Below are 70,879 nucleotides of genomic sequence, written 5' to 3'. Positions count from 1 at the left end.
TCTGAAAGAAACGGGCTGTGGATTCTAGAAATGCCCAAACTGTCCAGCTGGCAAAATGTTTTCTTCGTTTAAAAGTGACGGTAGAAAAATACCAGCACAGCCGGCCTCGTCTGACACTGCCTCCGAAGAGACAGCGCGTGTTTTTTTGAGCGCCATAAAACCAAAAAACACTTAATCCAGAGCAAAAGAGATGCAGGGTCGACAAGAGGAGTCTCGTGTCCCATTTCACCACAACATCAACACCATACAGTGCGGTGTGTACAGACCGTGGGGCCTTTTTCCACGCTCTGTTTCTTGAGATTTAATGAAGTGTCAAGAGAATGGTTATCACTTTGTCCCCTCAGCTGTAACTCATCAGCTTTAATTGCCTGGTTTTGTCTTGAAGGGAACCTTTACTCGTTGGTGTTTTGTCTCCCCGTTGGCGGAACAAATTGTTCTGTTCTTAACAAGATCTTCCAGTTTATTAGACTCTCTCTGGTCAAGGGCCTCTCAGAGCTTAGGGCAACAAAGAATTAGAGAGACAGGTGCAGCCTGAAGTTCATCCTGTTTACCACTCTTTCAGGGAACAATGCAAAAAACACTGACAGGTTTAACCCGGCATGAAACATTTTCTGAATATGCAAATACTTTGGGCGGATATTTGGCATTTATAAGCTTCCAGATACAGTGAGAGTCAAAAAGAGATGCTGCCTTTATCGACTGTGCGCAGGAGAGTGAGACAGGATGTCTTTCTCAGCCCTAAACCGTCACTTAACCCTGTTTCACGAGGCAGCTGAGGGAAAGAAAAGGGACAAATATGGAGTTTTCTTGGAAAAGATCCCTGACTGTGACCGCCCGGGGTGACAGACAGATAGATCTTCAGGAACAGCTTGTTTTGTTGACACTGGCAATGAAAGAAACAAATTGCTGGTGTAACCCTAATGAGATAATTACTCAATCATAAACGCAAACAATGACTGAAGTTAAAGCTTTATGAGAACGGGATAATCTGTCCCCCCCTGACCTCCCTCATCTGCTTCCATCAGCCTGACAGATCTTTCACAACAACCGAGAACTCCCAAGGTTCTGCTGAATGATGGTTCCTAAAGCCAGATTTAACCCGAACCTTATATGGCAGTCAGAGATCTGATCGTGCATAATATTATCTAGTTGATTGCCTCACGCCCACTGATCGCTCCCTTTTGTGGGCAGTGAGATAGAAAATGCAATGTTGCAGATTAAGTGTAAAAATATTTTAGTCATTTAGTCATTTTTTTCCCAAAGTTTCCACATTTTTTCCCCATCACATTGAATATTCATGACTAAATAGCAACAATATAAGGTCATTTGTCTTCATGTACGTCCCCTTTGCTGATAACCGTGGGCCTATTAATAAAAAAGGATGTTTAAAGGATAAATCCACTGCTCTTCTAGCAATTCTGCATTATTTATTATAACAACTCCCATAAAAAGGTTGAACAAATACTGTCTGTAGTCAAAGCCTGATGTCTTATACCTCTGTGTAGGAGGAGCGGGTGACTACTCACACATCAGGTTGTGCATAGTCAGGATAAAACGCGTGACTAAAAACAAGGTAACGCCAGCACACTTACGCCCACTTGATCTTCATCAGGTCAAGCTGTCTTATTTCTCTGTGTCATAGAAATTCATTGTTGTCCAAAAACTATTAAAACATGTTAGTAAGACAAACCTTTGCCCTGTGTGACATGTTCTTCAGTACCATGAACATGGGCACTGTAGTTTAGTTGATCTTGTCTTGAGTCAGTCGCACATACCTGCCAGAAATACTCACTACAGCACTGAATATGTATTAGTCCGCTGCTTAAAATAGTCCCGACGTTAGCTAATAACTTAACTGTTACTTACTCTTCTTCAATACATAAAAATATATTCGCATGACCGGTTTTTAACAATTTTGTGTTCAGTCGAGACCAGTGGGCTCGGGCCCGGGAGCAACGCACAGCTGAGGAAGTCAAACGGAGAGACAGACTAGCACAGTTGTTGTTTCTCATGAGACATATTGGCGAACAGAATATAACTCAGTTGGAGACGTTATTAGTCACAAGTGAAAGCAACTGATGAGAGAGTCAGCCGGCAAACCAGCCGGTCGGTCACCTTGACAATCGGTCGGCAAAAAGAGCCAACTAACTGTACGGTTAGTCAATCATTCATTCAGTCAGCGACACCGTTCACAGTTTGATTGCAAAGCAGCCAGCCAGCCAATTAATCAGCTCGGCAGCCAGTCACCCACAAGACTGATGACATAGTGGGAACATAAGGGAAATGGGAAAAAGCTGACGAAAGCTTTTTCCTTCAACGAGGACAAATATTGTCATAGACGTGAAGCACTTTACACAGTTCAGCAGGATCGCAGAGAGGGGGAAACAGGCCTGCGGTAAATGACAGAGTGACTGACTGAATGACTGAGTGAAATAATAAATATTAACTACGTTTTTGCTGCACAACCTGAAGTCGTAGCCTGTTGGTACACGTCTTAAACAACTCCCCCTCTTATGCCCACTAATGAGAGTGATCATATACAGTTTATCTAATACAGTTTATCTTCCAGCCGATTGGAAATGCGCCATTAAAAACCTCATTGTCCCCCCTCTGTGCGATTGGCTGTATATAATCTGTCAGAGTCATGTGTAAATGTCAGCTCGGCCACACTGGGCCCAGTTAAATGTTAAGAGCATTAAACTCCCAGGAACCAGGAGGACCTGTCAGCCAGTGGCAGACGTCCTTTCACAGCACCGCAGGGGATGTTGATTGTCTTTTTGTAACTAATGTGACGTCAAGGGGAGCCCGAGGCGTCCGCCCCCGATGAGTCTCAATGGCGTTTTTGTGTCGAGGGCCAGTCCGGGACTGAATACACTTACATATACTGCCTCTGTCCCACTGAACAGGAGGCACACACACCAACAAGGAGGGGAGAGGAAACTCTTTGAGATGTGACAGGGGGATTATTAGCGCTGTGGATAGGTTCCCCATGATGTCAGCCATCTGACGATTCTCATGTTGATGAGGTCAACTTCCTGCTGGCTAAATGGGAACAGATTCTGGCCGCTCTTGGCTGCATGTGCCTTTTCAAACGATCTTTTGACTTTATACCGAGGGTGGAGATTGTTTTTACTCTGATATTGTGAGCTCAGGTTTGTGGCAGCTGCACTGAAATGTTGATATTTAGTGGAATATCTTTCATTTTCTAAGCAAAAAAACTAAACCATTTCCAACCAATCCGCTAATATTACCAGCCATTGCTTTATTTCTGTTAACACATAGGTTATATAAAGTGTGGCTAAACGTGTATTGCAGTACATATTCCAGTTTGTCGATGCTGACTTTCTCAATTATGGTTTCAAATACCAACAATAAATTAACAGTGAGAGCTCAGGATTAATGCGCTACTGAAATCACACATACTTACACAGTAACACAGCTCTGTAATGCACCATGGGTGATTGTCTGTGCTTGTGTTTTCTGAGCTAAAAAAATTCCAACAGAGCCGCGGTTTGATGCAGTAAATCAAAACCTCTGTCAACATCGATCATGGAAATTTATTTTGGTTTGGCTCGTTTCCCCTTCAACTGTCAGAACATGTGTGTGCATGACTACAGCAGGCCTAGTTAAAGTGTATTAAGCAGAAGAGATCGGATGCTTTAACAAGTAAAGATACTCTTTTAATCTTAGAATTAAAAGAATTAAGTCATATCTGAATCTTCTACCACTAAAATGTTGATTAATTAGAAAACATGCCTCAGTTGGACCACAAGGTGAGTTAAGCGAGACGGCTGCTAAGCCAGTGACCACAGTTCAAGCCTGCGTTTCAACATTTGTATTTTAAGGAGACCTCAGGACTATTTCCAGCCAAATAGTCCAAAGCAGTTATTTTAAACCAAAACATCATCTAACCAAATGGTATTTGTGCCTAAACCTAACGAGACCATAAGCACAGCGGTGTCACAATATAAAGCTGAAATCTGAGCCTGGTGATTGGCTTGTCCTGATGCTCCATCTGTAGTGGAAACATCAGTAATTTGTGAAGGATTACTTTTTTATAGTCTTCCATTATTAACCACTGCCAAGCAGGGAAAGAGGTTAATTAAAGAGAAACCTCCCGCTGACGTCCCTCGTCCATTTCCAGCAGATAAAGAATAAATGCAGCAGACCATGGGGACAGGATGAAGGACAAACACGAATTTGTACAAACAGTAAAATGACAAAATGTGTTGTTAGGAATGTGAAGCAATGTTTTATCTTTTTTTTATTATGGCTCCAGGACAGCAGTCAGAGCACATTTTCTTCCCAGCTGGACCGGAGGATTGTGTCAGTTTTCTCAGCAGTTGATTCGGGACCAACCATGCAGAACACTTATTCAATTCTCATGTATTGTTGATGTTTGTTTGCCGAGATCCAGCGAAGCCGTTCAGATCTGATTGTTGGTCTTGTGTTACTGTCAAGGAAACTGGATTTTGCCACGACTGTCTTGACTTTCCAGTCTTTGATGCTCGAAGTTTTCCAAACAGAGAGGGAAGGCCGATGTTGAAAAAGTTGGATAAACAACCAGGATATTGGTGTCTTGTTTCATATCAACTGTTGTGAGGACATGAGTCATTGCTATTGTGCGTATCCATTATGCAACAGCCGGGCATGTGTTGTGATTTTGGAACATTGCTGTTTGGTTGGAGCAGCAAGATAAATCTTTTAGTTCAGCTCTCTGTTTTTTAACAAGTTGGAGCTGTCACAGTACACCGGCATGTTTTATTGTACTTTTATGAGCTCACTCTTCTTTGTAGCAGTTTAGTATTTGTTAGTAGAAGGCTATGGTATTCGTAAATATGAACACTGCTGTTGAGATGCTGTCAAAAGGTATCACGTCTCAAATAAGTGTTGTAAAATAAAGTGAATCATGAAATTTCCCGCCACAATCATGGATCATGGAGCTTTGTTTCAAGATTACTTTACCAGTTTGGTTTTGCACTCCAATAACATTCTTAATTGATGCAGCATCTTTTTTTTATTGCACAGATTCTTCTCCTTGTCGAAATCTGGTGCATACATTACCCACAATACAACCCGGTCAACAAGTGTCATGCCTGCCTGATGTTGTTGACTTGTTCAGCTTTGTGTTTATTTCATAATTTTTCCTTGATTTTTGTGCTTCTTCCATCGGTGAGTAGGGTTAGGTACTTTGTTAGGTGCTTTGTTGTGCTATAGATCTCGAGTCTGCACAGCTTTATTTTGAAAATTGACCAGCTGCTCCTCTGTTTGACTTCCACCCTGGTTCGATTTGCCCTGTGCAGCTGAACACAGCTTCTGTCCGCTTCTGTCAAAAATAGACTGGGAATTCAGGGATGCGTCCGCCGTGGCACGCCTCGTGGAACCACCTCGTGGCCGCAATCAGCTCCGGCAGCTGTGTCACAGCACGAACGTGCCGCAAATGTGGCCCGTTGAATCAAAGGGTAATATGGCCTCAGTCATCCAGCCTCAAGCAGAGACGTGGGCTACGGAGGTGTCGTAGTCTCTCTTCTTTCCTCCGCAACCCCAAGATTTTTATCAGAAAGGGACCCAAACGCAACACAAAGAGAGACAGGAAGGTTTATGAACAAAAAGTGAGCACGGACAAACCAACGAAGAGCAAACGAAAAACACAGACTTAAACACACATGGGCTAACCATGAAACACAGGTGTACAGGGGAAAACAGACAAAGGCAGGAAGTGGAAAGTAAAACATGACACGTGAGGATAAACCTTCAACATAAAAGAGGAAGTCAACTAAGCTCCAGACCAAGAACCATGACACTAGTAGTCCTCAAATCCAATCTGTATTGACTCAAGTAACATCACTTGAGGCAGTTTATCAGTCAGTGTGGATCTCTCTCTGGACCCACACAAGGCTTCATACATATACAGTAGTGCTGCCCAGAACCAGGCAAACAGAATTTGATGTGTCAAGTCTGTGGGCTTCAATGCGACAACAATCAAACGTGTGACAAGAGGCTGCTTTGTGAAACAATCGTTGAGCTCTGCGCATTGTATTAGGAAGAAATACAAAATACTCGCTGTCAATAGCGCTCACATCTTTGAAAGACTTTGAAGATGCCTTTCCAAACGCAGGCCGGTCCGTCTGTTTAAAGCAAAAGGATTTTGGTTTGAAACTTTTCTGCAAGCATAATCTCTGCCCTAAACCAAAATCCAAGGCCAAACAAACAGAAAGGATACTGTGGCTGAGCCAGTGCTGAGAGTGTGTGACCTGCTCATCATACTTGCATGAATATGTAACTGTAGGCGCTGTGGAGCTGAGCGTTCGCATGAAACTTTGAGGTCCGTAGCCGAGGAGGATAAACATATTTATTCAGCCTCTCCTCACCTTTGGCATCAAGAAAAACGCTGATCCATGTGTAGGGAAATGCAGTTTCGCTGGTTTGTGAAGAGGCATAATTGTGCCCGTCGAGGCGCCTGCCGCTCCCACACCATCAATAGACAATACAAGAGAAGAACAGATGCAGCTTCTGCAGCACAATGGGCTCTGACAACGTGGAATTACAGCCTCTGCAGCTGAAAAGTGGTTTTTCATTCTCGTGCTCCTGGGAATGGCAATAAAGGGTGGGACACGTATTGAATAATAGCATTGATTCTAATACAAAGATGCACGTGGTGTAAAGGAGGCACAGCTAGCATCTGGACCGATCTGTCACTCCCGCTTCTATGAAGAAGAAACAAACAAGCAGAGGAAGAAGCTCAGTGGGGAGAGGAATACTGGATGTGAGATGATTCATGTAGAGGCCGAGGCATGTGATACATCAGCCTTTGGACTCTCCAAAAAACCACAGAGCCTCCGAGGAGCTTATATTATGTAGTGTGGAGCTGTGTGTTCATGCATGTGGGCCTGTGCCGAGCTCGCTGAGCAGCTGTGAGGCAGGCTGCAGGTGAAAGATGAGTCAAGTCCTTGGGGGAGACATCAATCATTGATGGACTGACACATCTGAGAAGAAAGACAGAGGGAGACAGAAGGAGAGCCAGGAGAGAGCACAGACAACAAACACACTCACACTGTTGGGTTCTGACCTTGTTGAGGAGAAGGAGAGTCATCGGCGTCCAGCCCAGCCAAGCCCGTCCCAGCGCACATGATTCTGGTCAGCCCGGAGGGGGAAAGAAGGATATGATGCAACGTATGAGATCCATGGGCTCTGACAATAAATGCACTCATTTTCCAGAAACAAGCGTCATATCCTGTACTTAAAAGCATCATTCTGGCAATCAGTTCTCTACTTCATGCCAAAACTTTGATTTTTGAAGATCCCATGGCGCCTTATGGTGTTTCAGGATAAAGACACACTGATTTATACTCATGTCATATACACCAAGGAGTCATGTTTGCAGCTTGGTTAGTCAGATGACCGTGCAGAAGGACACAAAAGAGAACGAAAAAAAGATTTAATGTTGGTGAGTGCCTTATCAAAAGTTTGAGTTTGAACTTCGTTCTCAGGGTGATTATTTGACAAACTGATCGCCAGAATAAATGTTGGCAGTGTACGTTCCTGCAAACATTTTAGTTTTGGTTAAATTAACTATTATGTGGCTTCAATTACGAATGTATCCGCGTTACGTGACTTCCTTTACCTGACTTCTTCCTTTGCTTCCGTAATAATTTCCACTAGAGGTGGCCGTCGAAGAAGAAACGTACTTATGGGTCGTTATATGCTGCTTTCAAAGTCCACCTAGGTAGTCGTTTTCTGATAAGGAGAGGCTGTGCAGGCTATAAATGCAAAACAAGGAGCTTAAAGAGTTGAATATAAACTCTGTGTTGGTGTGAAATCTCTTTGTTGATTTGGCAGTATGAAACTCTCTTCTCATATTACAAATCGGCATTTGGTCCATTGCAAATGAAAAATGAAAAATTGTAATGTTTCAGCTTAAAAACTCAACAAGGTGCCTTTATATTATGGATGTACTACAACATCAGCATGAGGTAATGTCATATATATATAATATGTATTCTAGTCTGACTTTACGGTTTAAAACAAACAAAACACTTGCAAGTGCAGCTTTAAAAATAATTTGTTTTTTTACATCCACAGTTCAAATCTCCTTTATGTAGCACTGTGGAAGAAAATGAAACATAGCTACATATCTGGATTGCATTTATGGTGAAAACATAAGTGGTATGATGTATAGCAGAGTACACCGTTTTACAGAAATGAACCACCTAATGCGTTTCGGCTGTGTGACCAGGTGAGCAGTGTCAGTACAGTCTGTTTGTAGGTGTTGTTCCTCCTGTAGGCCTGTTGGCAAGAAAGACTGAATGAATGATTCAGTTCTGGGTCCACCTGTTGCATCTTGTATACGATTGACTCAGTAGTTTTCTTGGGAAATCCTGTTGTTACCAAAAGTCCCATCCAGCTTGCCCGGACAAAGCATTCATAATTTTTACTGAAATACACTGAATAACAATCACAGTGAATTGTAGTTTCACAGTTTTCTTGTAGCACCACTGAAATCTAAACTTAAAGCATGTTTGACCTCACAAATTTTGACATCAAAACTGAACACTAGTGTGAAGTGAGAGACTTCAAATGCTTACTGCACCTTTGAGAGAGGAGAAGAATATTACCCGTTACCGCCCACAGTAAAGTCAGGGAGATGTGACCAACAGGGCCACAGAGACGTTCAGCTTCTCTTTAATGAACACAATCGGTCTTTAAGAGTTGAAGTGAGTCACTGCTGACAGGACGTGCTGAGGCATCGTCCCAGGCTCATCTTTTGACCTGCAGGATACCGGATAACCTTTGACTGGTGGGAATTAATTGACACATAAAGGCACGAGTGAAACTATCACACAGGAATGCGTCTCTGTGACATATGAGTCAGTGACCAGAGTCAGGCTTTAACGACTTATAATGGATGTGCCTTTTGCTGATGTGAACCCTTTCCTTTTCCGTGCAGTTTGAAGTGCTGGCTCTATGAAACCTTTATGTCAGGTCGACTGAAAAGCTGGAAAAAAATAAGAGAGCGAAAAACAACAGAAATCAAAGGACAGAAAAATAAAAACTCGAGGGAGGCAATTGAAATAATCATTAAAAAGCAGTTTTCAAAACATCCATGTTTTAATGATAGCATCAACTGTTTGTGCGTTGTACACAATTCCTTCAGAAACTCGAGATCTCCTGAGTATGAAGTCCAGCTGCACTCAGTCAGTCCAGAGCCCCATCTCATATTTTTAGCCGTGCGGTAAATGTAGCCTCTGTGACACTTCACTCGCCTGCTGCAACGTCTTACCAGCTTCTCCCTTCCCACTACTTATGAAACAATACGAATTAGAAACAGACCAGCAGCTCTTGTAAGAACAGACCAACAAATATTATTTTTTTTATTTTAACCTAACGAGAAAGCTTGATTTTGTGGATTGTTCATCTATTTCTTGCAGATCCTTTGCAGAGACGTGCTGTACTGCATCCCCTGCAAACCACCGACCTCGCTGTTCAAACTGTTTTCTTACCAAGGTGGAGACAAAAAGCAGGTCCCCTCATGCTGTGAAGCAGTGGCGGACTCAGGAAACTTGAGGGGCAGGGGCTGCAAAATAAAAAAGGGCACCGGCTGTATCAGTGGGGCACTTATGGTGAACTGGAAGGGCACCCCAGAGGGCATCTTATCATGTTTTAATCACATCGCTCCCCGCCTGCAAGTAGAGGATTTTCATTTGAAGGACCGCTAGCCTGAGAGCCATCCTGCCATCCTGTCTATTACATTTTGAATAATCAACTGGCACCTGCATTTTGTGTTTTTATGTTTTACTTCAAGACATTTCAGCTATAAATTGATGCAGAAAAGACACAAATTGGTCTTGAAATAAAATCAGAAATGCAGAAAATGAAGCGTTTGCTGCTCAAAATCTCCTGGTGGAGAACCCCCTGCAAAAAATATGTCCCCTTCAATGTTGAAATGAATCCTACGCTCTTAAATTGGTCTTCTATCTTTATCAAACCAAGCAGAACACTCCCTCCCATGAAAGGTACATGTGCAGGATGATGGTTTAGAGGAATCGTAGCTCCAGATCCATGTCCCATCTTGTTTTGTGGCATCTTTCCATTAAACAAATAGTCCTGGAGTCACCTCTAGAGGTATTTCCCATAGCACCATATATTTGATACATACTGCCAGATACTGTCTTTTTATGATTAAGTTAACCTGTTTTTACAAATCACCTGTCAGCGGGGGGCCATGTGTGTCCATCGGTTTGGTATCAGGTTATTTACTCAGAAGAGAAAGATCTTCATCGACTGATTTTTTTTTTTTTATGCCTAAGCAAACTAAATAAAAAACTCTCTTTGTTTTCATGACTGAATAAACTGAATAATCAAACTGACCTTAAAGGACAACACAATTTCACACTGGTTTACTTTGTTTATATGTGGCGGACCCTGCCACCTTTCTAGCTTCAAACCTTATTTTCCTCATTAATATTGTGAATATTGTAATTCGTAAAAAAAAAAAAAAAAAAAAAAAGAGTTGTCAGTATTTCATTGATTGATGAATTGAAAAAAGTCCCCTTGTGATATAAAAACGTCCATGAACCTTCGCTAACGCTCAGTTCAAGCCACCTGCATCGAAGAGAGCCTCGGGTTAACATCTCATCTCACTTTCAAATCGCAACAATCTCCATCTCCTCTGTTAGCTGCCAAATACTCATTCTCGATGTCAAAAGGTACTGTAAAACCCAGGTGATTTCATAAGAAAGTTTTCAGTAAGCCAGGTGGATACAGGTGGGTGGATTTCCCCCAGTCAGTGTCGACATCAAACGGAGGCAGCACCTGTGCTAGCCGCTCACCTCGGGCTACAAAACACTTTTCTTTTCCAAGGAAGGAGGGAGAGACCCTTCGCAGGTGCACAGCTTACATCCTACCATCCACCAAATCACAAGGTCTGTATCAAAGCTTTGCACTAGAGCCGGATAGACAGCAACAACCTCACTGAGACGTCTTTTCTCCCGGCAGAATGAGATTGCTTGCTCACATATAAGCTGCTCTCTGCTTTCAGGGAGGTGGAAGCATCACCCAAGTGCTCAACTGGACAAGGATCAATAAATACGTGAGGTCTTGTTTGGTTTTTGGCTGCATTCAGAAAAATATAACACTTCACATAAAGCAACATATTGCCACTTTGACTGTTGTTTTCTCACTGGAGTCCTTGAAGGGAAAGTCGACCAACTCTTAGTCTGTTTTCAGGTCTTTGGGAGTGCTACTGCTCAAGTGATGTTACTCAATTCAGCGTCAGGAGGGATTAAAGACTACAAACTTGAAAATAAAAATAAAATTTCAGGGTGTGGAGATGGAAAGAAGTGATGTATAAGCCTCCGTGGCCTGCTGCTCGTGTCTGCCAGAAGCTAGTAGCGGCTTTAGGCTACATCAGCGGCTACTAGCAGAGCACACCCGAATCACGAGTTGTATTATGGGTAACGTAGGTGGCAGATGAAATGTGGGATGAAAAAAGACAGTTCTCTGAATCTTCTGCATTGATTTTGATACTTTTGAATTGTCCATCATGAGTCCGTCAACGTTTAATGAGTAAAATGCTAAATCGGTGAAGCGCTTCTTAAGAAACCTGCGATGCCTGGCTGTAAATATGTGCCATCAAGATATGCTATTATATACAAACACATCATCAGCTCACACACAAACACACGCATACACACACACACACAGGATAACACTCTCCTCTGCTCTCTATTGTCTCTGTTGCTGCAGCTGGCAGCCTCACTGTACTGAAGCAGGGGACGTTTCTTTGTTTCTACACTGTTTTTTCTCCAATGCCAGTGTTTTCATTTGGGCTGGCTACGATTGTCCACATTTACTTTGTTCTGCTGCTTGTGTCTTCATTCACACATCGACAATATGTGATACAACAATAGGATCCACAATATATTTGGAGTAATAACGAGGGCATGTATTGACCCATGAGTTCAGTACAAACACGCACACACTGCATCCTTTTATTCGACTGATAGAAATCTAAGTGTTCCTCTGCAGGCCTGATATTGTGGGGGGGCAGCATATCACCAGAGAAACCACTAACTGCTGCAGACTGTAGCTGCTATTAGCTAGTTAGCAGTGCAGCTAGCGGATCGGACTGGGAGCTTGGGGGACTGGTGCAGCGTTAGTGTTTGCACCAATAGCACAGAAGCCTTGGACCTCGGCCGACCAGAGCTAGCTGGTTAGCATGCTAACTTTGCTAGATATCTCTGTAATGCAATACAATACAATCACATCATAATGTCAAAACTGCTATTTCTTCACATTCTGTTGACAGTTTTTGTACATTTTTTCGAAGGTTTCTGACTTAAATTCTTACATATTGCCCCTTTAAAACTTTATTGTAAATCCTTGTTCCATGAAAATAATGTTTCTCCTGTCCTGATGCCATCTAGTAGAGCAGCCTTGTATTTTGGTGCCACCATCTGGAATCACACAAACTCTGAACAAAATCGTCTACAGGCCTTCAAAAGTAAACTGAAATCTTACCGGTTGGTCCAAATGATTGTTCTGATTAGAAAAACAAATCAGAGATATGTGAGAGGATGTGTACAGATATATAACATCAGATTAAATACATAAAAAAAATATCTAGATCGTTATCTGTTTGTTTTTTTCAACGCGATGACAGATTACAGGAAAAAAGCGTCACAAGAACAATGAGGTCCGGTTTCCAGGCTGATAAAAAAGTCCAGTTTTAAAGGAAACTTGGTGGGTGAGTGCCTTTTCAAACACCGTGTAATTAGGATATCCTTCACAGACATGAACACATTTCCAACATGGAAAAAGGAAAAAGCTACATTAGCCGCAATGCAGCACACTGTTGGTCTGTCAAGAAGCAGAGTACAACAACACACTTAGTGGGAAATAACACATATTGCTTAAAGGCATAATCTGAAAGATTGTCACGAATCAGACTGCATTTTTATATGTTTTATGGCATCTTTTCTGCCACAGTCTTTCCACGTGTTTACATTCAATAATTACTGTCCCCGCCATGCCCATGTTATATTTAAATGGCCATCAAATGATAGAGGATAATAGCCATGTCACTGTGTACTGTTTCCTCCCTTTGCAATGTGTCAGAGCTGTATTACACATTAATTGTTCAACGGCTGAAACCAGGGGGTGGCTTTTATTGTGAAAAAGCAGGAAAAACAAGAAACACAATGTATTTGTCACTGAGGTTAATGATATCCCTAGTCACTCACCATAGTATTAAACTGTCACCATCTGAGGATTATCACTTTGATTTACCTTTAAGTACGTTAATCATTACATTTATCAAGGAATCGCTGCTTGTTAGGGGCGTCTGAACTGAGAGAAGCTGTCGGAAATGGCAACTTTTCACATTAGAGGCAGAACAGAAACAGTCTTGTGGGACCAAACAGTGGCTGGATTGTTCCTTGTTCAGTCTGTGTCACTGAACAAATTACTTCAGCAGTTAAAAGATAGCTGGAGTTAAATCAGCGGCGCTACACTGAACCCATCAAAGAATGATGCATTGTGGGAGACTCGTGTTTTGGTGCAAACACACCTGTACGACATGTGTCATCAATGCGTGTGTGCAAACGTTCATGCATGGACATGTTTGGGAAAATCAGCTTCTCTGTGTTTGTCAGAGTGTGTGTGGTAAAGCGGAGGTCCAGTTGTCCAGGAACACAACAGTCGCACCGTCTTGTCTGTCACGCATGTGTCGTCTGACACTGTGCTGCTTCTGTACGTCTCCCGCTGACAGTTTCTAGCCCACGTTTGTGTTGTTTCAAAACTTCAAACAGGTAAATGATTTGTCTGGATCAGGGAACGTTATAATGAGGCAGAACGTTCATACCTCGTAGATCACTGTTTGTCGAAAGACAGCAATGTAAAGAGACAGTATTTAAATCCTTTAAGCGTCCCCCTTTTTCAGTGGACTCAAAAGCTCAGACGTGCTGTATTTTGCAATACATGAGGATCATTTGATGTATCTCACCTGGTGAGTGATGTAACCACATTTTAAGGTTGGCTGAAAAATTACAAATCAAGTACTTCAAGCACTCAAGTAATCAAATCAAGAGAATGTTCAAACACATTTTTCTTCAAGTGTTATTCATCTTGTGGTGGAGTGTACTGCGGTCTGCGGCCATCATCACTTCATGTAACTAAATTGATGGTTGCATTTTCGCCGATGTCTTTGTCTGCAAGTGTTTCTTTTAAAAGGTAACGACCATGGATCACCTCCATGACAGCACCCAATCTGCATGTGTTGGGTTATTACTCAGTTGTCGACGAAGACGTCTCTACCTTTTTCTTGTCTGCCTGTGGACAGTCTGTCTGCATGCTCTCATATATATATAACACAGTACACTCCTGAACAAACCACACTGGAGTAGTATTCCCTGAAATAGGCACAAGAACCTGGTCCAGTGGGCTGCGGGGCAGCATGTCATGTAGGAGGAGGATGCCACTGTGTTAATTACTTGTCTCTCATCAGGGGGTGAGGACGACCTCGGCTATATTAAACCCCTCACTGGAGTGGGATTCTTGAGCCCCTCTGACCCCACAGTGGCATTCGCACTGCTGTCATAGTTCACATACTTTCCCTACAGTCCTGTGCAATGTGTGCGCAACAACCTTCTCGTCAATATTTTTTGGAAACACGCGCTGACTGATTTGTTTTCTGCCATTTCCAGCTGCGTCTGCGCCTGCAGTACATGCACAGCGGTCCAGAAAACAGAAAGAATGCTCTCTGTTTTAAATGCTTCATGACAAAACAGGATATTTTCTTTGAAAGATGGTCTTATGCAACGGCTCGTGCATTCTCCGGGGATTTGGTTTGAATTTGAACATGTGAACTTCAGCTGCCCCAGCACGCCCTGCTTGTACATCTCTGCAAAGCACTCAAGGCTCAGGGTGAGCTGTCAGAGGACGTATGAGGTAATACTGTTACACCCCTATAAAAACACGCTGTCAAGTAAATGGGAAAACAGAGTACTACACTGCCTTGAATGAATAGCAAACATATGGCAGTCCAGAGTTAAAATCCACTTGCGTGACCAGCTGAACACGCCGGGCTCTTTCATTTTAATACCCTCTCAAATTTGTGTAATTAAATATGACATGACATTCAGTGTTTGATAAGTAGGCCCTACTGTCTTCGAGGTGAGCTGGGTCAAATTGATTACACTTGATACATATTCATTTTAAAGCCTGAGTATGGGACGCGAATGACTGGATTTCTATTTTAATTATGAGAGTAGTTTCTTCATAAATCATCATAGAACAAGGCTAAATGACAAAATGAGCCATGCTAGCTGCTCTTTGAGACTTAGTCACAGTGGTGCTTTGAGCTAAATGCTAACATCAACATGCTAACATACTCCAAATGACAATGCTTACATGCTGATGTTAAGCAAGTATAATTTTGCCCAAAGACACGTTACCATGGTAACATTTGCTTCTTAGCACAAAACACAAAGTACAGCTGATGAGGCCGATGGGAATGACGTAAACAATTAACCAAAGCATCGGACAAACTGACCTAATGATGGCATTGAGGAATCACCAAGATCGTTACAAGTCATCCTGAGGGGGACATGAATGTCTGTACCAAATTTTATAACAATCCATCCAAGAGTCTGCAAGATCTTTCATTAAAAGCCAAACATATCAACCTCCTGGCACTAGATAAGAAGTGAGGGGATCACAAAAGTCAGTAGGATTAATCCTCTGGGGACCATGAATTTACAAAATGTCAGCTCAGTCCCTCCAGTAGATGTTTAGATATGCCCATCTGGAGCAAAGTGGAGACTCAAATGACGTACAGATAGACACTTTCATCCAAGGGCATAATCTGCCGGACGGGCCATTGGAGAGCTTCTTGTCCTGGGCACGAGACTACATGCTGCTAGCATGGCCACATGGTCTGTTTAATAAGTAGAGGACAGAGCCAGTGTGACATCACCCATTAGTTTGTGGACTACCATTTTGTAGCCTTGTGTTCGGCATTACGGCTGTTGCCATTTTGGTTTTCGGAGCCAGAAGTGACCATATTTGGACGAGGGGGTCGAGCTGGGGAGGATACTGATTGGTTGTGTGAGAGCCGGAGGACGCCGCGGTAGCATCCCTTGCTTTATTGTGTATTTTACTCTTAATGGGGCTATAATTTATTAAATGAACATCATGTTGTATAGCAGAAGACTTGAAACTAGTACTTTTGACCATAAACTCATCAGGAAACTGAGCTAATAAATCAAATTAAAAGTAGGGTAACTTCTCAAAAGCTTATATAAAGTCGGGCATCTTTTTGAAACCAGTGGAGTCACCGCCCCCCCTACTGGCTATAAGAAAGAGTGCAGGTTTAAGGCACTTCCACATACGCTTCACTTTTCAGACTCACAAACTCTGCTCGCTTATCACACTGTCTATGATGGCTAATAACAAAAACAGGAAGTCTGATGTCAACGTCAGTGCACCTGGTCCCACGGATGTGAATCAAGGCTCTAATCGACTACGTACGTAAGAGAAAATGGTGGACGCTCTTAGTTTGAACGCAGTACAACATCTTCTGTTATTATATTTCAGGTATGCTGCACAAACATGCTCACATTCCTGTTATTATCCGTAACAAAACCCATCTTGTGTTCACTGTCAGTAACTTCTTACACAATCAGACTTGCAGATGACATCATCGTTGGCTCTATTATGTGCCGTTTTAGGAGAAAATTATACTTGATCCCAAGACAGGTCTCAGCTAGCCGAGGCCATAACAAGTAGCACATGGCAAATTCTCTCTCTGTATTTTTCCCTTTTAAAGAAATATCTGTTTCAGATTAATCATTGTGCAATGTGTTTCTCATCCCGAAGAAACAGTCCTGCTCTCTTGCATTAGTCTGGAAGATACTGTACTTACAAGATGGACACCAGCTTCTAATGCTACGATTTACCGACAGATGCACTTTGAATAAAAACATGGATTTATTGGCAAATAAGTCTGACGAGCATCTGCTTTATTATCTTATTGTGTTTGTGGCTATTTGTGTGTGAGAGAGAGAGAGAGAGGGAGAGAGGGAGAGGGAGCACAACAAACAGTGAACCGTCCAAAGTGATGAAGCAGATGGTAATCACAGTCTAGACAGGCAGGGCAGAGAGGAGGTAGGCGAGGAGGAGATGGGCCTTGCTGTTAAATCACCCACCCACAGGAACAACATTTTTAAGCCGTTTTCCAAAGACGCCACTGCACAGATTTCTGCAATGCGAAAAGCAGGCACTCAAATTATCATGGTAGCGCATCATGATGAACCAACAGTACCAGACTGGAATATTAATAAGTTGGCATGGGGGGGAGAGGAAAAAAAAGAAAAAAGAAAAAGGAGTGCGCGTTAATGTAAGTCAAAGCGTTTGCTGCATATTACCTCACACATTATGTGAGCAGCACTTTTTTCTGCTGACAGACGAGAGAAAGACAGAGGCATATGACTCTGACAAAAGATGTGAGCAAGCCTCGAATGGCTGGAAGTGTGACTTATAACCCAGTGAGCCTCCCTAACACCCCCACATTGTCTGCTGCCTGTCTCAGCGCTGTTCTCTCTCCACCTGTGGGAAAAACACAAGTGCGTTCTTACACGTAACAATCAATAAAAAACTCATCCCACTTTGCTGACACAGTTTTAACCTAAGTGTGAGAGACCGCCAAACCCCGCACACATTTGAATTCACGGTGCATTCGTATCGACGTGGCCTCTGAATACTGAAGGGCACAGCAGCATCTTTATGTAAAGGAGCATATTCTGTCAATAACAGCGGATAATCACAGGCTGCAGGGGGCTGCTGCACACTGTGCAGGCTGATAGCACAGGACAACAGGACTGGGAGGCACAGGCATGATGACACACAAATACCAACAACACATCTTTAATCTTCAGCAACACAAACAGCCATTTTCTGATTACAAGCGTCAAATTAATCGAGCGTCGTTTCCTCGTTTGTCTTGGTTTCACCAGAGGTCTAACCCTGTTACAGCAGACCTGCCCTGATCTGCTCTGACGTAGCTACTGGTTGATTTAATCTCACATTAAAATCAATTAATTGATTGAGCAATCTTAATCACATGACACATGAATCATTTGGACACTGAAAGAGACGCTGAACGCTCAGACACACAAGTTCAGTGGAGTGCTTGTGCCCTCTAGTGTCCGAACTGTACATTTCTCTGAGGATATGAATCATTGCAGCACAGTTTCAAAACCTTTACTCACAATTCATAGTATCTGGGTCTGTTTAATCAAGGTTGAGGCCTAGAGGATCGTTTCTTGATGTTGTTTCTTATTTTTTTTTCAAATTATTCCTTAAATGATTCAAGTGCAAACAAAAAAACAAACAAAATAATGTATAATAATTATTAAATAATGCAAATTACTTCCTATCATAACTTTTTTTGTCTGTGTGTGCTTATTAATCACATTGCAGGGATAAAACTGTGTTCCTGCAGACACGTTACAGAGACTCACATCACATTTTGGGGACAAGCAGCTGGTCTCCATAAGTAAACCTCCATATTTGTTTCTCTGCATTCAACATATTTTGCCTGTTGTTCCTTCACTTAGGTGTTTGACCCAAGAAATGCCACGTGTAACCTTGAACTTGAATGCTGTACTTTATAGCAGTTAACATGTATGAATCACTTTTTTATTGTCCATATGTGAGCAGACTGTAACGTAACGGGAAAAGTTAGAAGGACCCTTGAAGGACCCGGGTCAGATTTTCCACGACAGTCCAAATGATGTGACTTTATGCCTCGTCTCAGCGCCACTCTCTGCTCTGCTAACCGAGGCTAACGTTCAATTAGAAACAGTCTGCTCACGTGAACTAACGACTGACTTCAAGCACAACACAGAAGTTCCACTTTAAAGAGGAACTAGGTCTCTGAATTTTAACATTTACAATATTAATGTGGTAATAATACATTTTCTTTTTACATAACTGAATACACAAGCTGTTCTCAGAGGAAAATAAGGTCCCCAGAATGCTGTTTGAAGCTAGAAAGGCGGCAGGGTCCGCCACATATAAACAAAGTATGAAACTGAAATATAATTGTGTGGTTCTTTGAGGTCAGTCTGTTTATTTAGCTTATTCAGCCATGGAAATGAAAATAAAGACAGTTTGTTTATTGAGTTTGTGTCAGCAGAAAATAAATCAGCCAGTGAAGATCTTTCTCTGTCTTCCTTAAAACTACATAGTGCACCTTTAAAATAAAATTATTTGCATTTTCATAGATTTTCAATGAGGGAACTTACAAAGTATGCTATTAGGAAGTTTAATTAATTTATTTAACTTTTTTTTTTGATTATAATTCAAATCAAAGCATTTCTGCCTTAAAACACATGAAATCTGAATGGAGTTTGGCGATTATGCCCAAATTGAGTCATGCTGTCAGGGTGCAGATATGGTGCCACCTGGTGGATTTTGTAAAAGCCTTACAAAATATGTATCTTACAGTCAAAAAAAGAAAAGAAAAAAAATACTGAAAAGATTTTTATTACTTGTCCTTTTAAATAAAAACATAACGCGTCCATAAAATGATCACACGGGTTATCCAACAAAAAACTAGGGCGCATCAAAATAGCAGCTGAACATATTGTCGCTGATGTATCACAGTCGCTATGAAAGGCTGTGAAAGCTTGTTTTTAAACAAACCCCACACATGTACTGACTGATCCGGAGCGCGTAACAGAGGGATGTTTGGCGCTGGCTGGTGAATCGCACTAAGTCAGCCACATTCCGCCTTTACTTGTGGCGTTGAGGAGGAGCTCAGTTGTTTATTCATTCACGTCAGCCCCTCTCGCCTTCCCTTCCCTCCTTCCTGCTACACACAACGGGGACCCACCGTTGTAACTGTTTTTCCCACATCAAAATTAACCACAATCACGTCGCCACCATAAACCGATTTTGGAACCAGGTGAGTTGTGATTTTTCTTCTCCCCTCTCTTTCTCTCCCCTTTGACGGTTAACAGGAGGAGGATGTTTTGCGGAGCGTTGACTTGTCCGGCCCCGGCGAGTCGAGGCGGAGGAGTGTTTCAACCGTAACTTATTAAATTCCTCCTGACCAGGCGAGAAAAACGGCTTTTGCGCGGGTTGTGTTTGTGGCGATGTTCGCCGCCTTTTACGCGTCGGAACCGCCGCGTCTCGGTTGCGGAGGGGGGGGGGTTTCCGCGCCGCACGGGGGGGAAAAAAAAACACAAATGGACGATGTAGGTCAGCAACTACAGTCAAAATGTCGTCTTTTCTTTTTTTACTTCCACATTCTCTCATGCCACAAACAGATGGCGTCGAGAGAGAGAGGAGGAGGAGGAGGAGGAGGAGGAAGGGGGATGGAGAGAATGGGGGAAAGAGACGCATAAAGGAGAAGGGGGCTACGGCAGGCCACGTTAGCCCGGGTCTGCCTGCCCCATCACTAATCCATACCCTGGCTCATACACACAACCCACCTCTTCATGCCAAGGCACGGGTGGTGGAGGGGGGAGGCCGACATGTCTCGCCGAGGCCTGTCTTCAACAAAGTTTTTTGCCGTTAAGTTGACGGGCCTTTTCTTTTAAAGATACAGCGCAAGTTTTTCGAGGGAAATGATGTTTTATTTTGAGCAGGCGCAAAGTGTCCTCAGCCTCAAGTGAAAAATGAGAGCTCAGCTTTGTTGCGCGGCGAGTCCACATTCTGGTCCTGTGCAGAGATCATGGGGCGGGGGGGGGTTGTTCTGACACCGCAAAGCACCGGGAAGATGCACTGCAGCAGATAGACCTGTAGCCTGTGGAGAGGGGAGACAGACCACCACCTCCACCACCAGTTGGCTGACTCTCACCGGGCTGTCAGAGATCATTGATAGGCCACAGGTATCCTCTCCACTGCACTAATGAGGGCACTGAAACTCACACTGGCTGTCAGTGGGGGGATGTGAGGGTCCTGTATGTCTGTCTGGGTTTGCATCTTACTCTGGACTGCTCCTTCACTGCTGGCTTATGGCTTTCAAATGCAAAAGCCACACAGACGAAGTAACACGGCTGACCCCCTCGCATACCTGCCATGCAGCGTCTCATCACGTAACGTGGATGGTGCACTGCATGCAGCAAGGCAGCTGCATACTGTGCATACCAGTTGGCAGCCCGGGGCCTATAGATGTGCTCTGGTGCAGCTCAGTGTCGGTGCACTTCAGTGGCTGGCAGTAATTAAAAAGACATCCTCCCCTTTTGGTCTATGGATCATCTGATGGATGGTCATTTTGATGTGAACGCTCAGATGACTCAGCATCGTTCTGATGCAGATCTGGCCGTTTGCATCCTTGCAAGCGACCCAATTCTGCTGTCAGTTTGAGCGGACGTGCGTCCTGAAATGACACTTAACAGGCTTAATCATCTCCGTGCCCAGGGGGGATCACAGGTCGTCAACCACCTCCGTCCAACTCTTTTCTTACGTTGCAGCGGGAGATCCGGTTTCATTGCGAGCAGTCACTTATTGGCCTTCATTTCATGTCTTTATCAGTGTCGGTCAAGTGATCCTGGTCTGGTTTTCCTCCACCTCTGTCTGCTGGAGATGTTCTTTCTCCCTGGTGGATGACCAGTCATGGCCTCATGTCTGATTGGAAGGCTCTGCCTCCCTGGATGCAGTTATGAGCCTCTCTATGTTTGACGATAACATCTCCAGTCTGTTTTTGCTTGAAGGCATCTCGCCAAATATTCATTTGCTTTGCAAACTCGCTGTCTCTCAGCTGGCTGCTATATTTGTTGTCTTCTGTGTTAACCTTGTGTTAATGGTCTGTCTAATCTGCTCTGCCTTGTGATTTTCATGTTTTGTGCGGAGTGATAAATTACACAGGCATTGTGCCGTGGTATTTGGACCAGACTACGTTGTTTATAGTGTGGAAAGATTGCTTGATGATGATAGAATAATGTTTGACATTATGGTGGCATAACTTGATTTAATAATAGGGTCGTGAGAAATTGTCAAGATCAACAAATGCACCGGCGACTTCTCAACAATAATCTGCAGAATTTACGCCTCCAACTTTAACTGTACAGCTTTTTTTTTTTTTTTTTATTTCTCGGCCAGCTCGACTTGTACAGTGATGAATGAATTTCCCCAAGTTTGGATCAATAATACGTTATTGCACTGCTGCTGCTGCTGCTGCTGCTACACAATCTGTATGCTACTCAGGGGATCATAAGCCATTCGTCCATGGATCATCAGCTGCGGGGGGACAGTGTTGAATGAGGTCCAGAAAGAACATCAGGACGACCACAACATTCCTGCATAAAAAAGAAAGCACTGAACCTCTCGTCTTACCAGACCCTGAAAATAAGACACATCCCTTGCAGATGAAGATAAATGGGAAAGAAATTAGGCGTTCTCATTTTTTCCCCCTCCCTCCTTTTCTTTATCAGGATGCGGGAATATAGCTGTGGTAAAAGGTTTAGAATAGCTGATGATGGTGTCAGCACATTGCAGCGCTCGGCTGTGCTGCAGGCAGGGTTTTAAAAAAAGAGGCTGATGTTTCTCGAAGCACAAAGGCCTAATGTGTAGGGCCTGGTGCTTACAGCCATGCTGAACGACCTCCACAGTGTAATGCCAGCTTGTTTTGTATGCGCTGTACGAGCCTTATGTGTAGGCCTGTTTGAAAGGCACAATACTCGGGCCTGCAACGTTGAATCGTTCATACATAGCACCAAAATTGAGCTTTGTGTTTTTTAAGTGGGCTAAAAGCTTATTCTGTACGGCTTCATTAGTATCATCTATTAGCTATTTTCCTATTGTGTAACGGTTGACTGTTTGGTTGAAGCGTTGGTGTGTTTGAGCTAATAACAGAGCTGTCCACATAGTATCTGACTGATGTGAGTGAATGTGATTGTGATACAAAGCAATAGTCTTGTTTACTGTTATCACAAGGCAACTTGTAGGAGTTTGATCGCAACAGTGAGCAAAATATGATGTAGATTTATCCTGTTTTTTTGGTGATGTAACACGGCTGATTGTAAATTCTCCTGCTAACGTCTCTAATGTCGGGGATCATTTCTTTCGACATGCTAGTGGTTTGGGGTGGCAGTTGGTCTACCGCTTCGGTCCAGACGGAAATATCTCAACATGTATCGGATGGATTGCCGTGAAATATGACGGTCATGGTCCGGAGAAGTCAAAACCTAATGGTGATCCTCTAAATTTTCCTCTGGCTCCGCTGTAATCTTGACATTTTTGGTTTCAGGGAAATACTGTGACAGCTGCTTGATGGATGGATTGCTGTGAAATGTGGTGCAGATGTTCACGGTGCCCAGAGGATGGATCTTAATGACTCTGGTGATCCCTTGATTCTGTTCGTTTGTGCCACCAGCAGGTCACATTTTTTGTGTACTGCATCTACTTTAAAGGTGTAATATGTAAGAATTGGCCACCTTGAATTCATACTCCCAACAAATGAGGGTAGCATATCACCAGAGTAACGGCTAACTGCTGCTAGCTGCATTCCTTTTTATACATCCATGACTGGAACTCCTGTTAGCTTGTTAGCTCAGTTAGCCGTGCAGCTAGCCAGACTACCAGGCGAGTGTTGGTGTTTGCACCACTAGCGCAGGAGCTTTGGACTGCTGGGAGAAAGAGGTTCTCAGGCCCCAGGCTAGCTAGGTAGCATGCTAATTCTTTGACTTAACATCAACACTGTTTCTACTTCGCAATGTTGATAATTTTGATAAAATTTTGAATTGTTTCAAACTAAGATTGTTGCATATCGCACCTTTTTAAAGGACACTCGTGGTCCCCAGAGGATGAATCCTTCTAACTTTGGTGATTATGTCACTTTTTTCTTATGAGCCTCCAGCAGGTCAACATTTATAGTTTGAGAGAAATGTCTCGACAACTATTGGATGGATTGGCATGAATTTTGGGACACACATTCATGTTCCCCTTCACAGGAATTATGGTAGAATTGATGATCCCTGAACTTTTTATCTGAATATTTTTGATTACAGAATCTGCAAAACTATTGTGAATTCTCATCAGCATCGGCGCTACTTTGTGTTTTATGCTAATTTGCAAATGTTAGCATGCTTAACTAAGATGTTGAGCATGGTTAACATTATACCATTAGCTTGTTAACGTTGTCATTGTGAACATGTTAGATTTTAGCTCAAAGCTAAGCTCAAATACAGCCTCACAGAGGTGCAGGCATGACTGTTATTTACATGCTTAAAATGAAGTTATCTTCATTTTCTGTTTGAATCATTGGGGCTACACAATTAGCCAATAGATAATCATAATCGCAATTTGGCTACTGTAAGTGCAATATCCAAATCGCAAGAAACTGCAGTTTTTGTGGTAAAGGGAGCGATGCTCTGGCTTACAAATCTTGTTTTCCAGATTTTAAAACATGTTTGTTTGGTACAGATATTAACTGTTAAAACTAACCCAGTAATTGACTGTTTTTAGTGCATTCTTTTTGAAAGATAAACCCACTAAAGTCTGCTTCATGCAAGCAGAACGACTTTTTAATAGACATGTAATGCTTATTAGGCGCCAGTCGCGGTTAGTTTTGGTCTTCCGGCTGGTCTGTCTAAACGCTGTCCTTGCCAGTCTTTGCTGTGTGAAGTTGTTACTAGCTGTCTGGTGACTCAGTTTGTCAGTGTATCTTTGTGAATTCAGCCAATTTCTCTTTGTGGAAAGAAAAAAAAAAAATTAGCCGTTCAACTCATTCTGCTGCAGTTTAACAGAATGTGATATTGTACAATCTGTTAATTATTTAATAGCTGAAATTATTTGCAGTTCAGAGTCGTACTATTCTGCTCTCGTGTACGCAGACGGCTCTTTGCTCCTCGTCGTTCACTGCTCGTATCCTGATTATCATCCTCTGTATCGAGTTGTGATCGGACCATAATCATCTGGGCTGACAATAATGGTGTTGTGTTTAGGTAACCTCGTTCAGTGTCAGCCTGCAGCCTCCAGGTCTCTGCAATCCTCTTTTCACTGGCTAACTACCACTTTCCAGCATAGTGCAGAGCAGTGGCCTAGTTCATGCCCTCTTGAATGTAATTTTAGCTGTGTGTGTGTGTGTGTGTGTGTGTGTGTGTGTGTGTGTGTGTACGTGGACGCCTCTCTGTTTTGTCTCCTTCTCTTATCGTCTCTGTTTCCCATTCTCTCGTTCCCTTCACACTGTTCCTGTGTCTCTCTCTCCGTCAGCCATGAGACTGTGAAGTCCTCCGGCCAGTGATGCAGGGGGCAGTTACCTCCGTAGTTTTGCAGTTTAGTGATGTATGTTAAGCTGCGCTACACCTCTGTGGACGGACGGTGCTACTCCCGAGGGAGTCAGGGACCGTGCAGCCATTTTACAGTGTTAGTTTGAGTGACACCTGGTGTTGCTCAGCCAAAGCTGCTGATATCGGGTTTACACTACAGGCTGTGAAATGTTGTGCCGTTTGGAGAATTGGTTCAAGAAGTTTGAGTGTGAGGCCTTGTAGAATAAGTTTTGTGAAACATAAGGAATAACCCGAGTAGGTTTGTGGCATTATACTGATTTTAAGGTGTACCACGGTATCATAATTGATTGTTAGCCTACCGTGCATATTGGATTATCTATGGTATTGAAATTTTTTTGAAAAAGTTTATTTCAAGTTGCACGTGTTTCAGGACATAATATGTTGAGAAATTATAAAAATGCATCTGTGTAACCGACAAAAAACATATTGTTTTCTTCCCTTTACGGCTCATTATAACTGATAATGCCAATTAAAATGTGTATTAGTGTATGCCGTGATATTTTCTGTTATTGAACAATGAAAATCTTACGCCGTTGCTTCCAGTGTGGGTATTTTCAGTTTATTACTTTTTGCTGATAATAATGACACGTACCCACAAGCCATCCAGTCCTAAAATAAAAATAATAAACAAGCCTCTTCATCCCTGTGATGTCCTCACAACTTGCCTCAATGCGTACAGTCCACTGACAGTGCTGCAGGGTTTGCTCAGTCACACTGTCAGTCTTGCAAGATGCTGAGAATCAGCTGTACATGTGATGCAGGAGCTCACAGCAAGAGAAAAGCAATGCAATGCAAATTAATTCGCATTAAACGGAGAGATTTAATCCAAAAGATGCTGCAAGGTGTAGAATTGCCTGTAACTGCGGCTGATGTCGATTAGATCTCACTATTATAAGCTCTGTGGGAGTACAGCAACATTTACTAACAGTCTGCTTCATCTGAACTGCACATTGAATTGTCAAATAGCTTTATAAACCTGTTCCCCCGACAACTTTCCAATGTTGGATGCGTACGACCACTTCTGTAAGGTTCTGACCTGCCGATCCGACACTCAGTCTGCCTCATGCTGTGATTGGCCAGCTGTGCAGAGGTGAGAAAGGAGCTTGGGTTGCTCGCCGTTGCTCTTCTCTCAAACTTTTTCACGCCAAGGCCTCCGAAAAAGGCACAAAGGAAAACACGGACCCCCAGCTGATTAGATTTTTTTGTTTGGGAAGTTTTTATCACAGAAAGTGTATGAAACCCATGTTCAGAAGAGTCATACGGTCTGTTATTGTGTTGCTTATGCATGTAATTATTGTGCAAATGTTCTGGTGCAGTTCTCGTATCATTTGCCCCTTAGATTGAATTGCTTATTTGGAAAAATGAGCTTTTAAATCAACTTAAACTTGTGTAATGAGACTATAGTTGTCAGCCTTCCTTAACTGTCCAGTGATACCTTTCCGTAGGATTGTGTATTTCAGTGCACCGTCCAGACTGGATCAGCATCGTCTCAAAAGACTCTGCAGACGTAATGTGACGCACTGGATTCTGTGAGAGTGTGAGCTGTGTCATTCAGGAATGAATGGTGAAGATCTTCCTGTGTTGTAGCGAAGTATCTTATTTTTTTTCCATATCTAAACATATTTACGTCTCTGTTACATTTTCTACTACACAGACCCAGTAGGTGGTTGTCTGCTGTGTGTTCTGAGGCCCTGTGACAGCTGTCTGATCTGTTGCCAGGTATCGCTCGCTGTATCTCAGAGCTTTAAACAGATCTTCCCCTGCATTCAACCGACTATAGGAGAAAAACACATGAATACATGCGGGCACCATTCAGTTTTCATATCATAGAAGACTTAAATGGTCAGCGGGGTTTCAAATCTCGATTTTCAGGATATTCGTGACCTGCTGGAGTGCCCTTGAGCATTGAACTAAGTCTCAATCTGGTCTCCGGGGGCGCTGTTGTGAAGCTAAAGGGTAAAGAGAATCTCCCCTCAGGGATCAATAATACAGCACCAGAACATCAATCTATTGTTTTAAATTTCCGTTTATAACCAGCGTTAATTCTCCTCACTGTACCACACGTGCATTAAACTAGATCTGTAGGAGAGATTGGTTTAGGTAGGAAGAGAAAAGATACGGAGGAAGTGATGGGGGGGAAAAAGGGGGGAAGAGGGAGAGAGAGAGGGGGAAAAAAGGGGAGGGGAGGTATCCATGGAAACATGAGGAAAGAGTGATGGGAGAAAAGGAGGAGGAGAAAGAGAGTGATGTAGTTTTTTAAGTGTTACAAAGCACTGGTGCAAAATGGTAGGCCCACAGCAGCGTTTAACTGAGCGGCACAGCCGACGTTTATTGAGACTTAAAATCGTGTCTGTTCTCATAACTCCGCTCACAGTGATCCTGTTTGATGGCTTCGTGCCTCCACATTTTATTATGATATCGTAAGTGAATTTGTAACGCAGGGGTGAAACATGGTAGGGATAAAATGAAATCTGGGACTGACGTTTTTAAACGCTGTCATGTTGCTTCGGATTGATGTCCTCGTAAACATTAAACAAAACCAGACTCGTCATCCTGGATCCTTTTCATATCCACATGAAAGAAAAAGAGGGAAACTGTGCCGTGGGACCGTGTCTGTGAATGTGTAGCTCACAAGTCAGGTTTCTTTCACTCGCATTTAAGGAGAGCAAAGATCCGACGTAACCAGGAAGAGCTAACACGCCCCACGTGTTTGGGAATGCGGGACTTTATTCCCGAAGGACAGCTCTTTATAAATATTAGACTGTATACTCGCCTCAGGCGCCTCAAGTAGTCTTCCTTCAATCTACCGTTTACACCTGCTGTAAGCTTTGATGGCACATTCGTAGATGGCAGTTTAATTCAAGGAAACCTGATTGTTTTTCCTTTATTCTCCTTACGTAACGAAAAAGAAAATATATGAAAGAATGGCACAGCTAAAGGAGCACTTCCAACTCTCTGCTCCGCTGCCTGATACTTCAGATTTCATATATTTTTTTTAAATCCAGGGGAATTTCAAGAAAAGAGCGAGAGGTTTATGTGTTTCTAACACAGTTCAATACAGTCGACCCATGGGCAGCGGTGCTCCACCTCGCTGTTCGATATTACTGTGTGAAATGCCTCTCTGTGCTGTTGATGTTTGCTGCATGTGAGTGCTGAGTATCGTGAGATCCAGCATGCTGTGATTTTTATTGTTTGTATGGATTGCATTGTCTGTGGGTAGTGTTGTGTATGACATACACTGTTGTTAGGATTAAGGATCGAATAATTAAAAAAACAGTCTTTAATTTCAAAGGAGGGCCAGGAGGTGGGGTGCAGGACAAGTTTAACAAAAAAAAAACAGGTGTCACCACGAGCTTCCAGAACAACTTCACTCCTCACTCTTCAAGTGGTGTTTTGATGATGGAGGTGGAGAGCGCTGTCTTGCACTTCAGACCAAGATCTCAGATAAAGTGTTCAGTTAGGTTGAGATCTGGTGACTGTGAAGGCTTCGGCACATCATTTTCATACTCAATCAAGCCATTCAGTGAGCCGTTGTAAGCATTTGCATTTGTTATAGCTCTCCACAAAGGTTTCTCCTTTTAATTTCTCTGGAGAATATGACTTGTAGGCCGAGGCATCTTTATAGCACCACAGTCCTTCTCTTAAAAAGGTATGTTGTGACACAGTTTACCCTAATTATTAAAACATTGGGGTTCAGTTATTTATGAATTCTCATTTCAACCCAGTAATAAGTACACCCTTTCAAAAATAAACCACCCAACCAAAACAATCAGTAAATCAGTCACCTCTATTTATCCTGACTATAAACAATGTCATACCCACCAGAGTTTGCTTCACTAATATGTTAAAGTGATATATTGTAAAGTGAACTGGTGTGACCTTTCAAGCACAAGGGCAAAATGACAAGTTCGATTATGTTCCTTTAGCTGGACGAAATGTTAGATCGCAGTATAAAGTGCATTCTGGCTAATTTGCTGTTGTTGGTTGACGCTTACAGAAGGCTGACACAAAATACCCTAAAACTGAAATTGTGAAAGGAGGTTTTAAATGATGTGTTAAAATATTCAACACATTTTAATGTAGAACTAAATGGCACTGTGGCAAACACTCAACCCCAATAAGCTGAGAAATCAATCAAGACTGGAGTGCACGTAGAATGATTGCAGTTGTATTATAACAAACCAGCAGTCCCATCCATCTTTGTGTTCAATGGCATCTGTACAACTTTGAGAAACCTGCACTGTTCAGAAGTCGGTCACGCTCCACCCTTATCAGCACCTTATAACGTATAATGGAGAAACCAGTCAAGTTGTGCCAGCATGCAAAAGTTTTATATATAATTAACGATAAATAACTGTTCAAAAGTCATGTGTCAACTGTTTGTTGGCAAGCTTTATTGTGAAAGTCTAACCAAACGTTACATATTGTATATTATTGCTAACTTGACCCCAGAGCCCTTTGCATGCAAATCTGATGCTAGAGGTGGTAGATAGAGCGTCAACGTTGGACTCTTAAGGCCACCGACCGCGCTGCAGTACGTGACGAGTTGGGACTGAGAACGTTGGCACAGCTCGCCTGCTCGTCGCTCTTCACAGCATGTCTCGGGGCGACTACCCCACCAAACTGGAAAAACCCTAAAAAGATTGTGGCTTTCAGAAGGCAGCTCCGACTCTACCATCAAAAAACTAAAACTTAGATGAGGCAACCAGCGCTTGGTTTGAAGCATGCTCTCTTTGAAACTGCGGCTCAAACATTAATCACAACACGGCTCGAAAAGAGCTGCAGATTTAGACCTCAGCATGTTGAACTGTGAAGTTTTTACTCCCTGGTGACTAACTGCTCTTCTCTCTACTATTTGCTCTGTGTTCCAAGTACAACTTTTAACAAAAGAAGTGTTTTTTGGCCTGTCGGCTTTTGTCGGCACTCAGTTCAGTGTGTCAGGACCCTTTCACCTTTCAGTGGTCACTTTTTGGAGGAGGGTAGGCAGCTACAGGCTTTGCTGCTTTTGTGCCCTCCGTCATGTCAGAAGATCTGACAAAAGTTAAAGTTCCTCAACACGTACTTTCAGGGTTTTAGCGAGAAATATGGCAGTGCTGACACAGTATTATAATGGATGTTCTCGCATCCAAGCAAATAATCCAGACTTCCTATTCCAAACATATTTCTGGCCCTGAGAAGTCTTCAGTGATCTCCCGCACTTCCTGTGTCCCTATGAAGGCTTAAAATGACAAAATTTCATGCATTCCTACTCTCACGCTATCTCTGTGCCTTTGAAGTGTATAAACGTAGCCTGAATTTCAAATGTGGGCACATATTGCACCTAATCATCCACTCATGTTTTCACTCATGTAGTGGGGTCATAATGATTTTGAAATGGTGAATTTGTTGTAAAAGAATTTTTTGTGCACTGCTCCAACTTTTCTTCACTGATTCCAGTTTCAATACCTCAGCTCAGGTTGTATCTCCAGATCCAGACTACTGGTCCAATACCATTTCTCTCTTTTCACTTATTTTCTTATGTACAATAACACGATGTGAGGGATTGCTGGGGTAATAAATACACAGTACGCTGAAATGACTGTATGAATATTACTGATACCTGAGCCAGTCGAGTGTGCAGGATCAGGATATCACAGTTTTGCATTTACAGTGTTTCACTACATATTAAAGGAGACATATTATGCTCATTTTCATTTCAGTTTCCTCATTCTGTCCAGTGCTGCAGCTCTGTATTCCCCCTCTGTCTGTTTTAGCTCCTGTCTCTTTAAGAGCCCCTTACTGAATACCCAGTCTGCTCTGATTGGTCAGCTCACACACGCCTGAGCCAGCACTTCTCAACATGTCTCCGACTGACTGTCTTGTTATCAGTTTCCAGTTAGCTTCGCTTCTACTGTGAACATAGGCATAAATTATGCAAACGTGTGACATGGTGATGTCGTGTGATGTCAAGAAGTCACGGAATGAAAGGTGGGACTCCTGACGAGGCGTTTCAGGCACATCTGGAGCAGTGTTTTCTGTGAGAGAGGAGCTCCAATTAGTGCTAACCTTGACATTTATAACTTTCAAGACCTTTTACATGCACAATAACCTGCACAACATGCTGAAGGAAAGGCAAAAGTCTCAAACACACAATAGGTCTCCTTAAAACGAGACATTTTACTAAACATGCCGTTTCTCTCTAGTCGCACTCCTTCTCATATTTCTACACAGACATAACACACATATTTTTAGAATAAGTGTTACTGGCAGTTTGGGAGGAAATCATTATCTCTAATGTCGATCACAAGAAGGCATCCATAAATCTGTCATCTGTCATCATAGAAAAAAAAATCTCATCTCACTTCACCTCTCCAAAACTTGCCTGAGAATCATCACGTTTTTAAGTTTTCTTCTATGTCGGCGTCACCCAATGATGTTGGTCAGCGCATCCATGAGTGTTTTGCAAACGGGGACTGCTGATAGCTAATTCGGCATTGTTTTAATGGTGCCAATGTGTCAAATATAGGTTAAAGAAATCGGGGCTCAGGTTGTAGCACACAATGTAGGCGACTTCATCGGCTCCATAACAGTGGGGAGGGGATGAGGGCGGCGTTGGGGGGGCGCAGTCGAACATTTTATATCGATGTACTGTGATAAAATCAATATTTGTCAGATGAACTGTGTTATTGAGCATTTTAGCATTTGATCAGAAAAAAAGGCCCGCTTCCCGTCTGTGGACACATTAAAATATACCTGGAAGGAACCATTTTTCACTCTATCATAGGTGATTACGACTGATGCTTGTGTGCGTGCGTGCGTGCGTGCGTGTGTGCACGTGTGTGACTTGAGAAAACCAACAATACCATTCTTCTTTTTCCTTCTTCCTCTTCTGCTGCAGCCATGTTTGTGAGACCACAAAATAGAGCGAGATAGATTTTGTGCTCTCTTTCTCCCTCACCCGCTCCCTTTTTTTTTCTACCTCTTTCTGTTTTTCTCTCTCCAGCTCTCCTCCCCTCCCCCTCTCTGTTCCTCTTTCCTCCTCTCTCTCCCTCTTTCAATTCTCTCTCTCTCCCTCTCCCTCCCTCCCTCTCTCTCTCTTTTTTTTCCTCTCTTGCTCTCGGTTTCCATCACGCTTTACCCCTCCCTCTCCTCTCTCTCTCTCTCTCTCTCTCTCTCTCTCTCTTCCTCTCTCACGTTGCACACTACCCCTCCCTCCTTCTCTGTCTCACTCTCACGTTGCTCCCTGCCCCATCTCTCTCTCTCTCTCTCTCTCTCTCTCTCCCTTTTTTTGTCTCTTTTCTCTCTCTCTCGGTCTCTCTCTCTCTCTTGCTCTCCCTCTACATCCTCCCCTCCCCCACTGCTGCCTCTCATTTTCTCTCTCTCTCTCTCTCTCCACCATTTCACTCGCTCACTCGCTCCCTCCCTCACTCGCTCACTCACTCCCCCTCCCGTCCCTGTTCTCTTTATCTCCTCCCCTCCCTCCCCCTTCAATCCCTCTTTCATTCCATGCAATCATCTGTTCTCTCTCTCTCTCTCTCTCTCTCTCTGCTTCCTCTATTACGCCCCCATTTTGTCCTCTGCCGTTTCTCTTTCTCTCTTTCCTCCATGTTCTCTCTATCCTGTTGTTTACCGAGCTCCCCCATGACATTTATGATACAAACTTTATTTAAAAAAAAAAAAAAAAAAGGTTTTCTCTCGCAGAAGAAAAACAAACATGTTATGGAACAGAAACAATTGTAATTGTGCAATAAATGCCGAATTTTCGACTTAAAGCAGGACGCATTTGTTATTTAACCCGTCCATCTATGGTGATACTAACTGGCCTCTGTTATTCACATTAACCCATATTTAACCGCCTGCCTCCGATAATCAGCTGCCCCAAAGTTTAGCCGTTTATCCCCAACATGGTGGTTTGCTTCTGTTTGTCTTGTATTCAACAAGTGGCTAACTTGGTGGGATACATAACAACCACATATGACGGTCATCGTCATCATCCTCCTCCTCAGGGGATTAGAAACGAGATGAACCAGGTGACTGCCTCACCTCTCACGTTCACAGACAGGATGGCCTCATAAACTGAGCCGCTCCGTCTGCACAGCTGGAAGCTGTAACCGTCGGTGGTTTGCTGAGGTTTTATTGCAAATAAAATGCAAGTGTGGCTGTTTGGGCTCGCCGTGATTTGAAATGTTTTCAATACAATGGAGTAGAGCACAACTTGTACTTGAGTTTTGGTGGTGATGACGAGTAAATAATCAGATGTTGATATATCGGCCAATATAGACACATTTTTTGCAGTGATCCCTCAGTGTTGGTTATCAAATACCTGTGACAAGTAGACATGTAGCAGGGGCAGGATATTTTACAGTTTAACATAAATGAATGACCATATACACAGATACCGATATATTGGTGATTGGTGGCCAACTGATATACTATAAGGGAGTACTGCTATGGAGTTGCAAAGTGAGAGGAGTTATTTCAAGGGTCTGGTTTTAAGACGCAAAAGTCGCATCCACGTTTCCCAAAGACAGTCTTACATTTTATCTGGTTCTTTAAAACATGAGGCTAGAAGTGAACTACAATTCCCAGGGTGCGTTGTGTCAACCTAAAAATCATCTGACTTAAATTTAGAAGTTATGGATGCACAGTTATAGAGCATGAATGTGGAGCCAACATAGTTGCCTGCAAAGACAACTTTAGTCTCCATATAGGCATCACAGGCAGCCAGTTGTGTCCCACCTCGGCGTCTCTCATCAGGATATATCCAGAACGAGTTCAGACAGACTGCAGTTGGATCTCTAGCAGCCACGTTTGGTCAGGTTTCACTTCCTGTTCCCATCCGATTTTATCTGTCGGAAACAGACAGCTGCTAAATGGAAAACAGAGCTGCAACAAATAGTTGATTAATTGATGGGTTAGTGGAAAAGAAAATTAACTTTCAACTGTTTCGATAATCGATTTGTGGTTTCAGTCATTTGTCAAACACTTTGGCTGTGGACTGTTGGTTTGACGAAAGAAGCACCTCGAAGACGTCACATAAGATTAATCGATAATGAAAATAATAGTTGCAGCCTTTGTCATTGACCAAAGGACTAGAAAAAACATTTGCAGTATCTAGTCGGTGTCTTACATCAGATGCAGACTGTGTAACTTTGTCTCAAGTGTGTTTTGGCGTGAGCAAATCTAAACACGTTCGGGAAGTTTGTTTGTGCTGTATGCATGTTCAACAAAGTAATTGGATCCCAAATTGTGCTTTTTATTTCTTCTGGGTTAAAATCTTGCTCGTGTTTAAAGCTGTCCTCCCCTGATCAGATCACAGGTTTTTAAAATGCTAAGATGTCGAGTTTGGGAACAGGACCCAAGAGAGCAGGAGTTCTTCTGGTTGAGAAATAGTTACTCACACCGCTTGGCATGTTGAGTAGCTGCGTTGGAGAGTGGTGCTTTTATATTTCCTGTTAATGGAAAAAAAATGCATCCCTGTGAAGATGAGAACTTCTTGCAACAGATGAAGAAGATAAAGGAACGGGACGTTTTTGATTGAGAGTTCAGAGGTGAACTTTGCGAAAGAAGCCAATTAAAAGAGTAGAGAGTAGAGTTTCATTTCCAGGATTTCCTTAATGTGACTTTTTATCACATTACTGGGTGTGCAAGCCTTCACCTATAATAATGTAGAATCAAGCTAAATTTGTGTGCTTGACTGGGTTGTGATTATGAGGAAGGTGAGTTTTAGCATAATCCCAGAGAACGTCCTCTACAGTATTTGTGGAAAGTTTTATTTTGTAGGCGAAAACATCGAAATCAGTGTGTCTGAAAGGCAAGAACGCCCCGACTCATCATGTCTCAGCTCCTGCAGTATTTCTGAATGTCAGCACAGATGAAACAGAAAGAGATTCCTAATTTAAAACGTGTTTTTATCCATTTTATAGCCTTTCGATGGAGCTTTGCCAAACATGATCATCGGCTGGTCATCCATGCTAAGGAAATTAGTAGAAACAGTTATGTTGACATAAGAAGTAATTGATAATCATATAGATTTGGTGTTGAAAAAAATGTCTTTCCAAGCCTAGCTTATATAAACTAAACCTGGTTAATGTTTACTTCAGAAGCTAAAAGTTTTTTTCTGTTTTCGTCTGGAGAGTTTCCTTTTTCCTGCCGAGTTTATGAAATGTGCCCCAATATCTTTTACAATGCACAGTGAAACGTTTGAAACCATCAGTGTGCTGACCACACCTTATGGTAAGTCAAACACACTCAGGGGAGCACAGGTGGGCAATAAGTACAATCTCTATTTATCCAACGTTGGCACTGGCCGTGAAAATAACAACTGCGTCGGTCTGAAACTTGCAGCGACTCTTGCGCTGCGCTGTGCACTGCTTTGTGCCAGTCGTAAGATAGAGGCCTAAGTGTTTCCCTGTATCCATCTCTTATTGGAGCCATGTTAAACTACTGCAGCTTGAAAAGGGAAGATGCCAAAAGAAAAAAGTAAGTTGGCACTTCATAATAAACACAAGGCTGTTGTTATCAGAGGCTAACTCAGGCTGTGGTTGTGTTCTGTTACCTGAGAGGCGCGTGATTGATTTAAAGGAAAGATGGTCACTTTATAGAAATTGGTGTTGTGGCTGTACGACATGTTAGAGAGAGAACACACCTTTAACATACACAACATGGGCTCATACGCTCATTATTAATGCGCAGCAGCATCTACAATTACAATCAACTGTCCATTCGCGGCTTCTCATTGACGCACATCGTCTCTGGAAATTCCAGCGAAAGAAATGAGCCCTTCATGGTTCCTCACATACGCTGACACCAACTATAAAGACATCTTGAATGTGGGTTTTGTGTACGTCACGTACTGTTATTCATTGAGAGGAAGTGTCATTTTCTCATTTCCCTCCATAGTTTGCAGCGCGGTAATTTTCAGCCTTTTGTGTCGTCTCAGTTTCATCATTGGCGGGGATGTGCGTGACCTTTTGCGGACTCTCGGGCCACCGTTTGGCACCGTCTCACAGCTCCACGGCTATCTCATCTCTCCACGCCTCCCTAATTTTTCTGGCGGCGCACTGGTGGCGGGATGACGTGAAAAGAGACGAAAGTTCTTCACACTCGAACCTCAGTATTTCCCGAGGTGTCAATCAGCGGCCTTAATTTGTGTATATGTGTGTGTGTGTGTGTGTGTGTGTGTGTGTGATTGAGGCAAAGATAGAGGGACTCATTGGCACACTACCTTTTTTTTTATTCTCTCCTCTAACTCTCATTTTATCTGTTTCTTCCCTCCATCCATCTTCCATTTCTTCTTATTCTTTTACCGCATTCTGCTCCACTCTTCCCATCCCCCTCCGTCTCTTTCTCTCCCTCTCTCTCTCTCTCTCTCTCTCTTTCTGTCTCTCCCATCCACCCCTCCCTTCTCTTTTCCTTCAGTATTCTCTCCTTCCACTCCCTCCTCCTCCTCCTCCTCCTCTTCCTCCTCCTCTCTCTCTCTCTGTCCATCTTCTTTCTCTCATCCATTCGCTCATCTCCTTGTCAGTCACCTTCCATCTCTTTTCTCTCTCTCCCTCTGTCCCTCTCCCTCTCCCTCTCCCAAATCACACACTTGCATCCGAGTCTGTGCACGAAACAATCTTCCAACACTTTTCTGTACTCATAAAGCTCAGTTGATAAATGAGAGAGTGAAAGATACAAAGGCGCAGAGAGCGAGGGAGAGAGGGAGAGATTCATAGAGGATACACAGAGAAGGACTCAGCAATAGATTGGGCTTCAGGAATAAACAGATAAAGGAAGAGAGACAGACAGGGATAGGCAGAAACAAAGACAAAGAATGACAGACGGAGACGGAAGAAAGGAGGGCGAGTGAGGCGGGAGGCAGCCGTAATTTCAGCCTGATACGATGTTGATTTTATTTTTGTTGTTGGTGTGTGTGACTTTGAGGTGACTTAGCCCATTTATCACCAGACTATCAAAGAGCCTCAGTGATATGTGGTGATATATTTTTTGTTTGTTTGTTTGTTTTTTTTTTAGCCACACGCTCATTTGTCAGGGGAATGTTTGTTTGTTTGTTTGTTTGTGTTTGTGCTGGGCTGACCAGAGTCACTACCGAAACTGTGCTGAAGGAGGAGGAGAAGAAGAAAAAGAAGAAGAAGAAGAGGAAGAGGAAGAGGGACGAGGGGAGGCGGGCAGAGTAAAGCCCCGCCTCCCCTCATCCCTCACGTATAAATAGGAGGCGAACAGAGCCTATTCTCACTCAACACTTGCACTGAAGAATGAGATCCTTAAAGCACCTGAAGCCTCACAGCAGGAGGAGCGTGGTGAGTTCATTGGCTCTCACTCGTAGCATGTTAAGTGGCAGTTCAGTGAGGTGTCGGGCAACGTGGGTCGAGCTGAAAGACGGGTAGAAGCAGCACCTCGGAGGTGCTTTGATTTGTTCTAGATTTTCTTTGTTTTTTAAAAGTTGGCGTTTGTGGATTTTTTCTTATTTCGCACAAATTATGAACTGAGTCTGGCATTAACTCATTTTCATCTCTCTCTTTTTTTAGCTTCTCTCAACTCTTCCTCGTTCCCTCTTATTCTCGTCTGTTTCACTTCACCTTTTTTTAAAAACATTTTTTTTTATCTTTCATTCTGTCTGGCTTTCATTTTGTCATTTTCTTTCTCCCTCTCTGTCTCCTGGTTGCTCACTGCCTCTCCCTCCCTCCCTCCCTCCCTCCCTCTCTCTGTCTCTACATATCCTTCTTTCTCTTTCTTCCTCTTGCTCTCTTTTGACTGCTGCCTCACACTCACCCTCTCACTCTTTCACTCAGCTCTCCCCTCCCTCCCTCCCTTTCCAGTCTCTCTCTCTCTCTCTGTCTCTCTCAGCCTTCCTCCTTCCCTCCTGTCTTCCCTCCCCTCCCCCCTCTCCTTATCTCTCCTTCACTCTCCCTCTACCTTTCATATTCTCTTTTTTCCTCTCCCCCTCCCATCCACGAGACTCTTGCCTGCTCTAAGCTCTCTCTCTCTCTCTCTCTCTCTCTCTCTGTCTCTCCCTCCCTCACCCTCCCTCCGTCTCTGCTTTTTCCTCTTCCCCCCTCTCTGTTCTCCCTCTGCTCTCCCCTGTTTTGTCTTTCCTCCTGCTTTTCCATTCTTTTTTTTTCATTTCTTAATCTTTCTCAGTTTTTTTTTGGGTTCTCTTTTTTTTCCTCCCTCTTGTACTTGGATGTGTGTGTGTGTGTGTGTGTGTGTGTGTTTGTGTGTAGATCAGTAGGCCATCTAATCCCCCACAACACACACACACACACAGACACACAGAGACACACAAGCCATACATGGTTAGCACGCTGGATTAGGATGGTGTCTTTCATAGTTCCTGTGTCTCAGGCACTAGATCTCAAGGTTTGCCTTCGGACCTGTCTTCATTCAGGTTGACTTCCTGTACCAGAAGCATTGATTTGGGATGAGGTTAGTCTGTCAGAGGCAATAAAGAGCTTCTTCAATCCAAAATCTGTTTCTCTCCGTCTCTTTCTCCTTCTGTCTCTCTCGACAACCGTCTCAAAGAGACGCTCCGGTTGGATGATGGGCCTCAACACCTTTTTGTCCTTACTGGGTCACTTTTTGATGAAGGGCAGGTTCTCATGGATGAGAGTATGCTGCAGCCAAAATGTCACCACTTTCCCGCCTTTATCATTTGTCGACCGTTTGGTTGATTGACATATGTGTGTTGATCTGAAGTTGGCAAGAGCAAGTTCTGCTCTTGATTGTTCGCTTGGCCTCTCTTGCCACTTCTGTTCAGATTTGAGAAATCGGCTAAAACAAAAACAAAGCCGACCTTTTAGCTACGATGATCACAGGGTAAAAAATCCATATTTTCATTTATGAACCCCACAATACTGTGCACAGTGAGTCATAACAAATTCAATTAGCTGACTATATTGTCAGATATATATTTGTTAATTGCTTCCTTCCATGCTGATGTCTTGCCTCTGTGTGTCGTTTTCTTCCAGGAGGAGGCGAGCCGGCGCCTGGGTAGATGTGAGCCCAAGGTAATGGCCAGGCTGGTGGACATAGGCACACAGACAGATCCAGTAGTTGTGCTGTCCTTGGCCCAGGCTGCCGTGCTAGGTCTCATCTCCCAGAATGAAGTGTTTGGAGCTACCATTGCACCTAACGGCTTCTACACCGGCGAACCCAAAGAGTCCCCCGCGCCACCAGTAGACGGAGTCGACTACGAGTACGCAGACCAGCTTATCGGAGCCAACGGAGATTACCTCGGAGATAACTTGGGAGAAGACGGTCAGATGCAACCCAGCTGCAGTCAGAGGAGGTGGCAGCAGGGGCCGCCCCAACATCCAGATGCGAAAATGGTCGGCCCAGATCGTCACGGCCTTCAAGGCGGTGATGTGTCCTCGTCCCATGTGAAAGGGGAAGGGGTGAACTCTGGAATGTCCTCCTGCGTCCACATGCTTAATAATTTGGCTCCCAGAGGTGGTTTGGTACAAGTGGATCCAGCCACCCTCAGAGGCACCAACAAGAACTGTGCAGAGTGTGAGCGGGAGGCAACCACACAGCAGCAACCCAGCACACACGTTCACCCTCCTCCCCCTCAGGTGGTCCACAGAGGAGGGGAGCAGCAGGGCCACAGGGGACTGCAGGGCCAACGCCCAATGGGGGGCCACGTTCGAGGTGGCAGAGAGGATGAAGAGGAGGTAGAGCACCAGGGGAACAACATGATGAAGCCCACACAGCAGGAGGAAGCCATCAGCAGCTACTTCCAGACCAGTGAAGTGGGCAGCTATGATTCTACAGAAATGGGCATGGGGGCCGAGTACGAAGACAGCAGCCAGAACATGATGTGGACAGACGGGAGTGGAGGTGGGCAGCAACCGCAGCCTCCGCACCCCCAGCCTCCTCGACGGCACGGCGGCCGCAGAGTGGACCGGCTGGATATCAACATCCAGATCGATGAATCTTACTGCGTGGACGTGGGAGATGGTCTGAAGCGCTGGAAGTGCCGCATGTGTGATAAATCGTACACCTCCAAGTACAACCTGGTCACACACATCCTGGGCCACAACGGCATCAAACCACACGCTTGTCCACACTGCGGGAAACTCTTCAAGCAGCCCAGTCATCTTCAAACCCACCTGCTCACCCACCAAGGTACGCGGCCCCACAAGTGCACCGTCTGCAAGAAGGGCTTCACCCAGACCAGCCACCTGAAGCGACACATGCTCCAACACACCGACGTCAAACCCTACAGCTGCCGCTTCTGCCGCCGCGGCTTCGCCTACCCCAGCGAGCTGCGAGCGCACGAGGTGAAGCACGAGCGCGGACGCTGCCATGTCTGCTCGCAGTGCGGCATGGAGTTCCCCACCTACGCCCACCTCAAGCGTCACCAGACCAGCCACCAGGGCCCCCACACCTTCCAGTGCACCGAGTGCAACAAGTCGTTCGCCTACCGTAGCCAGCTTCAGAACCACCTCCTGAAGCACCAGAGCCCGAGGCCTTACACCTGCTCCCAGTGCGGCCTGGAGTTCGTGCAGCTCCACCACCTACGTCAGCACTCGCTCACTCATAAGGTACTGACACCACCGCCGGACACTTATAAATATAACCTTTAGACATCTTTAGACTATTAAGGGTTTTCCTTTTGTCATGTAAAAGAAAATTACACACAAGAGGATCACTAAGGGAGGCTGCCACACCTCTGTTGTCAACCTCAGTTCATCTTCTGTCCTTTACCCACTGAGATCTGGTCGAAGTAGGCAGGTAAGAGCACTTAACTGGGCAGACATCCCTACTCTGTGTTCTTTTGTGGAAGATTTTTGTTGTGACTCAGACTTCGAAAGACTTTAGTGCAGTGGTTAGCGCTGTCGCCTCTGGGTCTGAACCCACAGGCCTGTATGGAGTTTGCCAGTTCTCTCTGTGACTGAGTGGGTTTCCTTCGGCTGTTCCGACTTCCTCCCATAGTCCAAAGATATGCAGGTTAATTGGAGACTCTAAATTGCCCGTCGGTGTTAATTTGAGCACGAGTGGTTGTTTGTGTCCACGTGTCAGCCCTCGGTGTGCCCAGTGTCAGCAGAAATTGGCTCCAGCCCCCACGCCCTCCAAAAGGATGAGCGGTTGTGGATGATGGATGGATGATGGCACCCAACATTAATGTTGAATGAAAAAATAGGAAACTACTTTACTAACAACACACTAAGGACATATGTTTTTCATCTACATGATGCTTTTATCGCTGTAGTGCTAACAACACTGGATCAGTGCTCATTTTTGCAGTACAGTTAATCACCCATTCACTACTCAATAGAAGTAGCTCCAGGATGTGTGTCCTGGGGAAATCATCATCGAGAGAATTGAGTTTTAAAGCTTTGAAAGCAGGTTTGTTCATGTTAACAAATCAGGGCTGATCTGTTGCCAGATTATTCTCCTGTAAGCTTTCAAAAAAAAAAATACCCTCAAAATATGTTTTAATTACCAGATTCTTTTGCAAAACGCGCAGCTTGCCCTGTAGAGATGTTATGACCCTGTGATGGAAAAGCTTCCCCCACTTAATGTGCAGCGTGCGATTTTCATCAGAAGAAAATGAAGATAAAAAAAACAGCGCAGGAAATATGAAGTACTGAGGAATAGATATGTCAGTTCAGCGCATGCACTTTCACAAAGATTTGTACATCTACAATACTGGAGCATCCTCATGTACTCCTCATTATACTCCTCGTCCCAATGAAATGTCTGTAATTGCTCGCTGCCCCCTGCCTGTTTTACACACATGCAGGCAATTACTGTCACACACTCAGGTGAGGAAGTGAGAGAGAGATGAGGACACCGAGATCACAATTCATTTAATATAACCACAGGCCTGTCTTCTCTGCATTTCACCCTCAGTTTGAGGCCTCGGCTATTAATTTGCGTCCTAAAATCCGCAACACGTGTCGTCTCGACGTTATACTGAAACGGCATGCTTCATTTCGTCAGAGCACGGATGTATAGAACATTTCAGCGGGTTTCCAATATGAATTACACGCAGAGGAAAATGCTGAATTCCTAAGGATTTGGCTTAATTTGATTACTTCGAGGGGAACAAAAATCCTAAGCCACACTCATCATCGAAATGAGAGAGCAGTCGGTATTCTCAGTGGACAGGACGTTCTCTTTGGTGGGTTGTGTTTGGTTCCGCTCACTGCTCCCCCTGGTGGACGACGGCAAACACAGCCCCGTTTGCTGTGCAGACAGTGGGTGGACTGACAGTCTGCCAGATCTGTCTGCTTATACAAACACTGTCTCTCAGCACACTAGTGACCTGTAATACATATTTGTTCTCCTCAATAACCCAGAATCCAGTTATTCAGACCCTTTTTTTTTTTTTTCACATCTGCTGACACTGACTGCAGAGCGGAGTGTATGGCGCAGAAGCACATTTATTTGTATACAAGCCTCAAGGCCCTAGATGCTGTGAATTGTCTGCTCTTGTGACCTGCTTCTCTATGTTTGTACATTTCCTGTCGCATGTGGTTGAGGATATTACGGGAACAGAATGAGAAAAAAAAAAAGGCTTGTTTATGCTTCTGCACAGGCGACAGTCATGTCCGTAGGCATTATGTTTTTGGTTGTCTGTCGGTCTTATGAAGGCAATATCTCAGAAACAACTTTCTTCAGATTTGGCACAAACATCTACTTGGACTCAAGGATGATCTAGATTGTGGTGGTCAAAGGTCAAGGTCGCTGTGACCTCATAAAACACCATTTTGGCCATAATTCATACACTGATTATGACAATATTTCACACAGCTGTCCAACAGGATAATATGAAGAAGTGATGATGTTTAATATCCAAAAGGGTCAAAGGTCAGCTTCACCGTGACATCATAATGTTCTGCAAAAACACTTTTTTCTGGCCGTTGTTCAACATCATAACTCAGGAACAGAAGGGGACATTGTGACCATAATTCACATTTGAGCAGATATTGAATTGGTGACACTAAACTTGGGGGCTCACCTTGAAGCTGTGGAGAATTTATAGCTCTGTCCTGCTGGGTTGAACTCGTGTGTGAAGCATCCACGTTTAGATTTTTTTTGCCTCATTGTTTTCTATCAGAATCCGCTGAGTCTGTTTATTGTTTTACTTAAAGGAGCACTTTGTAGTTTCAAAGGAGAAACTCAGAATTGTAATATTAACCATAATAATGAGGTAATAACACAAACTCACAAATATTTAGTCTTTCCTTAACGGAATAAACAAGCTGTTCCCAGAGGAAAATAAGGTCCCCAGAACACTGCTTGAAGCTAGAAAGGTGGCAGGGTCCGCCACATTTAAACAAGGTTAAACGGTATGAAACTGTGTTGTCCTTTAAGGTCAGTTTGTTTATTCAGTTTATTTAATTTGTTTAGGCTTTAAAAAAACAGTCAATGATTAAAATTTCTTCCCCAAAACTACATAGTGCGCCTTTAATAAACTTGCGTACCAATAGACATACAGCAGTGCTCCAACACAAGCTAACTGTTGCTGATATTGAGCTTCAGGTGATTCATGATGCACTGTGTGACGAAGCTTTCTTTCTTGTTCTCGTCTTTTTGAACAGGATTCATACATATCAATATAGTGACCTCTTCTGTCTCTAAAACATACACTTAATAGCTTTCATTATATTCCTTCGAAGTCGTCACTACGTATCTTATATGAGTCTGGACAGATGTGGTTGGTGAAGGCTTAAACTGCAGATGTTAATTCTAGTTTAAGCCTACATTTGTTACATTTTGGGAAAAGTGGCACCTTTTAAAAGCTTGCCGAAATAACCGTTAGCAGCTCTCGTTCACAAGCAAGTTCTGGAGCTATAATGAGCATCATATACTGTATATTTTTTATTTTTAATGATTTCTAAGCGAATATTTGGATGTTTGAAGTCTAAAAGTATGCGTTTTGAGTCAAAGAAGGGGTGTGATTTTTGATACTCAAAGGATTTTAATGAACCTTAATTGCCCCCGTGAACTGTGTGCTGCTGCTGCGGCCGACAACTGCTGTTAACGAGCTGGCCAAATCAGTGGTCGAACTGTGATAACTAACTTCCTGTTGCTTTCAGAACACCAGCATGCACCTGCCCTTTTCACCTCACCCAGTATTTAGCTTCACCCTTGCATCCCCTCCTCACAGTTTACATACCAGTGCATTATGTCATCTTCTAGTAGACAATGTGACACACACACACACACACACACACACACACACACACAATGCTATGTTTGAATGATTAACCCTTTCCTTCTGTTTGGACTCTGCAGGGGATGAAGGGCCACAAGTGTGACGTGTGTTCCCGGGAGTTCACCCTGTCGGCCAACCTGAAGAGGCACATGCTCATCCACAACAGCGTCCGGCCCTTCCAGTGTCACGTCTGCTTCAAGAGCTTCATCCAGAAACAGACTCTCAAGACCCACATGATCGTCCACCTGCCTGTGAAGCCATTCAAATGCAAGGTGAGCGGTTGAACTATTGAATTATATTCTGGGTGATGTGTAGGATTTTCTAATTAATTTGGGGCGTGAAAGGAGATGTTTCAATTCAGCTCGATTTAATCTAACAGGATTATGTGAAGAGGAGAAATGAGGAAAATAAACCGCTAGGATTTAGTTATATACTTTGATATCGGTGGTTTTGTGACAACGACGTTCTTACAGTGGGAGAAAATTCCAGTTTGTGGCGACAACTAGGCAGGATGTTTTCACAGTAGCCACTGTGACATATATCTGAAGACGTTGGTCATCAATGTCAACATTTTTGGTTGCTTTTTTTCCCAGGTATGTGGCAAGTCTTTCAACAGAATGTACAACCTGCTGGGGCACATGCATCTCCATGCAGGCAGCAAGCCCTTCAAGTGTCCTTACTGCACCAGTAAGTTCAACCTGAAGGGAAACCTCAGCAGGCACATGAAGGTCAAGCACGGCATGGACGTCTCACCAGAAGGACAAGGTGAGGCCTGACTGTGTATAAACTGTATTCTGAGGTAATTGTATAAAAATAATACCATGAATGCAAATAACTCGAGGCAAGAATTCATTTCTATCATAATTAAAGCAATTAAACACTGTGAAACATAATGTGAAACATAATGTGCGATCTTTATGGGTAATGTTGACCCAGGCTTTTCTTCAGCATGTAAAATTGTACTTAGTGTAACAAGGACTGTGTCTTTTGAAACGCACTTTATAATTGTTTTCGTTTTTTTCCAGAAGTTCTTCCAGAAATGGACAACCAGGGGGAGTATGAAGGACAAAACTTCAGCTTTACATCACCAGACAATATGGACAATGGTGGCTCCCAAAACCTCACTAAACTCACCACAGCGAACATGGAGGACATGGAGGAGTATTACAATTTCGGGAAGGATACAAGCAGCTACACTACGCCCTGAGAGGTGACGGACCAGAGGACATGTTTTGGCTTTTTTCTCGAAGGCAGAAGGAAAGTACAGAGTTGTTTGGGAGACACTGGGGAAAGGGTTTTCATTTAGCTTTGGCCTCCTTCCAGAAGAGCCAGAACTGCCGGACTCTGATGGGAGGCCAGGAAGGAGACGCACTTCAAAGGAGACGTTTCAGCTCTGCTGCCCACAGCAGAGACACTGAGACTGTTGACGCGCTCTGGAGCTCCTTTTTTGGGATTACTGCGCTCACCGACTCAAAGACTCTCACTGGCGGACAGTCGAATCTCTATGTTGTGTGTATGTATCAGTTATTTGAGGAAAAAAAAAAAAAAAGAGAAAAAGTTGCAGCTGCAGAGCCATCAGTTACATTCGATGTGATAGAAAATTCGTTTACCATTTTTGCCATTTTTTCGTCATTCACAACCAATGTATGCCCTTATGATTTTGACTGAAAGTGCCAGCTAGATACATTTGCAACGATGCTTCCACCGTGTCAGCTATTTACTCACTGTATATCTAACTTTTGATACATAGTCACAACATATTCATAGGTTTGAATGCTCTTACTAAACAGTTCCTAATTGTAGTTACCCGTTTCCTGCGCGGCGCTCAGTTTAAACGGGCCGGTCAGGACGTTGCACGGGACATTGAAGCCTTTATCTCGACGGGGCACTTGCTACCAAAGTTGCTGCTGTCCCATGTCGGCTGGTACCAGAAAAACAAAAGTTACCGACATGTAAAGCCCCCCCCCCCTCTCACTGTACAAATGATTCTTCGACATGCAGTGTGTTCACCCGCAGATTTTTTTGTTTCACATGGTTTAGCTTTACATTATTAATCTATCCCGTGTAGTGAATATACTGCTCTAGTTTTTGAATTACTGAGTGAACAATACAAAACGCACTTTTTCATCGAGGCCCGTCATTTTTCTGTGAAGGCCGTCTTCAGTGTTCAACAGTGAACTCAGTTGCCTCGAGGAAGAGCTGAGGGAGAGGAAGATCGTAGAATCTCCCAAAACCTCCGTAACGGCAATATTATTGAACACAAGCGGCTTTCTCAGTAGGGCTTTTTTTTTTTTTAAACTGCAGTTTTCTTGATATGGATATTTCACAGCTGTCAGTTCAGATGCGAATTGAAGAATGATCAGTTTGTACGGAGAATCAGCAGTTTGGGTTTTTTTCGTTGTTTGTAGTTTTCAGCACTCCTAAATCCAGGACTGGTTTCACTTCACTTTCAATTCAGTTAATTCAGAAAGATATTTCCCTCTCGACAAAGTAAAAAGACTGAAAATCCATTATGGAGATTTAAAAAGAAGAAAAGAAAAAATAGTTTGGAGGCCCCTGTTACATTTCGAGTGGTTGAATTGAAAGTGGACTGACACCAGTCCTGCTCTTCATTATTCTGTTTTGGGGAAGACAGTCAGCTCCCCCTGTCCTGCCATGCAGGTCAGCCTTGATATGCACACTAAACCAGAGGAATGGACTTCTAGTTCTTTTTTGAAATGAGGAATATCAAACTGAGACCTCATGGAAATTGACCATGAATTATTTAATAAAGGTTCTCTAGTTTAAATGATGTGACTGGTGTTTTAATCTGTCACTGGGGGTAATCCTCAGAGTCGAGTATTTTTAGCCACGCTGGCCGCTCCGTGTGTGGCGGTTTCGGTCTGTCAGTTTTTGATCGCCACTTTGGTCCAGTCAGATCAGATGGATTGCCATGAAATTTGGTACAGACACTCGTGGTCGCTGGAGGATGAATCCCGCGGACTTTGGTGATCGTCCACCACGAGACTCACACGTGTGGTTTGAAATCAACTCAATCAGCTATTGGCTGGGTGCGGTTTATATTTGGTATCACATTCACAACCCCTTCAGGATGAATTCTAAGGTCCAGTGTGGAGGATTTGGTAACATTTAGGGGTGAGGTAGCAGATTGCAACCAACTCAATACCCATCATCTAACCCTCCCCTACGGTGGCTGCTTAAAGATGCGAAAAACTCGAAAAGCCCTCTTCAGAGCCAGTGTTTGGTCTTTCCGTTCTGTGCTACTGTCGAAACATGGCGGTGAAATGCCCAACTTCCAGTCTCAAAGCAGTCATGACACATGACAAAAAAACCTCCCTGACCATCACAAAATATTGTGTCTTTGGCAATTGTACACACGAATGAACCCTTGAAATGTATCTAAATATTCAGCTCACTAGCCTAACACAATAACGATTAGTATTCTACAAATACAGCCTACTTCCCTCCCCACAAGTGCAGCCAATTTTTGTGTGACGTTAGACAACTGCTGAGAGTTGCAAGTAGATAAGCCGACTTTAAGTGGCCTTCAATGGTAACCTTTCTAGTATAGTTGCAGCACAAGGTCAGGAAAAACACAACGATTCTTACTTCCAGGTGATTATACACAAATTAAATCATAATTCTGAATATTATACTCCATTCCTGCCATTAGAGCCTTTAAATACTACACACTGGACCGTTGGTTTATGAGCAGACACCTGTAAAAACGATGACATTCCCATCAGCCTCGGCTCTTCTTTGCATTCAATGATAATTCGCAAATGTTCATGATTTAAGATGCTGAATGAAGATGGTGATCATGATAAACATAACTGCTTAGCATCATGTTAGCTTAATCCGTTTAAACATCAGTGGTGTGTAGTAAACAAACAGAACGGTACTCTTCTCTGAAAGCCAGAAGCCAGAGTGTTTTGTTAAATTTCCCATCTCATCAACATGTTTTTTTTAAATTCATATCATGCAGTCAGCTGGTGGGTGGTTGGTGTCTTGCTCTAGGACACTTCGCTGTTGTGGGTCATGTCTGCTGTCTTCCTGAAGCCTCAGTCAGCTCCAGTGAGGACCTTGGACTGGTCCTACAGCGTTTCACAGATGCTATGCATCTTGCATGGATTATACTTCCGTAGGAAATCATTTCCCTGGACGTGATTGATCAATTTGCTCTGAGATACGACTCTTTTATGGCCGCACATCACAGTAAGTGGGACGTTCCTGAGCACTTACCAGTTCCATGAGAACGTTCCTTCAGGAGGAAATTAAAAAAGAGAAGGAAAAGGTAATCTAAATGCTAATTTCTGGTAATTTTATGATAGAGGCACCTTGTTCATTTTCTTTGACTTGTTAGTGACTGAGAGAGGGAGAGTGGCATATTCCCCGCTGAGTGGTTCAGTTATAAAGTTAACGTATGTCTGGACTTTTTTAGATTGAGAGTGAACGGCAAGAATAATGTGATATGTTGTGTCCGTGTTTGTCTGCTAACTTCAATAAGATCAGCGGCCAGGCCTGATGAGATCCTTTCTGCTTTGGTAACTTAATAGATTATTATACAGGATAGCATAATGAATACCATGTAGGATGAACGGAAACCTTGCTAGAAGGCTAATTAAGGTAACCTGTGATTGGCCATTTACCTGACACAATCTGAATTGTCCTTCAGCAGCAAGCTTCAGTATCTTCTCCTTCTTTTCAGCCATCAGTAATTATCTGCATGTGCAATTCTGCCCAGAATCAGTTTCAACATGACCAGTGCTACAATACAGGACGAGCTTTCATACACAGCACAGCACACAGTTGTCTGACTGGGACCATGTCGACATCTGTTGGTGATGCACTGTAGAGCTCAGCTCCCTTCAGCTCCGGCCCCCTGCTGGTGCTAACACCACTCGCTGTCATGCACTGCTGGGTGCATGTGACGCCTGCTAGATGAGCGAGCGCACAGCACTGAATCAATGCACCGCTGGACAGAGGCTCATGTGCGGAAGTGCATGAAATTAAAAAGTCAAATTACATTGCATGCGGATGGTATTTACTGTTAGTGATTCTGGCTGCAGCCCCTGTTAGACTAACTCTTTAGCGCCCGCTGGAGGAGTTGAAGTTGAGCTCTTTCTTTAACTAATGTCTCATTGAATCATTCGAGGCTTCTCTAAAAGGCTTAATAGAAACAATGTCCCCAATTTTCAGGATAACAGCACCGAGCAGTGTTTCTGCTGTAGTAAAGAACAAAATGACAACCAAGCCGCTTGTTCCTGAGTGATTAGGAATCACTGTTTGTTTATTATTAAACATCTTTTATTCTTTATTTGTACATATTGGTCCCTGAAGGTATCTTCTAATCAAAAGTGAAAAATAAATTATATGACACCGTCATTATAATTTAACTTTATGAGTAATATTAATTCTTATAGTAAAATCACTTAACTGTGCAATACAAAACAGGAACGTTGGCAACAGGAAAGGCAGAAAACCACGGGCACAGTGATGTGTCTGCGAGCTTACAAATACAAAAATAGCACGAAAAGTAGCAAACTTTGGTCCTTCAAAATTTCATATAAAAAGGTTTATACAAAATAGATGGTTAAAAACGAGCTACAAGTCTACAGAGAGGAAAGTGCGTCTTCTGATTGTTCTTCATTTGCCCAGAGCTTTGTCCAGGTTGGTCCTGATTGCGTCCAGGAAGTCTGAGGTGTTGACGTAATGTTCATTCAGCTTGCAGCTGCAGGATCACAGACCAGGGGTTACATGTTTAATAAGTTATAAAATCTTTCCTCATGTAAAACCATCAGAAATACACACACACACACAAAATGTTAACTCACTTGGCCAATCCATGGATGCAGCCTGCGAGGTCCTTGGTCATCACACCATTTTCCACCGTTGCCACGCAGACTTTTTCTAACGTCTGCGAGAACCTGGAGAGCGACGACGCAGAGTGACACATGATTATGAGGTTGAGTCACATAAACATATTTCACATGAGGAAAGGCACTAAATTATCAGATAACGCACTTCATCAGGTCAGGATTCCCGTCCAGTTTGCCTCGGTGCTCCAGCCCTCTGGTCCACGCGAAGATGCTCGCAATGGGATTGGTACTGGTTGGTCTTCCCTACAAAGCAAAGGACACGGGTATGGTTAGTTCCTGAAACTTTAACATGTCCTGTTATTGTATTTAGATCTATTGAATCTACTGTTTTTGGAGACATTAGTGTAACTGTTTCTTTTCCAATTGACTTCCTATATGAAGAACTTGCAGCATAATCTGAGATTTACTTTTATTGACATGGATCACTGCAACAAAACCAAAAAAATCTGCTTTAATTTCGATTGTAACTGCTGAAAATATCACACATGACAAAATGCTGAAGACAATAATCTGCAAGAATGAGAAAAATATCCGATCTCATAACAAAACTGACCTACAAATGAGACACAACAACAAACACCGTATTTAACAGCTAAACTGCAATTCAATAATTTGGTTCTGATATTTCAGCATAATTATATTATAAACACGTTAAACTAAACACACAACAACTTTTTACACTAATCCCTTTTTCTGCACTTCACTTTCTTTTGAAACTTTACAGCAGGCAAAGAGAAGCTCAGACTGGGTGCAATTGTTATTACTCACTTGTAATGAGCCCATTTACTGAGACAAAAATGAAATGAAACCAGCTTCAAACATTTTAATGAGTAAATATAAGTGGTAAATCTTACCAAACCGACAAAGTTTGGAGAAATAACTTGAGAAAGCTTTTTCTTTTTGAACGGATACGAGACAGTTTCACTGCACCGAGTATTTGGCACATTTACATCAACAACTCTAGATCGCAATTTTATCTATAACCTTTGGCCTAAAACTTGATCTAGACCAAAAAACCTGAATGAGTCCACTGAAAGTTCTGTCACGGTCAAACTGTGCATCACTTTGCAAACATTTGCTCAATCTCATGGACTTATGAGGTCAAATTAGTTGGTACAAGTACGAGAACTGACACACACACACTAACAAACAAACACACAGTGTTCTTAGTTCCTAAACCCAAAACACTCCTGTGGCGTAGTGGACCTTACCCTCTGGTGTTCCCGGTAGTGCCTGGTGACGGTGCCGTGGGCAGCCTCGGCCTCGATAGTCTTTCCGTCAGGGCACACTAGTACTGATGTCATGAGACCCAGAGAACCAAAACCTGGACACAACACACAGACAAAAAGAAGCTGACGTACAAAACATGCAATGTGGGTCAGAGGTAAATAACGTCACACTGTGAGCGAACTGAGCAACACCGCAACTGCCTTCTCGTCCTGAGATAAAAGTGCACTTACCCTGAGCCAGGATGTCCGACTGCACATCTCCATCGTAATTCTTGCAGGCCCAAACAAATCCTCCAGAAGACTTCAGCACCTGGGCCACCATGTCGTCAATGAGACGGTGCTCATACCAGATCTTCAGCTTGTCAAACTCTGGCTTGTACGTCCTGAAAAAGACAGAGTAATAAAAATGTCTCCTCAACGCTAAGTGTTTAATTAGCTGCCTGACCACAGACCAATAAAACTGTACACAACGCTGTTTGTTCTTCTGGTTTTACCACATTAAATTGCAGTGAGTCTGCTCAAGACTTTGTTCCTCGAGCGATGTAATAAAACGATCAAGTGCTTCGAGTCTGAATCCTCATCTGTTCAGTGTCTTACTTCTCGAAGATCTCCTCAAAGATGTCTTTGAAGCGGCCGTCGTAGGCCTTGAGGATGGTGTTCTTGGTGCTCATGTACAGAGGCCACTTCTTCTGGATGGCGTACTGGAAGCAGCTGTGAGCAAATCCACTGATGGACTGCACAAAGAAAATATAATAAAAGGTCACATCACAGAACATTACATAAAATTACACAGATTTTTTAACAAACTATCTTAAATTGTCTTGAAACACGGACCTCATCTGTGTTGTACATTCCCATCCCGCAGCCCCCTGCGGTGAAGTTGTACACCTCCCACTCCTTCGGCTGGCTTCCATCAGCTGGAGAAAACACCATCTTGAACTTGCCGGGCTGGTCGACAACAAAGTCCGTGGCCCTGTACTGAGAGATTAAAACATCAGATGTGTTATGCGAGACTGTTTCATGTGTCGGTTTGGATGCCTCTTTGCAAAAGAGCAAACACGTATTTGCATGTCCTACCTGATCGCCAAAAGCATGTCTGCCAATTGTTATGGGTAGCGTCCAGCCGGGAACGAGACGAGGGATGTTTTTACAAAGGATTGGCTCGCGGAAAACTGTGCCGCCCAAGATGTTCCTGATGGTTCCATTAGGACTCCTCCACATCTTCTTCAGCTTAAACTCTGGGAAGAGAATAAATAACATATTTATTAGCATATACTGTATTAAATAAATGCTCGTGTGCTCAATAAAGAGGCAAATTAAAGCAGAAATATCATTATATGTCACATTTTATAAATAATTAATGCCTACATTTATTATTTTGTTGCATTTAATGGCACATTAATTGATTTTTCAGTGATCCATTCAAATTTACCCTCAACTCGGTCCTCATCTGGGGTGATGGTGGCACACTTGACAGCCACGTTGTACTTCTTCGTTGCCAGAGCGGAGTCGATGGTGACCTGGTCATCTGTCTGGTCACGGAAGGGCAGACCCAGGTCGTAGTACTTCAGCTCAACATCAACGTTGGATAGGATGAGCTGCATGTTTACAACATGTGGATGTGTTATTTGACTGAGGACGACACTGCACAGCAGCCACACAATCACAAGCAGCATTTCTAATGATTATAAGTCAGCCTACAGTTTCTTTATCGTTGAATTAATTGGAAAAGCAGTCGAGCTGTATTAGTCTGTTCAATTTACCGGTACATTATCATGAATTAATGGTAGATTTACAGTTAATTAAACTTTAGTGAATAGTTATTTCACTGTTAACAAATGATGGAACGCTTAATAAACCATTTATTAAGCAACTGTTTATCGTAAAGTTGCGACAGGTGTTTACAAACCGTTGCAGCTGCTTATAAATAGGTTTGTAAAGCATGTTATTGCTATTGCTATTATAAAGGCTTAGCAAGTTACCTTCTCTTTGATGAACTCCCATATGATGCGCGTCATCTCATCTCCGTCCATCTCCACCACCGGCTGGTCCACCTTGATGCGCTTTGTGGCATCTGAAACATGAACATGAACCAACTGAACACCCCTCGTCTCACCCTCGATCTTCCGAGCACATAGGAAAACGTACAGTGGAGTGGGTGGAGTCCATTGAAGGCCCGTTCCCTTTAAAAGGCGAATGTGACGAAAACGTTCTTGTTTCCAGGTGATTACACACTAACAAAAACACAATTATGTATTTTATATTCCATCCCTGCTAAATAGACCCCGCCCCCACTCCCAAATCCTACACACTGGACCTTTAATGCACTCATCTCACCTGTGACACCTGTCTGATCAACAAAGCGACAACAGGCTTGCATTTTGTTTTATATCCCTGACAGTGAACTCCACACAGTGTGACCTTGGGATTATATGGCGGCTGTGATAGCAGTTATTACCTGTCCAGGCCCTTTTGAACCAGACAACACGTGGACTCGCATACCAGGACAGGCTGGCACCAGCTGCTACTCTGGGCTACAGTGTATTATTCACATCTGCAGGACATGTTCACAACAAATAACTCTATTTTATCAGGTATTCAGCATGATACTGCTCTTTTGTTTGGTTTCTTACACCTTTAGGTTGTCTATAGCTTAGGATGCATTTGTAATTTAGTGCTGAATAGAAACAGGTTTGGTTTAATGGCTGGTCCTGTTCTTGGTCTTTACTCTTCACTCTTGTATGATTCATTGATGGCAGCTCGCCACATCAGCCACTGTCACCTACTTTAACACTCACTCATTCAACACTCACTGTGTTGTTACACACAGGCATGCAACCGCATTAATGTTGTGAATCTGGTTGTGAAACACACACCACGGTGGATTTTAAGTCATATAGTCGACGGCGGACTTACAGTTCCTCCTCTGCTGGAGGCGGCCGGCGGCCGGTGAGAGCGCGGCGGGGCTCTGCGACAGTCCGGCAGCTGCGCTCCTCGACGCGGCGGTCAGAGCTTTCAGGTATCCCGCCATGGTTAGTGAGGCTTATCAGGTCACAGACACAGGTAGTGTACTCTGTTATGAATGAACAGCAGTGCCGGTACAGCCCTGATAAACCCGTGACTTTCTTTATCTTCTTCTTGTGGTTTTATATGGAGGTTTCACTGAGCCCGTGATGTGCACACCGCCTCCTACTGTACCAGAGTGTACAGGATGACGTATTGTGCCAGGACACTTTCATCAGGTAAATGAAGACATCACTAGGATGGCACTCAGTAGAGCGCATACCTCCGCCAAGGACCTTTAATTCAATCAAGCCATCGTAATCTACCCATTATTCCCTGAGAAATGAACGAAAATGTTGTGAAAAAAACCTAAAACACCCACATCTCGCATTGTTAAAGTAAGTGAGAAAATAATTCCTGGATCCCTCCCTTTATCCGGGTCCACACCAAAAGTTAACAGGGTCTATTCTGGGCCAAGACCCATCCTCCATCCAAGTTTTGCGAAAATCTGCCAGGTAGTTTTTGCGCAATCCTGCTGACAAACCAACCAACAAGGAAACGGACATGGGTGAAAACATTACCTCCTCCTGCAACAAGTTTACCAATTTCCTTTTTTGCTTTTCTGTTTAACATGCAAACTCATTTGATGTCCATTGTCCATTCTGTATATTCTTGATATGAAAGCTGTCAAAGGGGGCTTCAGTGGACTAGTACTGTGTGGCTTCTTCTGTCATGTAGGAAACACTAAGAGAGCTGATAGTCATGAAGGCTGCACAGTTATTTAAGTTTCTCATTTTGATAATAAAAGATCATCTTGAATGAGAGCTTTTAAAATCTAATAGATTTTCTTATGTGAACTTGGATCTGAATCAAAAGACATCAAACACCACAATGCTCAAAGTCCAAATCATAACATGGAAATGTTTTAAAAATAAGAAAAGCATCTTCACCAGACATGACTTTCAACCAAATTTTACTGAAATGTGTTGACATTGACTTTTTTTTTTTTTTTTTACAGATAATATACAGACAAGTAAACAAATTGGACTGAAAACATGATTTTCTTGGTGAAAAAGAAACTATAATATTGGTCCATTTCTTTATGAAATGTCATGAACTCTGAATGTAAAAGTGAGAATCCAGTCAATCAGTAACAACAGGATGTAACAGACAAATTAAAACGGTAAACTCTCAACTTGGCAGGATTTCTTGAGGCACTTTGTATGAGACACTGGAGGACATGAGGGAGACAGAGCTCTTACAACTCCTAACAACAACTTCTGGCACATAAATTAAAGGTAGTAACAAACATAACACACACACACTATAAAACAAATAAAACAGACATTCAGAAACAACACTTCTTTGGTTTCTATCAGTGTGCCACAACTTTCTATGTGATTGCAGAGCGTCCAGATGAAACTCGAGGGTGATTAACAGATAGGTCAAACTAAACCTGCTTTATGTTGTGCTTCTTTTAAAATATATTAAATAATCAAGTTTGAAAGATGTCATTTTCAATTTTTAACACAAGTTTGAGTGTTGTTTCTTTACACGAAAAAGGCATTCACACATTTTTCTAGCACTGAGGAAGGAGGAAAAATAAGAAAACTGATTCAGGACAACTATCCCTCTAGCAAAAGGCTTGGCTGAAGATGGGTTGCTCATCTCCGGATGCACTTGTGTGTTCACATTGACGAGGTTCCATCTTGTCTCTCTGAGGATGCATCGAGTCTACGAGTCCTAAGTGGTGGCTGCCACAGAGCCTTTCTTCTCAGCGAAGAAGCTCCTGAGCATCATGACTTGACCGATGCCGATGACAAACAGCAGGACGGTCTCTCCGATGGACCAGTAGGTCACCCTCTCGAGGAGGTGCTCTGCTTTTAAGCGGTCATGCGCCTCCCTCAGCCTGTACCATGTCTGCGAGTCAGCCACCACCTTCAGGATCTCATGAATGGCGACGCAAGATGACTCCACCTGAAAGTGTGAAAGATCAACACAGATTAATCAATAGCCTGGGGGCAAAGCATCCAGTGAAAGGTGGGACTCGCATATGCAAACATGAAACACTATACTTGAAGGAAAGCACAGTGCACACTTTCCAAGCTGCTTTTTTTTTTTTTCTTTTGCGTATTTTACTCCAGTGTTTGTAAAACTACATCAGACAACCCTCCAAAAAGGGGGTTTTAAAGGATAAGATAATTAAATCTAGTCCACAAAATACTTAGCAGAAGAAAACTTGTTTTAAAATGTAAAAAAACACAACTGAAAAGAGAACATAAAATGGCTCCACACAGCTCTTCCAACGTAACCCAAGTCTCCTGATGCCGCAAGATCCCAAATTGGAAAAAAGACTTTATTTACACCCTTGACATGCTAAAACCTTCACTGCAGCTGCTGAGCTAAAAGCGTTACCACGCACCCCATCTGAAGTGCGTGCATAAGCTCGAACACATGTCGAGAGTTTAGTTTGGGATCCCTACGAAACTTCACCCTACTTGTCATCGGCATGAGGGTGAGTAGATCATGACTAAATGTTACATTTTGGGTGAACTTATCCTTTAACATCTGGGTGTTTCAGACATGGTGAGGTAAGGAAAGCACATTTAAAACCTTGCAAGTATGGGTCAATCTTGGTTATCACAAAATTTCCCATACATGTTGAGAGCAACAACTTAAGCCAGAGCAACTTTGGCGCCACCTAGTGAACTTTATATAAACTGTCTCACTTCTCAAAATAAGCTAACAATAATGAAACAGCAATGCTCGACTTCCTATCACATCGACAGCTGATTGGCTAAGACAACACTATCAGCAAATCATGTTTTTGCTACAGTGTCTCTAATCTGCTTTCTATCTTGTATGTGAAAATGTGTTGTGTAATTCTTAATGTGTCTTTATATATTTTCTGTTTGCCTGTCAACCAGGAAGTGTTTGCAAGTGTTTAAAAATTGAGGAATGAGACAAACCAGAACCCAGAATAAAAGCAAATCCCTGGCCCTGATATAAAGATATGCGATTTTGTGGCCCTCTGAACAATTTAACCCTTTTTTTAAACAATGGTCTGCCTTCGTTCACTTGAACCCTCTCACACACTGAAGCAGCCAAGTGACAGCCACAGTTCAAAGTCTTCCTACTGCAGCAGACGGACACTGAGCAACTAGTTGCAAACTTCAAGTTCCTCATCCGTACCTGAGTCAGCGCTGTACTTCTCGTCATGCCCTGCATGAGGGGTTCATCATCTCCAAATCTGAAGTCCAGGTACACCGTCTTATGTGTAAAAGTGGAGAACTCGTTGCTGAAGCAGACCATGTAGACGCCCTTCATAGCTGTGGTGTGAGAGAAGCTGTCGTACTGCTTCTTCTTCTCGTTGTACAAGACGTTGTTTTGGGGATCGGTGACAAAGCAGTCCACATCATAGTTCCCTCCTGTTATCACCTAGAAGAAAAGAAAACACACGTCAAGGACAGGTGTGGATGACAGGATGCATGCGAGGAAAGCTGTCACAGTGAAACATATGTCGTCACAGATGGACTGTGCAATGTTCAACCGACTCAAACTGGCTATGAAGCAAACCAGTGAGGTGGGTGAGGGTAAGAAAACATGTACAACAGATTCTTTAAAAAGTACTAGTGGTATCAAACTACAGCTAAAATGAATGAATGAGGGAGTAGCTTTAAATACCAAATGGGCACCTCACTAAAAACCAAATGCATTTGGAAATATGTCAAGAACTGAACACATTCTTCCTTTCCAAGAACAAGAGGCAGAAAGAAACCACTCAAATAACAACCTGCTATCTGAAGGATAACTTGGCAGCCTCTTGTAAACACAGAGAGTGGAGGGGGTGGGAAGCTAACTTACTTGGAAGTCTATTTCAAACTTCACGTCCTTCTCTAGCTCCTCGTAGAAACACTGCTTATCGTTGTCAGGGAGCTCAAACGTGAACTCAGTCCCCAACACCACAAACACATGCAGCAGCAGACAGCTCAGTCCCAGGCACAGCATGGTGGGAGCAGATAATGAATAGGAACGAGCTAAAGTGAAGCACCGACGATAACAGTATGATAACCCTGACGTGGCATGAGCACGAACAACTTCCGGGTCGGGTTTGTTTATTTTTTTGGTTAAAAAAATAAATAATTAGCCCACAGTTGTAAAACGTAAATTATTGTCAAACACGTATCGGTGTAAAACTATAAATTTAAGAAAAACTATTTTTATAACGAGTTATGGCTGTAAAGTGGCACGTGACTGCGTCACACTTACAACCAACCGTCGCGGGGTTTGGATTTCAGAATAAATGTCCATTATTTCATGCTCATACTGAAAACGTTAAAAAAAAGGCTCAATGATCATTGTGTTACCTCATTGGGCGATAGATGGTGACTTAACAGATATTTATTACATGAAAATCTTAGAGATTACTACTTTAACTTGTTTACAAGAAATGCATTGTCTGCTGGTTTATTTTTCATACTTTCCAGCTCACCAGTAATCCATGATAATGGTTGTGTTAGATGCACAATGGACAAACAATGGAGCGTGGACAATATATAGTTTATATTGGCGGCGCTGAGGTGGGTGGTGCATTTAGCTGGGAGCGGGGGCCCCAAATCAAAATTCTGCTTAGGGCCCCATTAAGCCTGTGTGTAGGTTTTTCGCATTTAATTGCAGTTAATCCAACGGTATGTTGCTGGGTTGTTTAATTGGTAAAATTGCGTAAACACATTCAACAGTAGAAATGAGTGGGCGAGCTGCATTGTGCAGCTGTCTGTTAAACTGGGCGTGCGTTTGGGCCCGCGGGGGATTATCGTACCTCTGTGAGAGTGTCTGACGTCATCACCGACTGCAAAAGACACGGAGCAGGCCAGGTTGCTAGGACAACGCCGGGGTACACATTAAAACAGGAGTCTTATTTTGAAAATCCCAGACGGCGCAAGCCACGCCCCCTACGCGTCGCTCCGCGCATCACAATCAGAAAACACGGAAAGAAGTAACACCTTGAAGTTCAGGATTTCACAGCAGGCTGTGTGACCTTTCCACTAATTCGCAGGATTTTTGGTGAAAGGAGAGATTGAGAACTTCCTTTTTGTGATTTTCTATCAGTTCTAGCTTTTAGTGAGGCTGTTAAAGTCAATTAACAGCATTAAATATGCAAAACTACACAGAGGTGATGAGGGACTATGTAGAGAACCATGGGACTGGTCTCATAGTTGCTTTTGCTGCAGGTAAATCAGCTCTTTTATCATAAAGGATGTTGTGTAAGCTTCAATTGTTACCTTTCCACACTTACTGACATGTCAGTGCAAGAGAAGTAAACTAACTCTACAGAGAATGTAAGTAAAGTAAATACTGGAATAGCTATTTGAATCAGCAGAGTGGAGTGATGACAGTTTTTTGTTTTGTTTTTTGGAGTTAAAGTCATGTCAGAGATGTCTTTATCAGGGGTTCAATTCAATATCTTGTCTTCCTGTAAGTTAATTTTATTACACAGCTTTTCATGCCTCATAGATAATGACCAAGAACAGCCTTAAAGAAATAAATACAGCAAAAGGTCAGATGAGCTAGATAATCATAGAAAGACATACAGTGCAAAATGACATCTGACATTGTCAACATTTTCCTCTCTGTCAGGGGCAAGCATACTGGCCTTGCGTCGGTGGCTGGCTGGGGGTGTGTGTCGGAGCAAGGCCAGGCTGGATGGGAAAACTGTCCTCATCACTGGAGCCAACACTGGCATTGGGAAGGAGACGGCCCTGGATTTGGCCAAGCGAGGTGAGACCAGTGTTGTTAAAAAGTATCCCAAAAGTCATTCTCCAGTAAAAGTAAAGACATTTAGTTACAATATTACTTTAGTGCTTGAGTAAAGGAAAGCATTTAACTGATTGTTGGAATCTGTGTGTTTTTACTCAGTGTACAGAGTAACTAGTAACTAAAGTTATCAAGTAAATGCAGCAAGTTTTGGAGCATTTGTCTCCAAAATGTGGTGGAGTGGAAGTATAAAGTAGCAAAAAAATGGAATTACTAAAGTCAAGTACAAGAAACTCAAAATAATACTTAAGTACAGCACTTGAGTAACTTCACTGGGTGTGAGCCAGCTGACCTTTTACACAAATATCTGGTGGCACTTTGTCACATTGCTCCCAAACTTGTCAGTCATTGTGATCAGCAAGCTTTGCTCCCTCCCTCCGACACACTCACAATTAATGAGTCATATGTTTTATATATATATATATATATATATATATATATATATATACTGCACTTTACTGTTACACTCATGCTATATTACATTATATTTTATGTTACATGTATTATTGCCCTACTACACTATATATTATGTTATACACTAAATTCCGCACTATTCTAACATTACTATATTAATATGTTATATAATATACTATGTTGATAAAGACAAACAATAAGTTTCATAACATAATCATATTATACTATATGATAGTATTGTGTAGTGTTAAGCCTTTTATTGCTCCTGTAATAAAAGTTTCTATTTTTTCTTCTATTCTTATCTCAGTTTTGTAAACCTGTCATTATTTATTGCTGACCTTCTCTATTCACCTGTAATTGTTTCTGCTGCAACAACTGAATTTAACCCAAAAAGTCAATAAAGTCTTATCTTTCCATCTATAGGGCGGCTCTGGATTGGCCTGAACTGACTTCTGCCATGATTACTCATTCAGTGCTCCTTTCACTCGTACTGTTTACATTTTAATCACGCTGACACTGTTTCTTGTTTTTGTCCAGGGGCCAGAGTGATCCTAGCCTGCAGAGACCTGACCAGAGCCCACATTGCAGCAGACGAGATCCGGCAGCAGAGTGGAAACGGCAACGTGGTGGTAAAGAAACTGGACCTGTCCTCGCTGCAGTCCGTCAGAGACCTGGCCAAAGATGTCGAGGCCAACGAGGATCGTTTGGACATCCTCGTTAACAACGCAGGTACTTTGCAGTGGTTTGAAAATCACAAACATCAGACATGTATACTGAAGGTGCAAGCAGAATTTTTAGGGCACATTAAGGATTTTACGGAAAGGGATTTCAGTTTCAACTGATGTGGGACCAGGACGTTATTTGTCAGTTACTTTTGTTCCATTTAAGTGTTTTTGTTGATTGGTAGGTGTCATGATGTGTCCTAAGTGGAAGACTGAGGATGGCTTTGAAATGCAGTTTGGTGTCAACCATCTGGGACATTTTCTCCTCACCAATCGTCTTCTCGACCTGCTGAAGAAGTCGGCTCCGAGTCGCATTGTCATCGTCTCCAGCCTGGCACACGAGAGGGGTAAAGTGAATCTTTGTCATTTTAGTTCATCAACACACGTGTGGCTGTCTGACTGAGTCTTTTTAGCCTCCTTTCCAATCTTTGATAAAAAATAATTTCATAGTTAACCCAGTGATGTTGACTTTCACAGCAGTAAAAGTATTAGCTGAGCTAAGCACAAATCTGTTGATTTGTTTTAAATCAGTCAAAGTACAAGGCCGCCGACAAGTTTTTTTTAAAGGAATAGTTCACCCAGAATTATCAGTCATTATCTACTCATCCCCTTGTGAATGGAAAGTCTGGTGCTTCAAGTTTCGTAGTCCTCAAAACATGTCAGGAATCTTTACAGCAAAAGGGTTAGGGTGTGTTGCAGCATTCTCCTAAACATCTAAAGTAAAATGGCCCTAAATGTATGGCGTAACCCAAGTCTGTGGAAGCCCTCAGATCCCAAATTGATTTGAAAAAACTTTATTTACATTCTTTTAAAGCCGAAATCTTCACTGTAGCTGCTAAACTAATAGTGTTAGCACTCACCTTGTTGTAGTTGTCTGCTCAACAGGTCAATTTGGGATCTTGGGGGCTTCCTGGGACCTGGATTACACTGGACAAGCTGTATAAAACCTTTTTATGTTTTTTTTCTGTCATTTTTGTACCTTTTAATCAAGTCCCCATCTACTTCAGTTGTTTAGGAGAATGCTCCAACATTGTTTTGCTGTGAAGCTCCAGAAATGTTTTGTGGACTACGAAACTTCAATCAGCTTTCCGTCAGCATGGGGTTGAGAAGAAAATGACTGAATTTTCATTTTTGGGTGAACTTATCCTTTAACATCCTTTATTGAGTCGTCATAAGGGAACATAGGAGCCTGTTTTTCGGTGTGTTTTAATAATGTAATAAGTGCTTTGATGTATTGTAAATCGATTATTAACTATGTCAAATGAATGTGAAAACTGTTTTATGCTTTTTTTAAAGAAAATTAACTTTGTCTACAAATTAAGGCATGATGAAAAAAGTATGATTCTGTCACATATAGCACCATGTCCTGACAATTTCCAATAGTTCATTTAAAGTAGGGATATTAATGATTAATCAATAATCGCAGCTAAGAATTCAACCATTAAAAATATATCAAAACGTATCTTGTTGCGAATTACAAATATATTTCCTTATCATATGTATCAAAATGTAATACAAAATACTAGTATGAGGAAATAAACAGCTGTAACACACAAAACGTACATGATTGTTCTTTATTTCAAAATGTCTGCTTAGAGACTACAATGAATTATTTCTCCCGCAGGCCGGATACACTTCGATGACATCAACCTGGATAAAAACTACGATCGTGAGATAAGCTACCGCCAAAGCAAGCTGGCCAATGTGCTCTTCTGCAGAGAACTGGCTACAAGACTGCAAGGTAGTGACATTCACAGAAATATGTTTTCACTCACAACATTGTCACAAATCTAATGTAGGGCGAATCTCTTTTAAGATCCTTACTTCTTTTATTTTAACCCTTGGTGTTCTTGTTCTATCTCCCGGTGTTAATAGGCTTATGACGTTAAATGTTCTTCAAAAATGACTTTATTTGATGGCTCCCTCTCATTAGGCACTGGTGTGACGACGTACAGTCTTCACCCTGGGGTCATCCGCACCGAGCTAGGCCGCCACTTTTTCCCTACACTGGCCCTGTGGAAGAGGATCATTTTCATGCCGTTTTACTACATGATCAAAAGTCCGTGGGAAGGAGCTCAGACCACCATCTACTGCGCTGTGGACGAGAGCCTGGAGAACACCAGCGGCCTCTACTACAGGCAAGAACATCAGAAATAAAACTCACCCTTTTGCATTGACAGTGAAATAATGATTTGTGTTTTAAATGGTTTACAGCACAATGTTTTCAGTAGTTTTTACATCATGACCACACTGTATCCAACTTATTTTGATTTTTTTTACTTTATTTCTTCCATCACACAGTGACTGTGCCCCCAAAACTCCAGCGCCCCAGGCCCTGGATGATGCTGCCGCCAAGAAGCTGTGGGACCTCAGTGCTTCAATGGCTGGTCTGGCTTAAACACGACAGCCCGCCCTGCTTTCATCACCCATTCCTCCTGCTGGAGTCGGTGTTTTTGTTTACACGGGTTAGCACAGCGCACTAACTTGTTTTATTATCTAATGCATGAGGGCATTGCACTCATAAGGATGATTTCATCTATTGAGATCGTGTTGACCTGAAAATGATTTGCTGATGAGTGCACTATTTAATCAACTCAGTAAATTGAATATTTAAAATTAAGTGCTTTATCTTTATATTATGCTTATTACAATATGTGCTTTATTATATATCTATTCTATGCTGCTATATCCTCACAAAAACAAGGCAATTATTCAATTTATGCAATTTATTCTACTGTGTGATTGGTTGCATTTAAATGAGCATTTGCTTTCATACATTTAAAAAAACATTTAACAAAATAACAAAAATTCTCAGCAGAATGTGAAGAATTAACTGAAGAGACACCTATGCACAATATTGCAGAGATATCTGCTATAGTTAGCATGCTAACCAGCTAGCCCCAGGCCTTAAAACCTCTTTCTCCAAGTGAGCCAAAGCTCCTGTGCTAGCGGTGTAAACAACTAGCTGCACAGCTAACTGAGCTAAGAATCTAACAGTAGCTACAGTCATGGATGGATGAACAATACCGTTAGCAGCAGTTAGCAGTTACTCCAGTAATATGCTGCCCCCTATCTGTTGGGAGTATGAATTAAACAGGGGGCCACTTGCTTTAAGCTTTTTTATCTGGAATACTAAAATGCGTATGGGCCAAACGGACTGCCATTTGTTCATCATATGACTTGAAGCTGCATATTCCACGAGACATTTAAGACTTTAAACTGCTGCTTTTATTAATTTAATCACACAAAAATGAATTAATGCAGAAACAGCCATAAAAAACAAAAGCAATACTACATTTTCCTAAGAACTAAACGGAAAGGAAGGCGAGAGTCTTATCTGTGTGCCGGCCCGAAGAGGTAGACTGAGGTGGTGCTGAAGTGTTATGGAAGTGGCGTTATGTGCCAGTAAGTGTTGAGAGGATTGTTGCACTTCAGATGAGAGAGGATCCTCCACCAGGTGTGGAGAGGGAGTGGACGCCTCGGGGGCAGAGAGCAGTTAGGAAGCAGCCAGTAGATCCAGAAGACTCGTCGGCTTACAGAGGGCCCTCCTGTGTTTCTGTGTGTGTGTGTGTGTGTGTGTGTGTGTGTGTGTGTGTGTGTTGTTCTTAACAGAGTGAGTGCTGTTGTATCGTGATAAGGGTATTTTGATGTTTTTGCTGCTTTCATTCTTTGATGTGAGAATTGAACTGTGTGCCTTTTGTTGACTGAATTAACTGGAAGTGAACGGTACAGAAATGCACAATGGGAACCGATGTAACATGTAACGCTCCTGGCAATAAACGTTTATTAAAAGTGATTTTTTTTTTGTTGCAATTATTACACTCTTACATGTGCATTTATGAAAGATTTATGGCTGTAAAAAGTATCAACAAAAATTTAAACGCAGTCTTTTAAAGTCACATCACCTCCAGCAGAAACAGTTAGAGAATGCAGGCTTTGGCGACCCGGTCAGTGCTCCTCATGGGAACCTCGGTTATTTAAAATATTTTAAGGTATTAATGACACAAAATCTAATAGTTGAAATAGTTTAGACATTCAAAAGAATAAAGCATCCCTCGGCTGTTACGCACACTTACACCTTTTTAAAATAAAGTCATCAAGTTTTTCCTGTGAATCAACAGAACAGCAGCATCACTTGTTTCTTTCCTTGAATTTTCACACTCCCGTCCCTCAGCTTTATGGTGATCCATCTTTTCGTATCAACACGCTTATTCATGTGCAGTATGTTAGGTATGAGATGTATTCCTCTGTTAAAAAAAACATCCACTTATTGAGCTGTACTGTAATTACTGTGTGGAAATGCTAAGGCTGCATTTTTGCGTGTGAGAATCCTGTCGTATGAAGTGTGTTGGCATGCATCAAATTGAAATTACTCACCTAATTTTATATTCCAGTTAAGCTGTTACATCACCCTCAGTGTGTTATAATAGATTATGTCAGTCGTGCTGCATCATGTCAGCCTGTCGGAGTTCACTTTGCACTTCTGGTTTAAAAGCGTAACGTAAGCGGAAAACAATTTTTTTTTAGAGTTTAGACGTATAAAGTCTGCACACAAACTACATTTTAATCTTTATGGATCGCGGTGGTGTGTCAAACACCGGTCTCACCCCTGCACTGAGAAAGCTGCATAGCTGCTTTCTGTCATATGTCTGGGATATATGACTGAAAAACCAGGTGTGCTCAGAGCTGCCTGAAGGGAATCCACTGAGAGAAACAAGACAAGCATTTCCACTTTTCAGTCCTTGGATATAAAGTACGACTCAATGCATCCAGCACTCAAGCATCTACAAAAAGACTTAAGATTGTTTAATTTTGGACAAATCATCAGATAGATTACAATGCAACGTAAAAACGTTAGTGTTGGTAGCCTCTTACTTCTGGTCCTATTAGGGAACTTGCAAAGTTAAAAACATATGACGTCTTGAAAAAAAAGCAATAAATCACAGTTCTAGTCATCCCCCTTAAAGACAATTTGTAGCTTTACAGCAGATAACTAAAGCACAAAAAGTAATTACAGCTTTGAACATGATAATGAATTGAATGACTCAGTTACCCCAAAGGCTCTCTGACTCAGATGTCTCCAGTATCTGTAGGTAATGTCATGCACATGCCCTTATCAGTTCTCCGTCCAACGGATACAGAATCTATAGCTGGGCTGGAAAAGTGATAAGGAGATGTGAGCGACCACAGAACCACAACAGTTGTTAAATTTCTACCACACCGTGATGAAGGATCTATTGTTAAGAGTCCTGAGAGGTTTAGAAAGTCCCCAACCGTGGTGTGCGATCCCTTTCCTGTCCGGAGTCCTTGCCCTGAACGAGGAGTTCTCCGATGGGGATCTGTTGGTTCGCTTCCATCGTTCAGCCACAGAAGAGGTAAACCACTAATGGAGATTCTACCATCTCTGCCAGCTGAAAACCGCAGGGATCCTCCTCACGCAGCGAGGAACTAGTTAAGCCTCAACCAGCCAAAGTGTGCTCCTGCAGCAGTCGCCCTTCGCTGTTTGACTGCTCGCAGACTTTTGAGACACACCCCATTGATGAGTTTTATTTCACTGCAGCCCCGCCTGGCTCTGAGGGACTTCGTCGGCTGCCATTGGTTCGTGTTCAGAACTCGCCATACCTGCCCCCTGGCTCTTGTGGACCGGAGCCAAATAGTTCTTCCAGTTGTCAATCACGGGGAGATCAGCCAGTGGGATGAGAGAGGCCAGGCTTGGCGGGTGTGTTCCCCACAGGTGTGGCTGAGAAGCACATTCCAATATGTACATACCTGTCAGCTCCTCTGGTATTCAGCTGCTCCTAGAAAGACCTCTGTTGACCACTCGCTCTCCCCTTTCCTCGTCCTGGGGCCCACGCAGAGGGAGAAGGAAATAGCTCCTGTTTCAGTTGCACAAATAAGTGATTTTCTACCCATGCTGCGCGTATCTTCAATTCTTTCTGAAAGTATGCCACTTCCTTTAGAGTTATGACCTAAACCGTGGGATTACTATATTGTTGTTGCATATCACAGATCATATTGCAAAGTATCCCCCAGTCTACCACAGTTGTATCTCATTATGCTCTCTGATATGTGGAGCGTACAGGTGCAGGCAGTGGCATGTGCCTCACCCCCCCTCAGCAGAGAACCTCAGATCATCTGCGCCTGTTTTCTCCCTCTGGAGATCATAAAGCCTTAACGAGAATGTGTGTGAAGTGTAGTATTGTCTTGTCTGGTATGCGGGCTTCTCTCTCTCTTTCTCTACATCCATTTTCCTCTTGTCTGTCTCTGTCTTCATCCCCTTGCAGTGGATCCCTCTATCTCTCCCCCTCTCTCAGTTTCCCAGTACAGACTCGAACACTGTGTGCCTCAGGCAGGTGTGGGAAGGCAGGTTTGCAGCATTCACGGGCCCAAAGCAGAGCCGAGCAGAGCAGCCCATGCCGTGATTACCTACCGACGAGTCTGTGCATGTGTTGAGCTGAATCACAGCAGCCGGGGTGACTAAGCTCCTCTGTGTCGCCAGTCACTTGTAGCGTAGCTGTAGCTCTATCAGACCTTTCCTTGTTTTATTTTAAAAAAAAATCAACTCAGAAACGGGCCAGTAGCCTCGTTTGTGTCATCACTCACACAGTAAGAACCACTGGTATGATGTGAGATGTTTTTATATATGGAAACAGTTGCAAAAGTCCAATAGATTATCCAAAATGTGAAGCACTCATCAGCTGTAGCAAAGGTTATATGCGGATTTCATGGGAATATATTTATATTTTTAAATACACTGGCTGTTCCCATGTTTCCTTCCATCGTTTTCTGTGCTACGTTCAGATGACATGAACCAGATGATGTTTTTGTGGTTGGAAAACTAAAGCTGTTTGAACTGAAGAGCGGCGATGGAAGACAATACCACAGTGTGATTATACTTCAGTACAAGTTAAAATCTTGGATTCAAAATATGACCACTTAAAAGGGGCACTATGTAGTTTTGATGAAGAAAATCAAACTCAGAATTTGAATATCTACAATAATGAGGTAATAACACAAAGTCAGAAATATTTAGTCTTTCCATGACTGAATAAACAAGCTGCTCTCAGAGGAAAATAAGGTCCCCAGAACACCGTCTGAAGCTAGAAAGGTGGCAGGGTCCGCCACATATAAACAAAGTAAAACAGTATGAAACTGTGTTGTCCTTTAAGGTCAGTTTGTTTACTCAGTTTATTCAGTCATGAAAACAAAGAGAGTTTGTTTATTTAGTTTGTTTAGGCAGAAAAAAAAAAAAATCTCCTCTGAGTACTAGTTTCAAAAATACTCAGAAAAATGTTCCCCGTCAGTGTTTTTATCATTATGTGATGTTTTTAGTTTGGTATCACAGCTGCGTTAACGTGTATGTTGCATTTTACTGCTGTAGATGTTACATTTTAACTATTGAAGAAAAAGGAGAATTTTCTCAACCCAGACAGGAAAACTTCTGTTTATCAAACATTTAAATTAAAAATCACCAAAAGTTGGAGATACATGGTTTTCACGCGACAGGAAGGGTTTGAAAAACTGTAGTCACAAAAGTAACTAGTAACTAAAGATATCAGCCAGATGCATGTGAGGAGAGAGAACAACATTTCCCCCTGAAATGTAGTGGAGTATTATAAATTATAATGGACACACTCAACTAAACTATTAGCAAAGTACTTGAGTAAATGTACCAAGTAGATTTTGGTACTGAAGTACTGAGGTCAGATCTCTGGGGTCCTATTGACCTGAAATAACGTCACGATGGAGGACAACATATGAACAAACAACAAACAAGACGAAAACACTGTATTTCTGTTTATGCATAACCCACATGACTTACACCGCCTGACGTTAAATATTTACTTATTTGATGTGATAACAATGTTTTATATTCATTTGTGTATTTTGCCACCGTTCTCTACAATGAAAGCCCAGTTTGTGGCAAAGAGAAGTTACCATTCAAGTTGTGTTTTAATAAGGCGGGAAGAAAAGGAAACAAAATATGTGAAGGAAAAAGAAAGCTGATGTTTTTATTCATTACTATTATTTTAATATTTACAGCAGTGTGATCCCCAACGAAGATGAAATAAACTCAGTGTAGACAAAACACAAGCGTTGATGTGGGTGTTACTGACTTCAGTAGGAGTTAGCAGTCGGACACAACAGGTGAAAGCGGCACTATAAGGGATAAAAGACGGTGACCGTTAACACAGCCTTTACCTGTGTTGTGACCTGTGTAACCAACATCTACAGACCTGCAACACATAAATCATACAACCCCATGGTATGTGCCACAGTGTGGTAGTTCACTCCGACCACCTCTCTCATGATTCTGCTTGTGTTTGTAGGAAGAGGAAGAGAGGGCAGATTGGGATCCGGATCAGGGGTGTCTGTAAGGATTCCAGGGCCGGGGCCGGGAGGAGGATGTTCAGGAGGTTGTGAGGGCTGTTCGGGCCCTGAGGCTGTATTCTGTCGCCAGGGATAAAGACATTGTCGAGTGAGCACACAGACAACAGGGGAGGTGCTGAGTCAGCTGTCCGCCTCGCTTAGCACACGCTGCGCTGCTCCGGACTTCAGCGTACGTTTCCCATTGAAACCTGGAGTCAGGAGTCACGACCGTTCAAAAAGGGGAAATTCAAATATTGGCCAACATTTGATTGGACTAATTTTAAAGAAACGACATGTTCTCTTTCATACAAGAAAGTGGTGCATGATGGGAACTAAAGACATTAGCTATTGTACGTTTGTGTGCGTTTAGGTAATGAGTTCAACATTTCTACACCAAATACATTTATAAATCATATGATTATAAATCAGAATTGATTCGTATGCAATAAATGATCATTTTAAGTTTAAATACATTTTTCTTCTATAGGCACACTTGGAAAATTGCTGTTCAAAATTACTTTTAAAAAGTTGTGTTTGCTCTAAAATGAACGTGTTGTCCTGAAGGAATTGAATCTATAATTTAAAACGCTTTGTCTTGGAGACTAAACATCAGGCAAAGTAAAACATTGAAAAACGTTTATTTTCTGACTGAGGTTTGGTTGCCTGAAGGGAAAACAAAGCAGACTTTTATTAAACCCCCTACTCTGCACCTATAGTATCCCTCCATTTGTTGGCATGCAGCTTTAACGTGCAGCCCTCTTCCGCATGGCTTGACATTCTGCTCTTGATATTTTGTGATGTCTTAGCATACCATCGGCAGAGGAAGGGCTGCAGACATCTCTGCTGGCATTGTTGTCGATTATTTAGTTGAGTTCCTCTCGTCAGTGTGAAAGTCTGGTGCTAACCAAACAGGCGTCGGCCTCTCTTTATCCAGTTCCGGAGTTTGTGGGAACGTCAGACACCAGGGCCGCTCATGTGGACCAGAGGAGATCTGCTAAAACAT

At 42.7% G+C, this 70,879-nt stretch overlaps 4 protein-coding genes across 5 annotated transcripts; 2 read left to right on the top strand and 2 right to left on the bottom strand.

The window, feature by feature from the left end:
* Window positions 1-19,752: 19,752 nt before the first annotated feature.
* On the top strand, window positions 19,753-47,236 carry znf710b (zinc finger protein 710b). 2 transcript variants are annotated; one of them, XM_084343893.1, is made up of 5 exons: window positions 19,753-19,966; window positions 39,248-40,822; window positions 44,526-44,717; window positions 45,039-45,210; window positions 45,471-47,236. In XM_084343893.1, exons 2-5 carry the CDS (start codon window positions 39,290-39,292, stop codon window positions 45,650-45,652), a joined length of 2,079 nt encoding a protein of 692 aa, XP_084200019.1. In that variant the 5' UTR covers window positions 19,753-19,966; window positions 39,248-39,289; the 3' UTR covers window positions 45,653-47,236. The 2 variants fall into 2 exon arrangements, with proteins under 2 accessions (XP_084200019.1, XP_084200020.1); XM_084343894.1 differs by lacking the exon at window positions 19,753-19,966 and adding an exon at window positions 37,536-37,579.
* A 2,476-nt stretch (window positions 47,237-49,712) lies between these two features.
* LOC311254404 (isocitrate dehydrogenase [NADP], mitochondrial-like) lies at window positions 49,713-54,706 on the bottom strand. The gene is made up of 11 exons (XM_084348146.1): window positions 54,470-54,706; window positions 53,536-53,627; window positions 52,986-53,151; window positions 52,631-52,791; window positions 52,388-52,531; window positions 52,151-52,287; window positions 51,785-51,936; window positions 51,536-51,648; window positions 50,470-50,567; window positions 50,280-50,372; window positions 49,713-50,176 (listed from the first exon to the last, which is right to left on the bottom strand). The coding sequence occupies exons 1-11, from the start codon at window positions 54,582-54,584 to the stop codon at window positions 50,092-50,094; spliced, it is 1,356 nt and encodes a 451-aa protein (XP_084204272.1). The 5' UTR covers window positions 54,585-54,706; the 3' UTR covers window positions 49,713-50,091.
* Window positions 54,707-55,512: 806 nt separating this feature from the next.
* On the bottom strand, window positions 55,513-58,640 carry tmed3 (transmembrane p24 trafficking protein 3). The gene is made up of 3 exons (XM_084349989.1): window positions 58,421-58,640; window positions 57,749-57,994; window positions 55,513-56,533 (listed from the first exon to the last, which is right to left on the bottom strand). Exons 1-3 carry the CDS (start codon window positions 58,562-58,564, stop codon window positions 56,300-56,302), a joined length of 624 nt encoding a protein of 207 aa, XP_084206115.1. The 5' UTR covers window positions 58,565-58,640; the 3' UTR covers window positions 55,513-56,299.
* Window positions 58,641-59,522: 882 nt separating this feature from the next.
* Window positions 59,523-65,302, top strand: LOC311258854 (retinol dehydrogenase 12-like). The gene is made up of 7 exons (XM_084355488.1): window positions 59,523-59,787; window positions 60,194-60,334; window positions 61,322-61,513; window positions 61,692-61,853; window positions 63,131-63,247; window positions 63,440-63,644; window positions 63,808-65,302. The coding sequence occupies exons 1-7, from the start codon at window positions 59,712-59,714 to the stop codon at window positions 63,902-63,904; spliced, it is 990 nt and encodes a 329-aa protein (XP_084211614.1). The 5' UTR covers window positions 59,523-59,711; the 3' UTR covers window positions 63,905-65,302.
* The last annotated feature ends 5,577 nt before the right edge of the window (window positions 65,303-70,879 follow it).

The sequence above is a fragment of the Pagrus pagrus genome (genome assembly GCF_965226575.1).
Source record: "Pagrus pagrus genome assembly, chromosome: 1".
Taxonomy (NCBI): Eukaryota; Metazoa; Chordata; class Actinopteri; order Spariformes; family Sparidae; genus Pagrus; species Pagrus pagrus.
This window is presented reverse-complemented; position numbering and strand designations above follow the sequence as displayed.

What these genes read in the sequence shown, in the direction of transcription:
- znf710b (XM_084343893.1), top strand. Translation starts at nt 39,290, where the DNA reads ATGGCCAGGCTGGTGGACATAGGCACACAGACAGATCCAGTAGTTGTG. An exon ending in AGCACTCGCTCACTCATAAG is followed by an intron (nt 40,823 to 44,525) that starts GTACTGACACCA and finishes TGGACTCTGCAG; the next exon opens with GGGATGAAGGGCCACAAGTG. An exon ending in TGAAGCCATTCAAATGCAAG is followed by an intron (nt 44,718 to 45,038) that starts GTGAGCGGTTGA and finishes TTTTTTTCCCAG; the next exon opens with GTATGTGGCAAGTCTTTCAA.
- LOC311254404 (XM_084348146.1), bottom strand. Translation starts at nt 54,584, where the DNA reads ATGGCGGGATACCTGAAAGCTCTGACCGCCGCGTCGAGGAGCGCAGCT. An exon ending in AGATGAGGACCGAGTTGAGG is followed by an intron (nt 52,792 to 52,985) that starts GTAAATTTGAAT and finishes TTCTCTTCCCAG; the next exon opens with AGTTTAAGCTGAAGAAGATG. An exon ending in GACATGCTTTTGGCGATCAG is followed by an intron (nt 52,532 to 52,630) that starts GTAGGACATGCA and finishes TTAATCTCTCAG; the next exon opens with TACAGGGCCACGGACTTTGT.
- tmed3 (XM_084349989.1), bottom strand. Translation starts at nt 58,564, where the DNA reads ATGCTGTGCCTGGGACTGAGCTGTCTGCTGCTGCATGTGTTTGTGGTG. An exon ending in AGTTTGAAATAGACTTCCAA is followed by an intron (nt 57,995 to 58,420) that starts GTAAGTTAGCTT and finishes CTTTTCTTCTAG; the next exon opens with GTGATAACAGGAGGGAACTA. An exon ending in GAAGTACAGCGCTGACTCAG is followed by an intron (nt 56,534 to 57,748) that starts GTACGGATGAGG and finishes TCACACTTTCAG; the next exon opens with GTGGAGTCATCTTGCGTCGC.
- LOC311258854 (XM_084355488.1), top strand. Translation starts at nt 59,712, where the DNA reads ATGCAAAACTACACAGAGGTGATGAGGGACTATGTAGAGAACCATGGG. An exon ending in CATCCTCGTTAACAACGCAG is followed by an intron (nt 61,514 to 61,691) that starts GTACTTTGCAGT and finishes GTTGATTGGTAG; the next exon opens with GTGTCATGATGTGTCCTAAG. An exon ending in ACTGGCTACAAGACTGCAAG is followed by an intron (nt 63,248 to 63,439) that starts GTAGTGACATTC and finishes CCCTCTCATTAG; the next exon opens with GCACTGGTGTGACGACGTAC.